The sequence below is a fragment of the Chelmon rostratus genome, chromosome 2 (genome assembly GCF_017976325.1).
Source record: "Chelmon rostratus isolate fCheRos1 chromosome 2, fCheRos1.pri, whole genome shotgun sequence".
NCBI lineage: Eukaryota > Metazoa > Chordata > Actinopteri > Chaetodontiformes > Chaetodontidae > Chelmon > Chelmon rostratus.
In genome coordinates, this window is record NC_055659.1 from 4,741,804 (window position 1) to 4,813,150 (window position 71,347).

General features: G+C 42.3%; 5 protein-coding genes and 1 pseudogene across 6 annotated transcripts; 2 read left to right on the plus strand and 4 right to left on the minus strand.

Annotated features, from left to right (window-relative positions):
• Positions 1–23,892: 23,892 nt before the first annotated feature.
• On the minus strand, positions 23,893–38,711 carry ergic3 (ERGIC and golgi 3). 2 transcript variants are annotated; one of them, XM_041958095.1, is made up of 14 exons: positions 38,560–38,711; positions 36,865–36,935; positions 35,846–35,933; positions 35,604–35,723; positions 35,204–35,300; positions 34,867–35,032; positions 34,226–34,283; positions 31,451–31,465; positions 30,394–30,425; positions 30,030–30,126; positions 26,921–26,985; positions 26,649–26,785; positions 26,202–26,257; positions 23,893–26,078 (listed from the first exon to the last, which is right to left on the minus strand). In XM_041958095.1, the coding sequence occupies exons 1-14, from the start codon at positions 38,645–38,647 to the stop codon at positions 25,999–26,001; spliced, it is 1,170 nt and encodes a 389-aa protein (XP_041814029.1). In that variant the 5' UTR covers positions 38,648–38,711; the 3' UTR covers positions 23,893–25,998. The 2 variants fall into 2 exon arrangements, with proteins under 2 accessions (XP_041814029.1, XP_041814038.1); XM_041958104.1 differs by lacking the exon at positions 31,451–31,465.
• Positions 27,512–29,332, plus strand: romo1 (reactive oxygen species modulator 1). The gene is made up of 3 exons (XM_041958118.1): positions 27,512–27,643; positions 28,749–28,879; positions 29,073–29,332. Exons 2-3 carry the CDS (start codon positions 28,749–28,751, stop codon positions 29,179–29,181), a joined length of 240 nt encoding a protein of 79 aa, XP_041814052.1. The 5' UTR covers positions 27,512–27,643; the 3' UTR covers positions 29,182–29,332.
• An 830-nt stretch (positions 38,712–39,541) lies between the features above and the next one.
• LOC121624325 (homeobox expressed in ES cells 1-like) lies at positions 39,542–42,114 on the minus strand. Its single transcript, XM_041961997.1, has 4 exons — positions 41,994–42,114; positions 40,859–41,025; positions 40,625–40,726; positions 39,542–39,748 (listed from the first exon to the last, which is right to left on the minus strand). The coding sequence occupies exons 1-4, from the start codon at positions 42,112–42,114 to the stop codon at positions 39,542–39,544; spliced, it is 597 nt and encodes a 198-aa protein (XP_041817931.1).
• A 2,774-nt stretch (positions 42,115–44,888) lies between these two features.
• On the plus strand, positions 44,889–47,155 carry LOC121617679 (annotated as a pseudogene).
• LOC121617690 (cytochrome c1, heme protein, mitochondrial) lies at positions 47,109–52,857 on the minus strand. Its single transcript, XM_041952894.1, has 7 exons — positions 52,731–52,857; positions 50,955–51,145; positions 50,099–50,225; positions 49,764–49,921; positions 49,514–49,674; positions 48,540–48,640; positions 47,109–47,790 (listed from the first exon to the last, which is right to left on the minus strand). Exons 1-7 carry the CDS (start codon positions 52,809–52,811, stop codon positions 47,686–47,688), a joined length of 924 nt encoding a protein of 307 aa, XP_041808828.1. The 5' UTR covers positions 52,812–52,857; the 3' UTR covers positions 47,109–47,685.
• A 2,575-nt stretch (positions 52,858–55,432) lies between these two features.
• On the minus strand, positions 55,433–57,997 carry LOC121612241 (putative nuclease HARBI1). The gene is made up of 5 exons (XM_041944991.1): positions 57,519–57,997; positions 57,307–57,419; positions 57,115–57,226; positions 56,698–57,035; positions 55,433–55,459 (listed from the first exon to the last, which is right to left on the minus strand). The coding sequence occupies exons 1-5, from the start codon at positions 57,955–57,957 to the stop codon at positions 55,433–55,435; spliced, it is 1,029 nt and encodes a 342-aa protein (XP_041800925.1). The 5' UTR covers positions 57,958–57,997.
• Between the last annotated feature and the right edge of the window lie 13,350 nt (positions 57,998–71,347).

Consider the following 71,347-nt stretch of genomic DNA (forward strand, 5'->3'; position numbering starts at 1 on the left):
GGTCAATGACGGTTTAGCTAGCACGCTAGCTAATGGCAGGAAAGACTTAGATAACAGCTGATATGACTTTCCTTGCTGAGTGGTTGGTCTCACCCTCAGTGAGGAGCTCTGACACCCAGAGGAGGTCTGGAGGAGAACTGCTGCTCCTTCATGTTGAAGCAGTTAGCTGAGGAGGTTCAGCATCTGATCAGGATCAGGATGTCTGCTCGACACCTCCCTGTAGAGGCATTCAAAAGCATGGACGCAGAACACGCTGCGTGTAGGAACACCTCGGGATCAGCCAGGAGGACCAGGAGGAGGTGGCTGAGGTGAAGGATGTAACGGTTACTGCTGCCAGCATGACCTGGATCCAGATTGGAGCCAGAATACTGAAGAATGGATGGAGACCGGAAGCATGTACACAACTTTTGTACATGCAACTTTTATTTTCTGCCTCTGGCCCGAGAGGTCTGTACCATTTGAACAGCAATTGGAGGCAGGCCATCAGCAAACAGTGAGTGGCCAAAACCGTTTCAGTGTGATCAGTTAAAACTCTTTCCAAAGAGTCCATGTCCTCATTAAAACAAACTGCTCTTCTCAGTATTGAATGACTGTAATGCATGAATGATAAGAGATCTGACTGCACCCTGCACACACACACACCACTTCTCCATTCAGTCTGCCAGGAACCTTCTCATTCATGACTCTGCAACAGGATGAACAGGAGGAAGAGGAAGAGGCCTCCAGCCCCATAACTGCCCCATTCTCTCTTCCTCTTTCTGCGTAATAATAGAAAGTTTAGGACGTTCTGAATCCTGCGTGTCGCAAGAAGTTGCTGCATGCAGACCGCCGCTCACGCAAAAGCACCATTCATGTCAGCAGAGAGGCGTGAAGAGCGCCCTTCCTCCTCCTCAGCTCTGGCCTGCACTACTGTAAACAGTTCATTAGACCTTTTCTTTATGCAGACGCTGTCCAGTAGCTCTGCCCTGCCACGCAGGAGGTGCCGCCTCACAAAGCTTTGAGATTTAGTCCTGAAAGGTCAAGAAAAGTTAACTAGACTGCATTTTCTGTTCTGTTAAACTTCACTTTTGCTCAGCTTTAAACTGTGAATTTGCCTGATCCATCATGTGTTGACAGTAACGCAGTACCACACAACAAACTGCAATATCATGCACATAAATCTGAATTTGTCCATAATCGCTACACAATATAGCCATTTTCCTGTGCTAAATGCTGTCTTTTTAGATTGAGGTGACTGTACCTTTACCAGGTGTTCAGCTCTGTGTTAGAAAGAGAATTAATTTACCAGAAACGGGAGCTCGTCCATGTTCGATTAGCCGATGCAGTATGTTGCCAATAAAGCTGAACAGAACAGAAAACGGCTGGATGGATTAAAACTGGAGAAAAAAACTTTGCAACGTGGTCTAAACTGCAAACATATACAGATCTGCTCAAAATAAATGTCTTTCAGTCTGAAACATGTTCAAACTTGCACTTAAGTGAAGTGAAAAGATAGAAATGATATGAAGACTAAAATTATGTCTCTTGTACCAAACTATTTCTCCATTAAATTTAAATCAGGAAATAAACTTACTTGTTCTTTTGCAAGTCAGAATTAAAGCTTTAAACACTCCCTTATTCCACAGGTCAGTGTAGTGTAGTTACCAAAAGGTTACCAAAAGGTTACCAGTAGTCGCAAATGCAGTGTACAAAGTGACATTTCAGTGCAGGAAGCGATGATTTTCACATTCACGACTTTGCTTGAAACTACAAGCACTGCTTGTTCTTGCAGAGATGAAGCGGCCTGCCATCCTTAACAGCGCGGAAACGTCACAGGAATCAGCACCAAAGAGAGTTTTTTTAAAAGGAGCTCGTTGATTAGCACAATAAATAAAAGCACTTTGCCTGAAAAAAATTGCTCTGACATTTAAATTTGCTTCTGATGCAACTTTTTAAAGTTTGTGGCATAATCAAACCTTTTTTCCCCCTTCGCAGATTATTTTCATGACATTTCACGGTGGATTCTGTAGAAATAAAGCGAGTGACACAGGAGCCAACAGCGAGCGTCAAAGCGCCGCCGGCTCAGAGTGAGTTGTCCCCGCCTGCTGAGCCACCGGCTTGCCCCACTTATGGTGGAGTCATTTAGTTACACTGCTCCTATTGTCACTCAGCCAATATTGTACACAGACATAACCAAAACACACTGTCCTATTGAGCTGAAGTTAATCCCCTGCAGGCCTCTGAACACACAGCCACAGATGCTCCTTTGTGTGATCGAACACCCGTTCAGCCCCGTGGAGACATTTTTTCTGTGTCCTCGAGTGTCTCATCACATGTCTGTTTTCCGGTTGTTTAGTGCATTATTTATGGCAGGAGCTCCAGGACGTGGCTCCTGACACATCCAACACTTGAGAACATTTTGTCCCAGGATCCATTTTTTGGGTTTAACTTGATTTGGCACTTTTCTGTACTGTAGAGTGAATCCTCCGGTTTGGAAAGACATTGATACAACTTTTTAAAGAATAATGCATGTTTCATTCAATAAATAATCATTATTATTATTTATCCACACAAAATCAGCATGTGGTGTAATACAATTTAATTGACACCGCTGGCCAGATTACAAACCTGATCTCACCTGCCCTGGGATCTGATCTCACCTGTCTTGGTTGTCCCCGACTGCATGAAAATCAGGTTCGGCCCTGCTCCAGTTCAGGTGGTGTTAATGCACCTGAAACTGCTTGTTAACTGCCGACAACACCAGGAGAACGACTTCTGCAAGCTAACTAGCTACTATATTACACATGCATCTTGGAGAGACAGATTCAAACCTTTACACCAGCATCGAGCCAGAATGTCTCTCAAACAACCTCCCCATGGCTTCTTTAATGCACTTACATTTGGAAAGTTTGATATGTGGCAGCTGCCGTTAAAGATGTGTTTAGTGTGAATGGGATGGGATGTGTGTGTGTCCAACTGAAGCTTAACAAACATGATACATTGATTTTCTTCCCCATAAAATGTGCAAAACCAGACTTTTTTTGAGTATTTGATGTTTTTCTCAACGTGATCAACAACACCAACTGTTGATCAGTGAAACAGCATGAAACCACTGTGGACGTGCTAATAGACCATTAACAAGGCAACAAAGTGCTTCATGTAGTGCAAACTCAAACAGAGTGTACAACCACCGCCCATGGAAAAACCTGGAGAGCAACTGGATATATACATTACAAAATGAATACATCAGTTAACCTAGAGCCTTTACATCATAAACCCCTTCACTGTAAATGTCCAGCATGTGTTGTAAAGCTGCTTCCTATTTACATTTTGACCTGCTGTTGTGTGAACATCTTTAGCAGCTGACAGTTGGCACTCGGAGAGGTGACAGCAGATGTGAACGCACCCCGTCGGATGAAGGGGTTGTTGAAAACCACCTGACTGATGACACGTGCGATGCACTGTGTGTGTAGAGGCCGTGTTTGTTTGTCCGTGTATCCTTAAAAACTCAACCATGAAGCCGGTGAGTCACTTGTTTTTAAGGAGATGCAGGTTCCCTTTCAAACTGTACAGCATGAACATAAACATCAACATGAGGAATAAAAGACTGAATCTCCACCAGCAACCTCAAGAGGCTGTGAAGATAATAAAAATGATAATAAGATGTATTTGTACAGCACCTTTCAAACAAGAATTGCAGCTCAAAGTGCTTCACAACAAAGAAATCACAGTGTTTGGCATACGAACAGGGACAATGATGTTAATTGTATGACAAAATATGAAAGTGTTGAACGGCATTAACAGCACAGTCTCATGATGATGGAGTCATTCTCAGAGCACTACAGTCATCGAATCATTAAAATGCAACTGCTCATGCTCTGTGGAGCAGGAGTCTCCACGGCATGCTCAGTCGCCCATGCTGCTGTTTGGGTATCTTTCTCTGGGCCAAGGCTGGATCACTAACTGAGCAATGATTAACCGCTTATTTATTTAGTGATATGGATGAACACCACACAATAATCTTGGAGCTCTGCGTTGTTATACCTCTTGAATGAATTTCTTCCTAATCTCCAGCACTGTGTATCTATTGTTGACGAAGTGGTTTACCACTGTTGGTTCCTGCGTCTATGTGTGTCCAGTGAAAGTGGTGATGTCGGCCATCGTTCAGTTGCTGCATCACTAAACACAGAAATGTTTGGCAGATAATCTGAATGAAGATTTGTTTCAAGACATCGACACGTCTACATAAAAACTTCAGAGCCGACAGCAGATTCACTCGTGTTGGAACGAGCTTTCACTTCACTTCACATTTGTGTTTTTTGGATGTGTGCCGCTTCCTGTCTGGCACCTGGTCGCTACATTTTAACGATGTCCTGACCTCACCTGTGCGCTGGCTGGCGGCTACGCACCCACAGCCCAGAAACATCCAGATAAAATTAGAAGAAAATCAGACAATACAGACAGAGGGCAACGTCTCTGCAGATAAATACACCACCACCAACTGTCAGTGGGTCATAAGTGATGATTGAGAGGGATTCCTGCTGTATGAGTCTCTACATTGTTTTGGGGTTTTTTTTCAGAAAATCCTGCATAATATATCTTTAACAGTTGTGCTCTCATATTGAAACTTGATGTTAGAATGACACAAAAACATTACAGGCTGCTGTTGATCATAAAGTTGTTCATTTATTGAGGATTAATAACGGACTTTCTGTAAATACAACATTGACATATTTCCATCTTCATAACATTCAAATAGCTAACATGTTAGCAAACAGCTGCTTATTCACACATCCAGCATGCACAGAGCGATGCTATTATTCATTTGTAGGCACGTTTTTGGCCACCCAACAAATCTATGTTCAACATTGAGCCTCCTTTTAGTTCTAATTTGGTCTCCGCCAACTCCTGAGAGAAATATCTGGATGTTTAGATGCTTTCCTCACCAGCTCGAGGTGAACTGTGTCTGACTGCTGTTCGGTTCAGGGCAAAATAAAATAATTTAAAAGATGCCATGATCACATAAAAAAAAAAAACAGTTTTCAGCTATTGATTGATGAGCTTTTCTTAAATAGATGCACATTTAATTGCATGTAAACCTCGATGCTGTTGAGTGCACACACTGCAGGAACAGACATGTCTCTTTTCAGCCAATAAGGCAGCGGGACGGACATGCAGTGAACCAATCAGACAGGCAGACGGACATGCAGACAGAGACAATCTCACATGTGAACTACATGTGAAAAGACAGAAAGAACAGGACGTCGTCTGAGGCCAACCACAGTTTTCGGAGCTGGCAGCTTCTGACGTTCCCGACGTTCCCTGAAACTGGAACTGCGGAAGATTCTAGGAACTCCAGGAACGAACCAGGAGGAGGAGGAGGAGGTGGAGGAGTGGAAACAGGGCGGGAGATCAGGGTTAGTGTGGTGGAGTGGTGTTACCAGAGGACTTTATTTTTAGGACTACAAGAAGAAAGAGCCCAAGAGAGACAGAAATACAGAAATAAATTGTTTTATTTTGGTCCCAACAACAGCTCTTCATACTCATCTGAGCGTTTCAGCAGATCGTTCAGTTCGTTTATCGTCAAAGACCCAGAGACTGTTCCGATGGCGTCCTGCTGCAACTTCATGCATCTTCATCTTGCAGCATCACTTCTGCATTCAGCAGACAACCAGACTTGTTTAATCCGGTTGTTTGATTCTGCCCAACGCGTGAAACTTCCTCTTTACTCTCCTTTGAGGGAAAACCGAAAGCAATCAAGAAAGACAGCGAGCGTGAGAGAGAGGAAGGCTTTGTGGGTTCGCTTCCTTTACTGCAGGCGACGTGATGAAGCCTGAGCCGAAGTTCTAACCAGTTTTATAATCTGCGATTAGATGCGATCTTTAAAAATTGCAAAGTCAGCTGAAAGTAGTGAGTTTAGTGTCTAAGAGGATCTCAGATGTTGGTAGCTGCTGCATGCACAGCGAGCACCAAGCTGAGCACGCTTATCTTTACCTCCATAAAATAAATGATTAGTTTTAAGTCAATAAAAGCCAATAAGATTTAATTAATGGCTTAAAAAGAAGACTTATTGATTGCAGAGCAAGATGAAGCTGTCGAGGCACCTCTGAGTAAGACACTGAATCCCAAATGCTGTAAGTCATTTTGTGCAAGAGCGTCTAACAAATGACTGACACGCAAAGTCACAAATACTGTGTGGACTGTCCAGATTTCAATATATTTTTTGCACTAAACAAGCACAGTGGATTTTGTCCTCCATCACTTACACCAGAAGTACTTTAGAAACGTCACAGCCAGTATGACCAGGAGGAATGAGTCCAGCAAGCGGACACTGTCTAAATGTACATATACTGTACGTATCTTTGGTTTTTGCAGACACGATATTGTGGCTTACGGGCAAGATTGCAAGATATATTTTTTTGTTCTGTGACAAAGCGCCCTTTTCTTGTCCAGGATTTATTGATTTGTGCTTTATCTTTGTCCCGACCTCACAATCCGAGGGCCACTTCAGCGTCCTGAGGTGCCCGACTGTGGATGGAACAAATACGATTTGAACGCGTCTCCTTTTATTAGTGTTATGTTTGGATGGAAGCATAAAACATGTCCAGCATCAGCTGATACCAATAAAGTACGAGAACAAATTTTTCCAGCTCGCTCGCTCTCAACCCCAGATTCATGCACACACACACACACACACACACACACACACACACACACACACACACACACACACACATCTGACATGTTTGGATGCTTGTGTCCCCTCGCCATATTTGGCAGCCCATTGCTGCCCCCCACACACACACACACACACACACACATTCCCCTGCTGTTCCCTCTCCCTCCACAACTGGGACGGAACCCAAGACCCTGACGACCCCCTTCAACCCACCCTCCTCCTCCTCCTCCTCCTCCTCCTCCTTCAGGTTCACTGGATGATCTTCTGAGAATCAAAAGCAGCAACACTCCAACACACTTTATGGACAGCTGGTTGGTGGGAGGTTTTTTTTTTTTCCTTCAGGCGATGTGAAAAAGTGTTCGCAGAGTGACACTGAGCCTGAACCGTGTTTGGCAGCAGAGTCCTTCTATATTTGACAGGTTTAATTCCAACCTGCTGCACATCGCATCCACTTTGGACAAAGTTGCCTCTTGCGAGAAATATTTGGAGAAAGATGAAATGAATCTCAGCAGATGACGAAAAGTCTTCAGATGTGATTTTTATAAATGGTGGACGTGATTGTTATAATTGTATTTACAGCATGCAATGCTTTCAAATGCTGAGTCTTTTGTCCCAGACGTGCTCCAGCAGAGCCAACGCTGCCGCTGCCGCCGCCGCCGCCGCCAGTTGGCGGGTCGTCCTGCGGCAGCTGGCCCCGCCCACGTGCATGCTGCCTTGGCGGGCCTCGTTCGGCGTGCGCGGCCCGCTCTGAGAATAAATGTACTACTGTGTCATCACCGAGGATACGATCTGTGTAATGCAGCTGAGCGGGTCAGGTCGGTGAAATCCAACACTCGCTCTATTTTAAGGCAGGAATGTGTTGGCTGCAGCTCGCTGCCTCGACACTCCGGAGACCGAAATAAAAAAAAAAGATTTGTCAGGGTTCGTCACAGGCTGCAACACCTGACTCTGCTCTTTACGAGTCCACATATTCACCTCTACTGATATTCATCACCTCTGTATTAATAGTACATTCAGATTATTCAAGTTCAGGATATCTCAGCTTCACTTTGACTGGTCATGTAACATTTTTACATATTTAAAAAGATAACTGGGACATCTTAAACTGAGTTAAGAAAATAATTAAGGGCTTTAACAGGAATCCTGACTACTTAAGTAATCCATCAGATCTGGACATAAGGATGAAACTATTATTATGTTTTAGCTCATAGAAACACAATAAACCTTAATGGCCAAAATAACTGCAGAATCAGAAATTTATTTCATATATAAACCCAACATTTCTCACCATCCTTAGCGTTTCATGTAGACGATACAGATGCCTGCCAGAAAAGCCTTTCTGTCAGAAAGCATGTTTGAAAGGAGGTCTTTCTGTCAGAAAGCCCGCTGTCCTACGTATTTAACATTGTGAAACAGTCACAGATTATCAGGTTTAAAAACCAAAGCTAGGTTTAGGTTTAGGAAAAGATCAAGCTTTGGCTTAAAATAAGTACTTTTACATACGTTTCCTGAGTTAACTTCTCTGGTTAAGTAAACGTTGACTTTGTGTTTCAAACCAGACACAAACCTCGGTCTCCTGGATGAAAGTCCTGTGCTTATTACCCATCCATCAACCACAACTTTCAAGTTGGGATACTTTTCCAGTTTTTATGTGTTTCTCTGAGCGTCTGATATGTCCACGGATGGGCTTATGTTGGAGTGTCGTGTTTGTATTAGACGCTGGGAATGAGCATGAAAGAGAAGGGATGTTTAAAAAGGAATGAACAATAAATAGACGGGGAAAAAAATAATACGAATGAATTACATAAAATTAAAAATATAAAACATATGCCATTCGCCACCCTTTCATCAGGACCACGAGTGTCAGATTAGAGTCAACCATCGTCCACCTTTAGTCTCTTCACGTTAACCAGTGTCTGCAGATGGACGTGCTCTCTTTCATCTTCATTGAATTGCATTTCACAGAAAATCCCAGCTCATTATAACCTCCTTGAAGAAATTAACCTTAATTTCCATCATGTGCATCTCTCGCATACATCCAGTATTCATAGAACCACAGTTACATATGTAACTTCTCACACTGATGTGACTGATTGAGCTGTTTGTTCTGCTTTCACAAATTCTTCTTCTTGTCCATCATTCCGATGTGCTGCTCTGGTTGATTACAATGCGATGATTGACCAATCGATCGATCGATGCCGCCTGCTGAGCTTAATCAGGAAGAATGTGGCGCATCTATTGGACGACAGCATACACAGCTCCTTCACAAGACAATGTGTTTGAGTTCAGTTTTCACTGAGCCCATCGTCCAAGTTGGTGAATGCAGTTTTTATTTGATTCCAAGGTTTAAGGTATGAGGCAGGAAGCCACAGAGGCTGTAAACTAAAACACTCGGCAGACCACAGCTGAAGTGACTCTTTGAGCCGGCGAAGGGCTTCAGTGCAGCTTTACAGAAATAGTAAACTCACATCTGCATCCAAATCCAGACGATGAAATATGGACCCTGACTGCTCCCTGCTGCTGGAGACAGCCTTATACAGAGCTCTTTAAACACACACACACACACACACACACACACACACACACACACACACACACACAGACAGACTGTGCAGAGTCAAGCTGACACAGCTGACGTGGCGTCCACCCGGCACGTGGAACGATGAGTGGAGAGAAAAAAATGCTGAGAGTTTTTCAGCTGGAGGGATTTAAAGGGGAGCTCCACATGTAAACCTCCTTCTCCCCTCACACACTATTCTGAGCACATGGAGACGAACACATTCAAAAAATGGACGTGAACACACACAACTTCACTTCCCGTTCGTGGTGAAATTATGAAGAGAAGCTGCAGCTGTTGCTCAACAGGGTGTTTCTCACACACCGAAATACACACAGATGTACTGCAGTGTCATTAGGTACACATACATATGTACTCATACACATCTGCAAGCATCAAGACGCAAAGCTGGTGAACATGCATGCAGTCACAAGCACATATGATAAAAACATTTAATAGTTAACAGTTAATTGTAGATGCACCTCCAGCTTGATCGTGCAAACATAGATGTGTTTGTGTGTGGGAAGCCGGTGAGGGATAACGTCCCCTGTCACATGTCGGTAATGACTCCCCCTGGTTGGTCGGGACGCCTGCAGAGCATGAACCTCCTGGCTGCTCTGATCTCCATCTGAAGCTCGTCACTGGCAGGTGAAAAGAGGCAGCTGGAGAAACCGTGGGACGCAGATGTAGGACATCAGGCCCGGATCGGACTACATGCCACCGGCCCCGATCCAACAGACATGAGGGGAAGGGAACATGAGCCAGCGTAGGCCGGGCAGCTTATTGTTTCATCCAGTGGAGAGTCTGAGCTTGATAATCACCGGCATTTCCATTTTGGCTCTCTTCTTCAGTCTGATGTAATGTGCTTGGTAGCTGTTTTTCGGGGGGGGGGAGGCAATTAGACCTTGCACATCTCTCTAAGTCGACTTACTACAATTAACACAGCTGTACCAGCCTCATCCACATTTGACGCCAGTTTTCGAGCTAAGAAGACAACAGAGCCAGCAGGCTCAGACGTTTCTTTCAATGGGGTGAACAGCTGTAAATGAGCACAACAGTGAACCTAATCAGAGATGTGGGCAGAGATTCAGATGACTGCAACCAGACTGGTGTGGGAAGTGGAGTCAGTTTCAGAGGGTGAAATGAGAAGTGTAAAACAGACACACACACACACACACACACACACGGCTGTAATTAACACTGTTAATTCACTTCTCTGTATTTGTTGGTGAAACTCTTGAGACTACTTCCTAAAACACAAAAGATACAAACCACTGCAAACAAGCAAGTCAAAGGTCAGAGGAGAGAAGAGGAAACATTCATTCATTAATGTCAGACTTTAATAGTTCCGTCAGTGTCACTCAGTAGTTTACAAGGATAAAACAGACAGTAGGTGATGCTGTTGACAATTTTCTAGAGTGATGTTGATGTTGTTCTTATCACTTGGTTATAAAGGCAGAGTCAGGTCCGCCTCTACGAGCCATCCGGTCTTTGGGTTATGCTTTGGCACCGAATCTGGCCTGTAACCAGGGAGATGAAGTGCAGCAGCAGCTGTGGGGGTTGTGGAGAGAATATTTTTTCAACTTCCATCTCTTATTAAATGCATATTTAATCTGATTCTCTGCTACGTGCATCATCGTCCTCTGTCAGTGCATCATATTTTCCTTCCCGCAGTCTGAGGGCCGTTTCACACCTGCCTCATTTGATCTGAACAAAGATTTCCGGCGTGAAACCTTCCTTGATCTGACAGAAAGAGGTGGTCTCTGTGTGGGTCAAACTGAACAATTTACAGTAAGTTCTGGCAGGCTGTCAGAACCAGAAAGACAAAGGTACATATGGCAGATGTTTAATTGGCAACTTTATGCAATGCATGAATAGGATAATGAGCATCGTTCTACAAACCGATCAAGTGCAAGTACAGAGAGACGCAGCTCACGTATGAGATGACGGCGTGACGTACGTATGGTATGTGTAGTTGTTTAGTGCATCGTGTAATTGCGATGTGAAAGCAAACCAGATCAGATGTATAAAATGCCACGAAAAACGTGTTCAGATCTTGGTTCAGACTTTCGGGTGTGAAAAGGCCTTAAGAAGACCGATGACACTAAAAGTCTTTTGGGCAGACAAGGTGATTTTTGTTTGGCTCTACTCCCTCGGATGCTCCAATAAAGCAAATACTAAAGTCAAATACCAGCTAAATGTATCACAGCAACCTGTAAAACATGTGTGAAGCTCAACACATATTGAAATGGATCAAAAAAATAGTATTTGATTATATGATGTGTGATGTGGCAGTAATGCAGGGATCATATTGTGTTACGGGGTTCTAGACTTTAACTTGATATCCACATAGAGAAATGAAGATGATGCCACTCTAGCTGCAGAGTGCAAAGCAGAGCTGGGATCAGCATCAGCACCTCCAGGTCGGGTCAGTCTGTATTCTAACCACAAGTCCCCCCCACGTCCCCATCCCCCATCAGCTGAGTGAAGACCTTGAGAAAGACCCAGAGAGACACGGTAGAGGGATTACGTACCCCATCAGCCCTGGGATAGCCAAGGAGAAGCTGCTGGACATGGATAACGATGACTTTGATGATTGTGTGTTCTGAGGATCGTAGGTGGCTGTTTGTCTGGGATTTGGATGCCAGAGATTCCATTAGTGATGTCTCCCGGTGTCTATGGTTGGGCTTGGTGACCCAAACCCCAGCTGAATTACGTATAAAACATAGCTAACTTTGGAAAGCAAAGTTCAAAATGCAGAAGTCACAGAACATTTGAAAGCCTTTGACTTCCAGTTTTCTGACAAAGAGGTGAAAAGTGACGGACATGAGTGTTTTTGAGACTTTTCTGGAAACACCCTGATGTGCAGCAGAGCTCCGATGTGTCAGCGGTCTGACCACAGTCAGACAGACCCCTGTACAGACTGAGTCCTGGATATTTAAAGGACACTGAATGAAGAACTTTGCGATATGATTTTAAACAAACAAACAAAAAAAAGATGATTGTGGTTTTGGAAAATCCTGAACTTCCCTCCTGAGAGCTGCAGATGCTGGACTGACTCAGCGCAGAGTCGTCTGCTGCCTTCACTTCCTCCACAACAAAACAACAAGCGAACACGAGGAATTTAGGAGTCAGGAGTGACTCGCAATTCCTCATCTTTAAATATAAAACAGCTTGAGGTGATATTATGAAACAAAGCTCAGACTCAGCAGCCTGCAGGTTGAGGCTGAAAGCTGCGTATTTCCTTGACCTTCACAGAAAACATTTTACAAGCCAGGCATTGTAAACAAACATAACTCGACAGAGAAGGCAGCTCGTTGACAGGTCAATAAAAGTCTAGTAGCTGTCCAGTCAACCAGCCATCTTTGCTAAACTGAAGGAGAGTTCCCCATAATACCTTGTATTTACATCACTGCTTTCCAAAGCTACAGTAAGCTTTGAGCCCCAGTAGCGATGTGGTTTTCAGATGGCAACCAGTCTGTCGGACTTGGTCCACCAGTTGGGTGTTAAATATTTCAACTATTGGACTGGATTTGTTACAGTTCAGACATTCATGTTCCTCAGATGGTGACTACTCAATGACAACTTTTCACATAGCGCCACCAACAGGTCAAACCGTGCCAGCTCGAGATGTGCTTTGAGCCGATTGTCAACATTGCATCTGTCCTGCGGTTCTGTGGTATTTAATGAGCATTATAGCTTTACAGGGTCTGCACTCTTTAGACAGCAAAACACACTTCAGCTGCATCACGTAGGATTTGTTCATTTGATGCTCTGTAGATCTATAGGATGCAGCTATAAATGCATTTCCATTCACCTATTTTTGCCACATTTTTACTAAATCCTAAAGTGCATGAAGTGACTTATCTGTCACTGGAACTTCTGATGACATGAATAAAGCAGCAGGTGAAAACATCCAATCTGTGTGGAGCGATGGCGAGACTGTAACCTTCCTACGAGTATCATATTTCCAGCACGTTTTCAACATTGTTTTCCACCGTTGAAGGTTTGACTGATGCTCTTTCAATGACATCATCTCGTTGTGCCTTCTTCTTCTGCAGCCATTTATTGGCGCCCAGCTGAAGAATTGGCGCCACCTGTGAACTGACTGCTTTTGAAATCGAAAAGTTTGATGGACACGGTAAAATTACTTTACCTTTGCTGAATAACTTCTGACGTAGCGAACATCTCATGTGACTGATCAGCTGTTTCCGCTACGAAGCCCAAAGAAGAAGAAGAAGAAGAGGAAGCTGTTTCCGCTGTCGTCGTCGTCTCGGATAGTCCCATAAAGTGTGAAAACGTGGCTAATGCTAGCTGACATGAAAGAACAATTCCAACTTGCCCAAATGGAACAAATTCCTGCAGATCTTTCTCCATTTTTTCTCTCTGGAGGCAAGTCGTGTTGTTTCCTGTTTTCAACATTGTTCTTCTTCTACTCTGTTTATTACAGCCACGCATAACGTAGCTTATACCGCCAACGTCCGATAAACTACGCTTTGTGTAGCCTAGTTTATTTGCTCCTTGCCTTAAGATTTGCTCAAGAATAGATGGAAATGAGAAGCATCTCATCACAGCCAGTGTGAGCTTATAAAGAGAACAGTGGGTCTGGATGATGAGTAGCTTTTCCTCGTCAGTCTTGGTTCTGTGATTTCCTTCATTCCAGGTAGCCGCTGGCTTTAATTCATTTCAGTCTTCAGATCACCACAGTGGACATTTAGTGGATTTCCTTTTTGTCAGAGTTGCGTCAGCATGTGGAATGAGTGTGGAGGAATTGACAGCTGGCCAAATGTGCTCCACTAATGAGCCGTGCTGTCAGAAAATCTAATTCAGTTGTCAAACAGGAGGAAACACACGCAGTAACTAAAGCCGAATAATCACTGGTTCACTCTCATTGATCATCCGTCTGCAGCACGTGTGTGTTTTTTTAACCATACTTTCTTCACTTTACCAAACCACTGTTTGCCTGGCAGGAAGAAATCAGTAAAGAGACGTATGTTTTGTTTAGAATAAATGTGCTAAACTTTGCCAAACCACCACTATGGTCCATTAAGTTTGAGCTTCTCTGTAGTGATTCATCTGTTGTGATTTCCATGAGCGTATAAAGCAGAGAACAACCTCAGCGTGAGTCACCGTGGATCACAGGCAGACTAATGCCTGAACAAATCTCAGCAGAGTGATGCTGCTCTTTTTGGTGCATTTCGGTTCATGTTTGACATTTTCCATTTTGCTACGGAGGAAATGAAGCAGCTTCAGACGACACGATGAGTCAAATTCAGCTGTCCGCTCTCTGAGGGAAGTGCGGTCGTTTCTAAAACTGTCTGCATCTGGCTGGCAGAGGAAATCAGTACAGGAAGCTCATCACTGCGGCAGCCAGTCCAAAACCATTTCAGTCTATACAGACGTGCTTCCACTGGGTTTAATGTTGCCTGATCAATGAAGAGATCAGATCCTCCCATCCCTCAAACACATGCACCGTTACACCTGCACCCCTGCACACCTGTCTTAGACTGTTGAATAGGAGCATTATCACACATACTCTAACCTGAGTCCTGCAAACATGCCATGCTTTCACCCACTCAGCAGATATATCTTGTATTTTCTTTAACACATGTAGAATAAACATTTCAATTGTGGTTTTGTTACCGCAACGCAGCATAATCAAAGAAAGCTGACTCTCAGATCTATTAATTGCCTTGAACTGTTATGATACGTGTAAACGAGGCCTTTTGGCAGAGCGAGGCCACCAGATTTTGCTTCACACTAAGCAAGACTGAAGACATCCTGGGCCTTTCTGGATGCAAAGACCAGAAGCTTATTTCCATCGTCTCACCTGGCTCTGGTCGGGCCTAAATGCTCAAATGTGCATGCATAAACCAATTTAAAGGGAAACCACTTTATTTCTATTGCACTGTGTTGGTGTATTAAGTTTGTGCAGGTGTGTTTTTTTTTTCCAATGATACCTGCTTTAGCTGCTCAATGCTGCCTTTAGTGCATCTGCGTCCATTGAAGCTCATTCAAGTCGCAGTATGAGGCCCCCCCCTCGACCGTGAGGAAAGAGCCAGACAACAGACTCTTTGCACCAGATGTCATACAAGCAGTGCTTTTGCCTCTTAAATAATATGACAACTAAAATAAATGTAACTTCATATGTTGTCACATTGATCTAAAGATTATAGTTTTCTGAGGCAGCTTTATCAAACGTCAGTCCACTGACTGCCTGACGTGCAGATGCATACCACCATGTATGAAGAAGGACCAAGAAAATCTGCGGTGAGATTTCGATCACATTATTCAGACTGCTGAGTGTAGGTTCATCGTATCGGGACACAAGTCTAGATAGAAATATCTTTGATCAATGCGGCGTAAATGCAGCCTCTGTTGTAGCAAACTGAGGCTTTAAGTAAGTAAGTTAAACTCAGCTGTAGGCAATGTACCAAACACACACACACAGAATTTTACTGTTAAAACAAACTAATAACAGCAGTAACAGTGAAGTTTCCTTTGTGATTCTTCAGTCGTCACATTGCGTTCTTCTTCACTGAGGAATGAATCACTGAACAGACTGCAGATCAGCGAACATTATGACAAAGTAATGAGTCACTGTGTCATTAAGACAGATACAGCATCATGAAGACACGACTGATCAGACCAGGTCTGCCCCTCAGCTGTTTTATCACTGTTATGTTTTTCAAGGGTTTGAAGAGACTCTAACACTGAGCTGAGACAAAGTAGACAGGATGTACAATAAAGTGTTTTGAATGAAAGTTCAGCAAGCAAACTGGTCAGAGTTCCAACAGAAGAACAGAGTTCAACGGTGCAAAGTCCACGAGGCTCCAGATCCAAGTTTCAGGGACAGCAGACAGACGAGGGTCCAAATGTGCCCCACAGGTGGGGGTTTAGGTGATCCGAGGTTTCTACTGACAGGAGGACCCAGGAGGTGACTGGTATCACCTGAGCACAAACCACAGGAGCAGGTCAGGTAACAGAGCGCGAAGCGAAGCAAAACGATACGAGACAAACTGACAGACTCAGCACATGAAGAGGTCTTTGTCGTTACCACACTGGCAGGCAGAAAACTCAACAAATGCTGGTTGATTCTCCCGGGTTTATATACTGTGTCCTCACGTGGTCTTGATTGTATCTGTTCCTAACATGGGGGTTGCAATGAAAATTTCATTGACATGTTCAATGACAATAAAGACTCTTGAATCTTGAATCTTGATGATTGTGCACACCTGTGCACACACCTGTGCTCAATCAGCGAGGAGGCTGGCCCGATCTGTCGGCCACGCCCCGGAGTGATGCCACTCAACTAGACAGACAGGAGACGAGAGGAAGGGAAAACACAGGAGACTGCAGCTCTCCATAGTTACAGGTGCTCTGATAATGTCTGCTTAAATATGCAAATGAAGCAGCTCTATGATGCTGTCTATGTGCTAATTTGCATAAACGTGCAGAACAAAAGAAGTAAAATAAGCACATAAATGTGCTTTTTGTACATTGTTTTCATCTGTAGAGTTTCTTGGTGAGCAGATCTCATCCAAATGTAGCAACTTCATCCGTTAGCTGCTCATTTTCACATTAAAACTTATTTTTATAATGTCTGTGTTACATGTAACCGTTGTTCAACAACATTTAAATCACTGTCTTTAAATCTGTAGTTAGGACCTGCTTATATAATCATTTAAATCCCATCGAAACAACAGCTATCTGCATCCTGGACAAATGCAGCCCAGTTTTAACCTCTAGACATCTTTGGACCTGCGAATCACCAAATTAGTGCTCATTTTTTAGCAGTTCACCACCTCCTGAAGCAGCAGACACACCCAGTTTAGAGTTTAGATCGAGAGAAGATGAGGAGAAACTGATGACTGGCAGACCAGGAGCGAGTTAAGGCTTTTATGTAAGTTCTCGGTTTGTGAGTAACGGATGCAGCGCTGCTGCTCACCGTTCTGCTCTCAGTTCTGATTCACAAACCAGCACATCTGGTCAGCAGAACCACTGACTACGCCTTTTCCTTTTTCTACCAGCAAGCCAGAGAAAGTGTGTGTGTGTGTGTGTGTGTGTGTGTGTGTGAGCGAGAGGTTCACTGTGTGTGTAAATCCCAAAGCTAACATCCGTAGCTGGTAGATCCCAGCTGATAGAGCAGCGGCTCGCACTGATGGCATCATAATCCAGAGACAGGAAGTTGGAGGATGAGTGTGTGAAAACAGTGCAAACGCACACACACAAACACACACACACACAGCTGACATAGAGGGAAAGTATGTAAACCCTTTAAAGCAGGAAAAATAAAGGGCTTGTCTGTTTTTTCTTCAGTTGATTTTTGTATGATGAGATATTCATTAAATCTCCACTAATCGATATTTTTGTGTATTACAGTGAAGCAGATGTCCGGGCTGATGGGAAAGAGTTGGTCCACCGCTTTGACTCAGACATTCATGGCCCCTGCAGGATGAATCCCACTGACTTTGTGACCCCCTGACTTTTCCTGTAGGTCAAAGTTTTTATTTATCCCACTGAATCCAACATTTGGTTCCCAGATTTATGTTCCCTGATAACCATTCTTACTGAAATGATAATTACTTGAGTCTTATTTGCGTACTTTTGTCCATATACATAACTGACTGACACCTGAAGCTCACAGACGAACCTGCGAGCCGGTTAATGAAGACGGATGATGGAGGCCAAGGCAGCGGCGCTGGAAGAAGGAAAATCTGACGGTCAGTGCACTCAGGAGTGGGCGTTGCTCCGCAGTAACACTGAATCTTATCTCATTTGTTTATACGCTGCTGCCAGTAAGTACCTCAGCCTGCTGGAAGCCAGGGGGGTGCTTCATTTCATAGGAAATGAAGACTTGCAATGGGCGTGAGTAATTGGCAACGAGAATGGGAATGGGAGGACACAGCACACGACAAAACACTCTCGACTTAAAGCTCCTCGTCTTTGTCAAACATGGACCAGGAGATGTCCATAATTATGCATAGTTTTAAACCTTAATATAAATGAGTGAGTCATGTAAAAATCCATCTCTGGACCGTTTCATGAATGGGGAAATGAGCTCCAGAGACCAAAACTTATTTCTTGTACTGTGCTGTAAACATGTTTGCTTCTGCTGTCAAGTTGGCCGTTAATGTGGAGGTCTATGGGGACTGAGGCGCTGCAGTTTCTTCTGCGCCGGCTTCATTTTTCATCCCGTGGGGTCGCTGCTCGCTCCTGCTGATATAGATGCAACGTGCCACGGATCAGTAAGCATCGGGCTTCACTTCATTCAAACAAGCCAACAGGTTTTTTCATCGCTGCTTCTGGATCTGCAGACAGAAACCTGGCAGAGAAGTTTGGCTTTTAATCATTTCCAGCCTCCTTTGTTTCAGTCTGACTGCAGCTGACTGCGACACATGACTGCAATTAACACAACCGCGAAACACCCTGAGCACGCACACACACACACACACACACACACACACTCCATATGACCCCCTGCTCATCAATCTGTGTGTATGTGTGTGTCTGCCAATGAGGTCTGATGTTCTCAAGAATTTCATCAAAACATTATTTCCTGTTATATTAAATGTATTAAATATGTGTGTGTGTGGGTGGGTGTGGGTGTGTGGGTGGGGGTTTTTCTAACTATTCTAAAACAAAACACTCGTCCAGGGTCCTCTTATTGGCCAGTGTGAGGTGGTTTGTTAGAAAACTGTGTGAGGATCACAGCCAATCAGCGGCAGAGTGGGCGCAGGTGTTCATGGAATACAGGTGGGATGTTCGGGGGCATGGCGCGGTGTTTGTGAGGGGTCTCCTGTGTGTGAAGGCACAGCCATATAAGGGTGTGCCTTTCTGCTGCAGTGTGGGACTGTGTATGTGTGTGTGTGTGTGTGTCAGGTCCAGGAATTTAGTCAGAATGAAACTCCTGATCAACGCCCTCTAAGGAAAAGTGAAAGGAAGCGAAGTGGAGCCGCTGAGAGGACTGAAAACCGTCGAGTGTCAGAAGCTGGGAGTGAATATGTGTTTGCCCGCGCTGTGATGTCAGTTTCGTAGGAAGCGGATTTATCAACAAACACGGAGGGAAGGGATTCTGCTGCTGTGAATCAGTGGAACAGAAGGAGGTTAGAAAGTTCACCTCCAGGCATTTTGTTTTAAATCGAACGAAGAGCAAACCTCACACATCTTCTTCAAACCTCAAACCTCAAGTCTTGACTTCGACCGTAACTGACCATAACCATAACCCTCCAAATAAACCAGGATCCTGAACCTCAAATTAAATGGCAACCCTAACTCTAGACCCAACACATTTCAAACCAGAAGACCCAGAAATAAAGATGGGAACTGAAACCTCAAGTCTAACCCTAACTCCAGGCCTGAACTCTGACCCCAAACCCATAACACTCTCTGAATCTTCAAATTACAACCTAAACCTTAAAGGGACCCCTGAACTATAAGGTTGGCTTTACATCCGCGGAGACACCAGCTGGAAGTGCTCTTAAGCAAGGCACCAAAACCTAAACCACAACACCGGGAACGCTGCACTGCTTGACCCCGACCTCTTAAAACTGACCTCTAATCTTCTTTCTCCTAAAACAAACCCTGCAAAAGAGCCCTAAGGGTCAAACTGAAGCAGAACTATAGACTAAAAATAACCTGAAAGTAAAACCTGTATGTTTATAACTATTCTTCTGTCAAGGCTCCGGGTCTTCCCAATCAGCCTTTTTAATAACAGAAAATATTTATGCGTTAGAATAATGATAAATGATCAATATCAATAGATACATGCTCTTTTAAAGGAAATCTGACTGACAAACTGATGGATGGGACTGTTTGGTGGGAATACACGAGTGGTGGAAAGTAACTAAGTAAGTACATTTACTCAAGTACTGTGCTTAAAGACAATTTTGAAGTGCTTTCTTGAGCATTTCCATTATAAACTTCTCAAACTTCAGTATGTTTCAGAGGGAAATTCAGAGGGACATTTACTTTACATCTGCATCTGTTTTGTTTATCTGACAGTTGATCAATATCTGACACATAGAGCATATGATCAATACCTGATCAGAATCAGATTAACGTAGGATCAAACAGCATTTTGACTTATCAATGATACTAATACTTATATTAATCAGCCTAACTCAACAGTAAAGGATTATACAACTCTCTGTACGTCTTCTTACTCTTCATCCTTTTGTAAGTAAAATGATGATTGCAGGACTTGTCCTTGTAATAATTTACACTGTTGTATCGCTGCTTTTACTTCAGTAAAAGATCCTTTTTCCACAACTACATGAACGTGTGATGCAGATATCAGCGTGCCAGTGTTGCTGGGTCACGACCCATCAACTGAGACCCTCCTTCATGAACCCTGTGAAGTCTCTCTGCTCCTGTGAGGACTTTATATGTTCATGTGATGGATTTAATATGACACACACACACACAGAGCACTACGCCCCAGACAGATAATTGTATTTCCAGTATCAAACTATTCTCTGAGGACTGAAATGTTGGACTGCTCAGCCTTATGTGGCTCCGACACACACACACACACACACACACACACACACACACACACACACACACACACACACACACACACCCGAAGTTACTCAAGCCGGCTGTAATTTCATTCAGATGCGCTGTTCTCTTTGTGTGTGTGTGTGTGTGTGTGTGTGTGTGTGTGTGTGTAAGGACAATGGAAAACACTTTGAAGTACATGGTCACCATCTAGTGGCTGACAGGTGTAACTGCTGCTCATTAGGAAGAAACTGGAATTTCACACTGTGATACAAGAGGTGAATTTATATGAAAGAGATTCTTTAGTTTTGAGAATTTTACAGTTATAAAATACAACATTTTAGAAAAAAAACATTTTACTGTTCTTCATCTCCCTCTGAACAGACTCAGATACAAACCTATTATCACAGCTGCATGTCACGTTCATTTGGTGTGCATGTAGCAGGCAGAGTGCAGCACATACTGACTGAGTATGAAGGAGTCAGTATGTTAGTATGCGATCTGAAACACAGCCATACAGAAGTGTTTGGCCAGAGGGGTCAGAGGTCAGCCAGGGGCCACAGCTGACCTCCGGGGGTTCCTATTTTCTTTGTTGTTCTGTTCAGAAAACTGCAGCGGAAATAAAAGGTGACGTTGACGTCTGCTCTCTGAGGCTAACATGCTGCTGATCGACAATCTAAATAGTTCAATGTGTTAGTCCAAGTTATATATTTTACTGTTTTACTCTTACTCTGTTCACTGTGCTTTGCTTCATAAAGGGACTTAATGTGGTCCCTCCTGACATGTGAGACTAATCCAGTTTCCTCGTTATGACGAGCTGGAACGGACTCAAACCATCAGGCAGAACGGTTTTTTGAATGGCTGTCATGGTGACGTAACTTTGACTCAGACTTCGTCCTGCTGAGCGACTTCAGCTTCATCACACAGTTACCTCGCAGTTCATTTCCTGTTTAATGTGAGGCGATCAAATGTAGAGGCAGACAGTGGAAGCTGGTGTATTTAACATTTATTTTCTGTCATTTTAAAAACCGTTTGAGGACAATCAAAATATAAATACATTTCTCTCACACACTCATCCACACACACACACGCTGCAAATGGCATCAGAACACACACACACACACACACACACACACACACACACACACACACACACACACACACACACACACACACACACACACACACACACAAAACCCCCGCCCCTGATTTAGATGTTAAAAGGTGCAACGATCGACCATCAACTGACTCATTAGGAACTTTCTTGATCAAACTGCATCATCCAGACCTCAGAGCCACTTCAACACAGAGAAGAAACATTGGACAGTTCTGATGTCATGATCATCAGCGTGTCTCTTTACAGTCACATGAGCTTCAGTCTGAGCCACGGATCACACTGAACCAACGTGTCGCCACATCCTGGACGACCTTCATCGCGGCGTCAGCGTACCTGGCGTACCTGTCCGTCGACTGAGTGAACGCAGAAGAGCCTCAAAGTTTAGTGTCGTCAAGAATCACGAAAAAAGAGGTTTGATCCAAAGCTGCAGCTTCTTGAACAACAACCTGTGATGTATCTGAGTGAATGAACATCATTACTGGGACAACAGCTTCCAAAGGCAGGAAGGGAAACGTTATTCTGGTTTGTTGAGGAGAGACAGCAACAAATGAACAGGAAGCATCATCGACGCTCATCACAGTCCGGCTGACTTTGACTGACTGACGAGGACATTTGTGGAGTGAGATGTGGATTCTGATCAAGTGTTTTTTAACCTTTTTTTTTTAATACAACACTTTTAAAAACTTGTCATTTATTTGGATAGTTCACGTTATACTGTCATGTGGTAACGCAGGAACTACATAGAAGAACGTCCTGGTGTGGCCTTCAAGAACACCAAAACTTCTGGGATTTGAGATGTAACAGCCAAAAAGCTCAGAATCAGAAACTGTGTTGTTGTTAAAAATCCAACCCAAAGAGACTGTAAGCAAACGTGGACACGTTGTGGAGGATAAGTGTCCACAAGGTGCTTTAACACCTGAAGTGACCACCGATTGATCGCTGCTTTGGTGCGACGTTACACTGCAGCCACGTTTGGAAATGGAATAAAACTTCTTTAAAGCTCAAAACTCAGAGAAACGTGATGGTGAACCGCTCACAAAACACTAATGACTCTCCATCTATTCAGGAAGAACAAGCACCGACCAATGACTTCCTGTCAAACTGATAAAAAGCAACACCTGACACCTGACTCTTTTTATGACTCACTTTTTTCTCAAGTTTCTCTCTTGTGTCTTCTCACATGTGGAGATTTGCTGCTCTTCTCTGTTTTTAAATCATCGTAGTCTGAATATCTTTGGGTTTTGGGCAGTTGGTTAAACAGTGACGGGGTCACGTTGGGTTCTAGGACCTTTTTCGGGGCATTTCTTCAAAATTTTCTGACATTTCCGAAACCAAGTGATTAACTGATTAAAAGGAGTAGATTAACGCGTCATAAAAATAACTTTCAGCCCTGTTTGTTCCCCAGCAGACTGATAAAAAGCACCTGCAGCATTCGACAGACTGACACTGAGGCTTGCATGTGAGAGAGGAGCTTCTGAACGGTGAGACTTTGAAATTTTGGATTTCCAATGCTCCTTGAACACACCAATAATTCCAGTTTTGCTTGCAGCAACAATAAAAAGTGAAAACCTGTCAAACGATCGGCCGTGACAAAAACGACACTTGATTTGTTGCTAACAGGCCAAAAACATGTGGAACATCAGCGTGGTCAGAAAACCTCCTTTTAACCAACAATGTCACCCCGGGCGAGTCTGTTTCTGTCTGTCTGACGCTCCGGACGGTCGAAATCGGCTGAAAATAAACACAGGGGTGAAGCCCGAGCCGGCAGAGACATCTGGGTCTCATATGGTGACTCAACACGTGAGTCAGGAATAAAGCCGGAGTCGACCCGACGTTTACGGCGCAGTCTTCTTGCGGTCGGGAGCTTCCTGCTGCCTCCCTGTCGGCCCTGTCATTAACTGACAGTTTTTGAAAGACTCGCAGGGCCACAGGAGGAGGATCACCACGAGAAGAGACCGACCGTGTTATCGTGCTTTAACTCCCACAGACCCAAAAAAGGAAAAAAAAAAACCCCACAGAAGCGTCTCGTTTAACAGCGTCTGAGAGGGCAGATTGTGTTCTATTATCCCACAGAGCTAAAGAAAGAAACAAGCAGAACAGAAGCAGCCCTTTCCCCTATATTAAAAAAAAACACTTAATCTGACACAGTGCAGAGGACACTCGATCTGCAGGGACTCATGTGGTGCTCTACCATTTCCCTCCTTCCTCCGAGGCAGTGGTGGATGTGTCTGTACAGTATTTACACTCCTTCATACATAACAACAAAAAAAAGAGGTAAAATCATATGAAGGGATTTCCAAATCGCTGCAAGATCGCGATCAGTCAACGGGCGATCAGCTGAAAACATCAAGCGTCGGGAAAGTGAGGATGGATGCGGAGGAGGAGGAAGAAAGGCGGAGCGCAGGGTGGAAGCTGTGTCAGGGAATCACAGGAAGCTACAGTGGTTCATCTTCATATTCCAACAAAAGAAACTGAGCCGCGCGCTGCAAATTCTGGCTGCGGCTCGTCGGTTTTGCTTCAACTGCCACTTGAACGCTGAAGGAATCTCGCCTCTGACATGTCTGGCTCCATTCATGCAGCAGGCCTTCCTTTACTCTCAACATGTGATTTGTTGCTTATTCTGCCTTAAAATCTCATTTCTTTAAAGCCACTATGTGTCGGATTTGAGTGGGTTTGTGTTGATAACGCTGAAAGCAACACAGGCTGCGCCAAACTCCGCCTTTTTTCATGTTTATTTTTTGAGAAAACTACAAAATCCCACACACAGTGGCTTTAAATCAAGCCAGGACACACGTCTGCCTGTGTAGTGTCAAATCAGCGTGTTTCAAGTATCTTTTGTACTGCAAGTCTCCAAGGGAACACATCACCCACAAGGTTTTTCATATCAACTCCTCACAACCTGAGGCCTCATGAATCCTTCCTCACATTCATAGAGGACGGAGGACCAGCTTGGCTTTGAACATCCCCTCTCTATCTGATTTTATTTACTGGATTTAAACACCAAATCCCTGACCTGACTGAAAACCAGACCTAAAGAGTGTGTGCGGAGAGAGCTGAAAGGAGAAGGCAGGCGATATTCTGTGCTTTTCTTATTGCCACACATCCCACGAAAAGACCAAAACCAACAACATGCTGCTGCTCCGAGCCCACTCAGGATGCTTTTCTAAAACTGATGGCCACTGGAGTTTTAATCAAACATTAAACAGGAGGAAATGGTTCATTTATTGGGGACTATTTTCAGCAGCGGATTAACACACGTTTTGTGCTCTGGAGAGTTTTTCCAGCAGCAGGTTGTTGTGTGTGTTCACGGCAGTGAAGGAACGTGTCAGCCAGCGCTTCAGTGTGGCTCATTCACGTGTTTTACTCGACAATAATGAAGCTCTATGGCACAGAGGAAGAAGATCTATCAGGCTTTGGACACACAGACGACACTTGTTAGCGGATCAGTCCGTTGTTGGTTTTGTGTTTTCCATCGGCTTTACTGACAATAAGAAAAGTATAAAATCTCACCCGATTTATCCTAAAAACCTTCAAACTAAACAATCATTTTGTGATCTTGATAAATCCAAGTCCAATCAGGCTTTCTGTGATTCTGCTTACAGAAACGTGAGTTCATCAAGCATGGGGTGAGTACATGATAAGAAAATTACAGATTTTGGGCGACGTATTCCTTTAAAAAGCCTCCGCGCCCCCTCACCCTCACCCCTCTGGAACAAAGGCTCGACCGCAGATGCTCTGAGGAACGCTCAGTGCGGCGAACGATGAGCGGCGCTGAAGCAGGACGTAAACTGGAGGGAGGGAAGGAATTCCCGTTCTCCACGAAGAAGCTTCCGGAGGCTGGGTCCGACTCGACGAGGCGTCCTCTTCTCTGCTCGATCTCAAAATCAAAAAATCTGATTCTGGCTCCTGTTGGCATTGAATTTAACGTTTCCTCTCCGGTTCCTCTCCAGCGTTTTTCCACATCAAAAAGAGACAGAGGAATTAAAAATGTGGTTGATTTAAAACCTCTCTGTCTCGCTCAGTCTGACAGAAAGACTGAAGGAAAACAAACTACTTGCTTCAAACTTCTCCCTCTGTCTGTCTGTCTGTCTGTCCCTCTTCTTTCCGTCTCCGTGTCCGTGTCTTGGTCTGCGTCGTACCGTTGGAGGCCAGCGGGGGGCGCTGTTAGGACGCCTTGCCCAGCTCTATCTTCTTCTGGATGACCCGAGCTGAGTGGTAGATGAGCGAGTCGATCAGACCGGCCACTGCAGGAGTCCAGCACACAGGAAGCGACAGAGGACGAGAGTCAGGTTTCATCGGCTTTGCTTCACATTTCAGTTCATTATTGTGCAGTATTTTATCAGGTAACACAAATGAGAGGGACTCACCTGTGAATACTCCTCCAATAATGGCACAAACTCCTGTTAAGAAGTGTGTGAATGATCTGAACAGAGGCAGAGAGAGAGATTAATTTAGTAATCAGATTTAAAGAAGCTCACAATCTTCTTTTACTGATAGAACTGTGTGATAAATAGCAATTTAAATGCACTCACTGTCATTTAAAACCCCTTTAATAAGATAAGATAAGATAAAACTTTATTCAATTGACCCTTTGTAATACTATTCTTCACTAAAGCCACAGGATTGGAAACATAGTAGTAGGAAAATAAAAAATCTGATGATCTCTATCAGCCAATAGTTGTTTTTTATGCATCATGAAGGCACAACTGCATTGTTACTACAAAATCACGTTCTTTAATCGTTTCATGAGTCACGAGAGGGCAATGAAGTTCTGTAACAGCTTTTCTGATGCCAGGTCCTCTGTTGTCTCCTACCTGTGTTTCTCTGTGAATTTAACCATCATTGGTGACAGCTCATATAAAACGAACACGCCCGGCAGCCCCTGGTCCCCCACGAGCCCGTTGGCCACTTTCTCATGCCTGGTGACTGAGAACTGGTTTGTTTTTAACACCTGTAGGAACAAAATGACAACAAAACACTGAGTCAGGCTGATGAGAATGAGCTGATGATGCTCGCTTTGTAGAACATACATTAATTCATTCAATATAATTTCATTTAGTGTGAAATAAACCAATTCTGGACTCACCTCGCCATCAGTTTTCACATAGATGGTTGGAACAATTTTCACGAAATACTGGTACATCATTGATGCTGTGGGGAGAGAAAGGAAATCTTTGTTGAACTAAAATATGAATGCAGACATGCAGACGACACTTGAGATCATCATGGTTGTTAATAATCTCTCACCTACAAAGATCAATCGGTTGATTTAACCAGCAATTTAGAGCATTAGGTATCATAAAGCATGAGAGAACGAATGACTTATTAGACCAGAATGCAAGAAATAGGATTTTAAGTAAGGAATTTATGGATTATCATATCATATCATAGCATGTCAGTTACTTTTATGAGACAAAGAAAAAGAACGAGGAACCATTACTGAGGTGTGAGGTGACGCTGTTCTTGTCTAGTTTAATTTATACAACAGAAGCTCTTTCTCAATAAAAATAAGAGAGTTTAATACGTGTTCACTGTTTGGTTTGATCATGAAAAGCGGGCTGAGATAACTCATGGATACTGAGTTAATTGTTAAACTCTAAATAACGCTAGTATAGAAATGAACCACTGGTGGGCGCTGTTCACGTTCTCCTCCAGGTCGTTTGCCCTCTTTAATCGCTTCCTCTGTCTATTCCTTCTTCCTCTATCCGGTTATGGAGGTCTGCTAGACAGACATTTAAACGCTCAAAAACACGATAATCCTCCTTTTAGGAATCAGGAAACCAAACTTATTTTAAATACACAGTTCAAGGTAAGGTCGATTTCAGACGAATTGTCGAGAATGTGTTAATCAGAGACACAATCTGTCGGTGAAAAGAGGCGTGTTTATCTGTCAAGGCCACGGGTGACGTTAGCCTGTTAGTTAACATGCTAGGCTAGCACAACAGACGATCTGGCGGGATAATGAGTGAATTTTACATAATTAATATTATTATTGTTGTTGTTTGATATTGTATAGTGAACGTTTGATGACTGCAGTAGAACACGTCGCTGGTTATTTCGTCTGCAAACGACAAATATAGATGTGCTCGACAATGTTAGCCTAGCTTACGAGCTAACTAACGTCCTAACACTAACGTTACAGGTTTAGCAACACAACTTAGTCATTCACGTTCACCAGCAGCACAACTGTCAAACATGTTTAGTTAAGGCAGTGTTAATAGCCAGCTTGGATTGTCAGCTGAGTATCAATTAAACAGACAGTATGAACTAATTAGATAACACACCGAAATAACTGACTCGTAGCAAGATACAAAGGTCACATGTTTGACTTTTAGAAAGGCAAATTTTCTCAAACGGTAACAGATCTTTCGAGCACTACAGACTGTCCTAAAACAATACTACATATTAGTTAACTCTAAGCAGGTTTTGAGTATTTAATCGATTCAGGAGAAAAAGTGTACTCTAAAAATACAGTATGTATACTCGAAGTATTTTAACTTGTGGTTGATGTAGTGTCACATTTATCCTGCACATTGCAATGAAATAAGGAAACAGAAGCAACTCAGAGCTGAAACAGTTAAAACTCAATGTGGATGGTGTTGAAGTACCTCCAAGAGCACCTCAGCAAACTATAAACAACTTAAAAGTTTGAGCAAAAGTGTAATTGGCAGTGATATTTTAAAGCTGCAGTATTGAATATTTTTATTGTATTTAACAGCTGAGTGTGTTGATTTCTTCTATACCAACTGCAAAAGCTGTCTAGTAGAATGGTTGGTTTGTAGTACATACTGTGCACAGTGTGTAATGTGGCTTTAGGACAGAGCATTTGTCTTCTACGATGCGTTAACTGAGGGACAGGCATGGCCATAAAGTGTGAACAAATCTCTAATCTTCTGTCAATCTTCCCTCTCCAGATGCCAGTGGCTGTAGGTCCATATGGCCAGACCCAGCCCAGCTGTTTTGACCGGGTCAAGATGGGCTTCATGATGGGGTTTGCAGTAGGAATGGCTGCTGGCGCCATGTTTGGCACTTTCTCCTGTCTCAGGTAACTCTAAACTTAATATACATCCAAAATGGTCTGCTTTTATAAAAACAGCAACTGTATCAACTCAAAGTTACCTGACACTGACATGTTAGAGAGATTGTAAATCAACTTTTCTGGCAACCTACACTTCAAACTATAGACTAAATTTCACTTTCCTGAAATGATAAATAAAAACGGCCTCCACTGTCTCTAGGATCGGCATGCGTGGCAGGGAGCTGATGGGAGGAGTAGGAAAGACCATGATGCAGAGCGGGGGGACGTTCGGCACCTTCATGGCCATCGGTATGGGCATCCGCTGCTGAGGATGACCACGTGGAACAACCTCCGCCACAACACAACTGTACAGCTATGGGACTCTTCCAGTAAATACAACCACAGCTCTCTGTCTGCTCAACGCTGTCACACCCCCAACTCGTCTAGTTTTGTCAATAAAAGTTCACATTTGTCAAATGGTTTTCAGAGTGGATGTGTCACACTTTCTGATGCTGCTGACGTCCTGCTCAGAGTGACAGACAGACAAAAAAAAGTTTTATCTGGAAGGAGACTTCCAGCTGCAGACACAGTACACCTTTTCTCTGTTTAATTCTACATTGGTATCCTGTCCTTTGTATCTTCTCTCTGACTGCAGCTATAGACAGAAGCTCTCACCTTCTACTTCTGAGGGTTTGACAAGACAAACCTAAAGTTTAGTCCAAATGTATGAGACTGGTGGAGAACCAGTAACTACCTCTCCCAGTGTTCCACATCCAATTGCAAAACAACTGGTTGAATTTGCCACTTAAGCTGAACTGTGCTTTATTACGGATACTGTGATAATACTGGTTATATAAACCCAATAAAAGCCCTCCCTCTGGTTCACATGTTGTTATCAGGGACAGTCCACATGGTCAGAACTTTTGGGCGGTGCATGGATGTCCACATAGACATGAAAAGACTGACATCAAACAGAAACGATGTTATTCCAATCCAAGATCTCCAACTTTTAGCAGGGAGCACTAAAGTTTTGAGCTAAGCTTGAACACGATGAAATGCAAAGATCTGATGCCAAATTATCCAAAACCTTCAGTATGAACACCAAACACTGTTGTTGCACTGCTGCTTATTGTGTCATTTCCAGCAGCATCATATTGAAAAACATGAAATTACTGACCTTGTGGTGCTGTGACGTTGGTGTCGTCCAGAGGGTTAACGATGCCGGGGTAATCTTTACCGAACGACAGGTGTTTTATCAGATGGGTCATGTTTATCTGCAGGATGACAGACAGATTAGAAGTTGACTGACTTCAGTCAACGCATTGAACAGACTTCTAATGATTTCATATAATTGAACAGCTCGTCTCATGCAATGTTAACAGTTAATACAGTTTTACTTTACAGTCAGCTCAAGTTTTGGTCATGATTTTTCTAAAATTGTACATTTGAACTAGAAAAACTAGCTGTTATAGCATTTTTTAAATTCTAAAGTTACTGAAACTAAAACAGACACAGAAAATATCATCAGTGGAATTGCTTACGTTGTCTAAGCCGAAACTCTGCAGGTCGTGTACTGCAAACATAAACCAAACACATCACTTGTTAATTACAAATGCCTCAAATACACATTTAGTAGAGCAGAATAAATGTATCCAAACAGATCTGTCAGAATCTGTCAGTGAGTTATTGATCAGATTGTGATTGGGTGCTGCCCATTGATTATGCTGTTCAGTCGGAATAGTTAATAAATGAAAGGCAACAAATAAAGCTGAAGCCAACAGTCACACAAGTTCAGAGAGTTAACATGTTAACAGTTGAACATGGAGTTAAAGAAAAGAAGCATACGAATCTTTGGCCTGTTGTAATGCGCAAAATGACATTTAAAAACATTCATCAGCTTCATTCTAAGTTCACACTGAATGACACCAGAGGTTCAGCAGATACTCTTCTCTACTTCAGTATTTTCAAAAAAAGTCATTTTCACTTCACGTTATAAAATACAACCCTCGATTCCAAAGAAGCTGTGACACCATAAAACATAAATAAAACACTGTGATCATTTTTCTAATCCATTTTGACATGTACTCCACTGATAAAAGTACAAAGACAATACATTTAATGTTTGACCTCATCAGCTTCATTGATTTTTGTAAATATCTGCTTATTCTGAATTTGATGCAGCAACACGTTTCAAACAAGTTGGGACAGGAGCAACAAAATACTGGGAAAGATGTGGAACGCTCCAAAAACACCTGTTTGGATCATTCCACAGGTAAACAGGTTGATTGGTAACAGGTAATAGTATCATGATTGGGTATGAAAGGAGCATCCTGGAAAGGCTCAGTGGTTCAGAGCGAGGATGGAGCGAGGTTCACCACTTTGTGAACACATGATTGTATAAAGGAGATTAATACCTGGACTCAGGAACATTTAGTAAAACTACAAATGATTGGGTCCCAACTTTATCAGAATCAGGGTTGTAATTGTACTCTTGTAATACTTTTCCATGTATCAGTAAACAGGTTACTGGACTGGGCTGAGGCTGTTCTTCAGTGAAGTTTATGAAATTATAAAAACTGCAAATAAAGATGCACTTACTTTCCACAGCGTGCACTGCAGAAAGAAGAGAGAAGAGTCACTATAATGATGCAGGTAGACAACAAACCATGTTATGTTACTGTGTGGGAGGGTGCCTGTAGGGGCTGCACAACACTGACAAAATGTTTTCTTATCTGATTTTATTAAGACATGAACACAAGGACACACGAGGACACAGCCTTTAAACTGAACTCAGGCTTTTGTGCTCCTGACTTGGTTGATTTCAAAGTATTAAAAGCTCAACTCAAATATACAAAATGATTCGCAAGCCTGAGATTTTACATCACAGAAGAATATCTCATGGAGGAGGATTATATTTTTCTCTGTATGACTTCTGTCATAATCGTGCAGCCCCAACACAAGTGTTTAACTCGTTAAGGTGAGTCCAGACTAAAGGGACCAGAATAAGGACGAAGCCGATTTGCTTCCGGCCGCAGCCTCACAGTCAAATCCTCAGCACAAGTGATTCTTGTCTCTTGTTTCTGCTGCTAAGCATTCAAATATAAGGCGGAACCAAATAAATGGCATGCATTCAATCAGATCAATCAGAGCTGGAGACGAGAGGACACTGTTGTCTTCAGGGAAGGAAACTAACAGCAACAGAGGTCAGTGAAGCTCACACTTCAGCCACTTGAAATATTTCATCAACCAGATCTGCATCACGGAAGGTATCTGATGAGTAATTTAACTTACTGGCCACGTTCTCCATTTTTGTAGCCAACTTATGTTTTGTTCAGATTAGAAGGAGACGATAAATTGTGTCTCTTTTCCTGCTGAAGGGGCTGCTGAGCTTCTGATGTTTGGCTGCTGTTAATTTCCTGCTCTGGTTAAATGTGCAGATGAAGGGAACTTTTAGGAGGCAGGCAAAATAGGACAGTTTAATCAAGATAATAGCAAAGACCAAAACTGATGCACAGCGATGTGAGAGCAAAAGTTGGCAGCAGTCAAAGAAAGAAAGAAATGAAAGAAATAAATATGTAGACAAATGCAGAGAAAAGCAAAATGTGAGGACATGGAGCTGTTAAGGGTTAAACTGATGCATAATCGAGTGTTTGTGATGTATGAGGTGATATTGTACTTTGTGTTAAAAGAGAGCAAAACAGTCTGAAAGTCAGAGCAGAAATTCTGCAAAAGAATTTCATCAGTTTGGTTTCAGTGCAGAGTCACAGAGTCTGACCACAGCTTAAAAGATGATTCACTCTTTGACAGGAAAAAACAAAGCTCGCATTAAAATGGTCAAATTTACACTGACAGAATTAAACATGAATCAGAAGACACTGACAGCAGCGTTAGAAACCTTGTAGCAGTCACACTCTGCTGCGCTGTGTTGCTTCTTTGTCATTTTACTCCATTCTCTGATGAAGAATAAATGAAAATGCAAGCGAGCCGACCTTTAGCTAAGAGTATTTTGTCCAAATTGAAAATGTTCATTTTTTTTGTCATGCAGAATACATAAAGCCTTTTCGAAATCCAAGATCAAGGCTTTTGCTCCTAACTAAGTAACTAACCAGCATTGGTGACGCAGATTTAAGCAACTTGTTTCCTTATAACTTGTGACTAAAGCAGGACTTTAGCATGGATGACTAAGCACACTGAGGTCTTTAGCTTTGAATCGAGGACTCAATCAACTCAGACATTTGCTCCAAAAACATTCTGACACTTGCTTAAATTTGTACCAGATCACCCGGTGAGTTAATAATGAAATGTCCAACGTGTTGACAGGTTTGAAAATTCGTCTCAGCAACATAAAGTTCAACAGAATGAAGTAAATCATCTATGAGCTGCTGCCTGACATTCAAACAGATGTTCTCACTAAAAGTTTTCTAATTCTGACAAAATGTCAAATTGAGAAATGTCCTTGTTAGTGCAAAAACACGTTTGAACTAAACTCACAGTGATAAACAGTTGCAGGAAAACGTCACCATGCAATCAGAAAGGATTGTGTGCAGGTCGGAGCTGAATGACGTGTTGGGTGCGGATGTATGGATCTATGATGAGGGATGATGAATGAACAGACACTGATAAACACTGAGCAGTCAAACGTTTCTGAACACCCTTCATTGAGTACTGCAGTCTCTGTAAATGTCTTAACGAAGGAAGCATCTCAAACTTAAGATTCGACTCTTGCAGTTGAAGTGCAACTTTTACTGACTTACTTTTTCCAGTTTCTCTCACACTGAAACAGCAGTCAGTTCATTTTTCTGCACGACTGATTCTCAGAAGAATGAGTAAACCACTAATAGACAAAGCTCCTCCACACAGTGTCGAGGTGCTGCTGCCTGTACACTCTGCAGACACTGTAGAGCTGTTAAAGAACAGTCTGTGTGGGGGCACAACACTCCTCTTTTTCTCTCAGTCTTTATGACACTGAAACCTTGTGTTGTGACTTCGGGTCTTTCACTTGAGTCTCATTTAAAGACATACAGCTGTATAGTGATAAAGTCCAGCATGACGACCCTGGGTTACTGACCCTTACTACAGGTCATTGCCACATTTCTTTCAGATAGTTGTGTTCAACTATCTGAGAGACAAACACAGACCTAAAGCATTTTATTTAGGGACTTAGTGCAAAGTCTTTGATCCAAACAGGCCTCTAAATCAGTCTTGTATTAAAGGTAGTTTTGAATGGGTCACCAGAATATGTTGTCTTCCACAGGAAACATCACCGGGTGTTCAAAAACCTTTCAATGCTTGTGTGTGTGTGTGTGTGTGTGTGTGTGTGTGTGTGTGTGTGTGTGTGTGTGTGTGTGTGGAGTGAATGAACAGCAGAATTACCGTGGACATGAGACTGCTGGAAACTTTTTCCTGGAGCAAAATGGAAATTTCCTGCCACCTGAAGCGCAAAGAGGAAGAGAGAGTAAAGAAAAATCATTTAATTAATATACTATTATATTAGGACCATTGTCAGAAAAAAAATTAGGGAATAAAGTCGCAATACTTTGAGAGAAATCAAAGCATTGCACAAATAAAGTAACAGTATTTTGAGAAGGTTGTATTTTAAGAACATGTTGGATGTTATGAAGCATTTCCTGATATTTCCTGATGTGTGGATGAACACATGAACAGTTGCTTTTTTTCCTTGCAAAGCACGTGATCTCAGGCTGCAGTCAGTTTAATATGGCAGCGATCCCAGTCTGAGGAAGAGCTCAAACATGTTTGTGTCTGCTTTGTTTCAGTGTGCTGCTGCAAACGAGAAATGGTTTCATTTATTTGTTTCTCAAAGGCCTGCAAACTCAGGATGTCACCTGCAGAGCAATAGTTTTACAAACTAAAATCATACAAATGTCATTTTGCAGCTTGATCTAATTACTGTTGCTGAATTTGTCTTGTTGGTTGAGGTGTTACATATCTCATAATTTTTAGATGTTCACTTCTCAAAGTGTCACATTTTATAATCCACAGATAAGAACCGGTACCTTGTTGACCTCCAGGAAGCCGTAAACCTGGCAGCCTTCGTTCTTCTGCTCCTGCATCTTCTGTGTGAAGCCCTCCCTCTTACACTGCTCGATGGTGTCGGCGCTCTTGAACGCCCAGCCTCGCCGCCGGTACGCCTCCCGCACATCGTCGCAGGTGTTACAGCATCTGCATGCACACACCAAGCAGAGGCAAGGCGAGTAAACACGAGCACAGACAGACAACACAAAGAAAGAAGAAGCAGAGCCTGTGTGTGTGTGTGTGTGTGTGTGTGTGTGTGTGTGTGTGTGTGTGTGTGTGTGTGTGTGTGTGTGTGTGTGTGTATGGGTGGCATCTCACTTGAGGTCTTCAGTCTCAGCTCCGTAGCAGCTCTCACATCTGTTTGGGTCCAGTGTGCTGGGGTCAAACACTTCACCATCGTCAGCTACACCAAGTTCTACACACGACACAAATCATCATCATCATCATCATCATCAACATAATTATCAGCCAACGAACCCGATTTAGTTGAACCTTTCTGGCAAAACATTTGCCGCCATGCATTCCAGCGGCATCTGTTAACACACTGTGCTGGCAAATAGAAACATGCACCAAACCTTCCTGCAGAATACCTTGTTTGTGTGTGTGTGTGTGTGCGTGTGTGTGTGTGTGTGTGTGTGTGTGTAGTACTTTGGGCCTGAATATGTGCATCAGTGTCAGGAGGTCAGATGACTTAACTCTGAGGTAAATCAGTGTTTACCGTGTTTGTCTGCCTCGAGGGTGACAGGTTTGAGGTCTTTGTCCAGCCGCTGTTTGAACAGATTGTGTTCAACGTCCAGCTGCTGCTCACCAGCCACATCCATCGCATCTATACTGAGATCTGAGTGAAAAAAAAAAAAAAAAAATGAGAGAGAAGTCGAGGGGTCGTTTACAATGAACATGTGTCATCATGTTAAGGTTCGTCAGCCTGAAGCTGCCGCTGGAAACAGCAGTGCTACTTACAGGCGCAGGGCATGTGAGGGAAAATGACGTCGATGTTGATTTTCAGCTTGTCTCCTCGCGACGTGTCGACGTACAGCTCAGGATGAACCTGCCGGGACAAATTTTAATTCACACATTCAGCCAAAGCAAAAACATTTAACTGAAAATGCTATGAGATATGACAGAACAATGCACCCCTTGTTTGCACCAGAGCAGCAGAAGACTTGGCCTGATGTAGTTTAGTCTAAACCCTCATCCTAAACTCCTACCTGCCTTATTAGCTACAACATTTTGTTCATGATTAAAGGCATCAACTGACAACAGGTTTGTGAATTTTTGTCCTGGGTTTATTGCCAACATGTTCAAATGTTTGAAATAGTCACTGACAGTCATTGAATTGAGCTGCATGAATCTTGTTAGTTTAAATGATGAAGACCAGCGCTGTCGTGACACTGAGCCTTCAGCAGCTTCACTGTTTGTATGCTCATCAAACCAGTCTGACAGGAAGTGTTTCCTGAAGGCTGAAAAGTGGTTAACAGCAGGTAGCCGTTATTATTATCATTACAATAATTTTGGAAAATATACTCATCTGTAACTGTAAAAAAAAAAAAACCCTCAGAACATAAGCTTGGGAACAAGCTGGTGAGTGAACCTTGACTTGTGTCAAACCAACAGAGTATTGCTGTCAGTGTTCATTTAACTGGTGCAGGGTTTCTGCAGTGTTCACACACTTAAATTTAAGACCTTTTTAATGCTACATAGAATACAATTTAATGTGGACAGTAAGGCCTACAGTTATCCCTTAAATATATTAATTTATTGACATGGTATATTGACATCAATACATGTTTTTGTTTTAATAATACCCTCCAATTTAAACTAGCTATTGATGAAACTGATCATTAACATTTACATGACCTGAACCCAGATAAGTGGCAGAAAATTGAAATTTGATGCAAGGAGTAACCAATGAAAAATCCATTGAAGTAGTAAACTATTGAAAACTAGGTCAAATAATCAGGTGATGTGGACATAGTCACCTCTTTTGTGAGATAGTACTGCAGCTCAGAGACGAACAGGATTAACATGATGACACCGCTGATGATCGTCACTGCAGAGACAAAGAGGAAGTGTGCATGTTAGAGATCAGAAGAGGTCTCTTAAATCCTGGTTCACACTGAGTGCGAGAGTTTAAAAGGCGGCAACACTTATATTATTAGTATTATACTCTTTGTAGAATTAGCTTCCAGTAGTGGCTGAGTAGGGTAGTTTTCAATTCATGTGATTAATTTAAAAATGTATTGTATTGTAATCTACACGTAATCACTCCCAAAATTCACAACATGCTTTTATTCTAACAAAATGTTCTACTTCAGTGCATATTTGTTGGTGTTTAGCCCTTCAAAAACAATGTTTTCACTGTACTTTTTGCTCTTCTGCTTGCCGCACACAAATGGAGGCACACACCTGTATTAAAAGGACAGTCTCGCAGCAATAAGCAAAGGGTATGATTCTAATTTCTTCATTATTTTATGGCTTTATTAAACTAGCCTGCTGCCTACATGTATTTACACTGATGACTCTGTCAATTTATATTAGAATAAAGCAAAATTCATAAAAAAACAACTAACTTAATCTGGATTTTCTTTTTATGTTGATGACAACCTGATGAAAATATGATGACAGGCATTTAAAGCTTCGTTCAAAAACTCAAGAGAGGCTTTGAATGTGAAAAAATGGCATTTGGTACAGCCTCATTAAAAACTTAATTAAATCACTAATTCATTCAAGACTGAACATTCGGTGCTGTAAAGTCACTGTTCTGTAAGAAAAACAGTATCAACCGTAAATCAACAGTAAATAGCGTTGCAACTTGTCATATATATATTTTTAACACAGTTAACACCATTTTCATTGCATTACATTCACTAGATAATAATACTATATTCCTACTATGTTAATTATTGTGCTTTTATATGATTATAATATATGCAATAACATGGTATTCTCTTACATTTCTGTTAACACTTCATCATGACTGCTGGAGTTGCAGCTGAATAGTCACTATAATCTTGGGAACTATAATGTATACATTTTATTTAGCTTTTATAATGTCATCTTTCTAATTTCTTGCTTTATTTTTAATTCATTTCATTCAACAGTTTATAGTTAAAAGATTATTCAAGTTCTTGATCTGTTTTCTGCCCCTACCCTATGTCTGTCCTGCTGAAACATGTGAATGTCCCTCCCGGGAGATCAATAAAGTTTTTATCTCATTTTAAATCTAAATCTAACGTCAACGCACAGCAGCAGTTTGTGAAATTACCACCAGTGATTGTAAGTGCTCATGGTTTGTTGCAAATGGGTTAAACATGCAAATCCACCGGTACTGTCCTTTGCAGAAAATGGGCGATAAAAATGCCTCAAAGTTAGATGATTTCACAAAAGTTTCTTTGAAAGCAGATGTTCTGTTAATGTATAAACCTGGATTTTTATGACTAGCCTTGTCGTTATGTTGCTCTCCTATTGAATTGTAACTGTTAAAGGTGTTTATTCTGCTGCTGTTCAGGCTTACTCGGCGTTGTGAGGATAATGTCAAGGCTGTAACGTCATGTATTGCATATATTTTACAATTTAAAGGAGAAATTGTTCAGTTAGCCTTGTTGTTAGCTGCAGCAGCTAACAAGCTGTCTGTCTGAATGGCTGCTGCTCTCTGATAAATTAAAGCCTCTCACCGGTCGCTCCTCCCCACGTCTTCACACGGAAATCCTCCAGAGTTTTGGGATAAGCGTCAAACTGTTTCAGTTTATTTAACGTGTCCATTTTCTAAACTAGAAAACCACCGCTAAACACAAATGTTACCGACAGATTCCTGCACTCCAGACACTCATCAGTCCTCCGTTTTCACTTCCGGGACACACGCGGGCCACGTCTGCACCAATCAGCGCCGGCCGCGTAATTTTTTTTTTTTTTCTTTCTTTTTTTTTTTTTTTTACGAAATACACAGTAAGTACGACAAAACTCAAAAAATAAAGGCAGAAACTGTTAAAAATCAAAATGCATAAAGCAGCATGGAGGCTTTTTAAATTTCACATATATGTGTTTATTTACAGTCATAATTTGATGTTGGAATAAACAAAATGAAAGTAAAAATCCAAAGTTAACATCATAAACAATATATTATAGTTCTTGCTTGCCTGAAACTATTAAAAATTTGTGTGAATCTTTGTCGTATTTTCTCTCCGCTATCAAAAACTGCCACAGACCTCACAGTAAACAGCTGTGTATATAACAGACAGAAGCAAGATTCAAATACTTTAATTAGTTTTAATTAGACTTTGTACAGTTTAGAAAACAGAAACATATTCACATATTAAAAAAAACTTAGCGTTAGAGAGCATTAAATAGACTGATCCAGAGCAGATGTCATAACAAAGTTTGGCCTCTTTAGGGCAGCACACAGCATGCCTCCTCATTTTAGTTTTGTGTTACCTGTTCTCAACAATCCAGATAATCACACAGTTGGGTGTGCTAGTAATCGCTGTGATACTAGGCCTTTTAAGCAAACTGTGACTTTCCTTTGTCACCATATGTTTTCCACAATTGTGTTTTTTTATGACTTGTGGGAGGAGGAAAGGAAGAAGCTAGTAGAAAGTGATGAGTGAATTTACATGTCAGCAGCCAATCCTGACAGGAAACAGGACGAGTTCATCAGCATCACTCCTCCTCTTCCTCCATCTCAAATTGGAGGCGAGGGGCGAGCCGCTGGGTGCGCTCCCGGTCACCTCGCGCATCCTGCTCGGCCTCCTGTTTACCTGTGACGTCGTATCCGACCCCGAGGTCTGCCACAGCCGTCTGAACCAGCTGCAGACGAGTTTCTCTGAGGGAACGCCTCAGCTTGGCCCGCCGGTTCTGAAACCAGATCTGCGAGAGAAAGACAGAGAGAAGTGAGACCATGTGACTTAAGCTGAATAGCATTGACTACAGTTTTCTTTGATCCCACATATTCTTCTTCCTTGTCACAACTTGGCACCTGCATTACCCACAATGCAACTCAACAGCCCACACTTTGAGAAGGGTCTATAGGGGTCTAACTGTTTTGTGGGTGTATCGTAGTCGTGTCCTGTGAGCCCATTTTGCTTTTGAATGCCACTTTGCTTTGTTGTGGCCTTGTCAGCATGTGCTAAACGGGACCAGTGGAGCTGGCAGGAGCTAATGTTATAGGCTTGGATGTGTCCGACAAGGCAGCCGTACTACGGCTCAGCGTTGACTTGAAGAGCTAAACGTATCTCAGTGTGTTCCCTTCGTATCGATAACACAAACATTAGGCCTAATTTCATTCTTAATACTTTATTTTTATTTAACAGGAGAGGAGAGTGAAAATTGATGGCGGTGCCCTTTTTACATCCATTAATTAGATCAAAACTACTTAATAATAATTTATTAAGATGAATTCAGCACATGTTGACAGACCGTGATGCAGACCGCCGTCGTTGGGCACTGTGAGCGAACGAGACGGGAACACAAAGACAAAGCAAATGTTTGTCCTGCTGGTTTGTTTACGAACGGGAACATCCTGCTGGTGTTGAACATTATTTCACACATCATCAGCCTGATATGTCTGCCTTCTTTGCAACGCTCATGATTTCTGGAGGTTAAAATGAGGTTCTTTGGGTCTAGACTTTGTAATGAATTTGAGGCTGAACAAGATAAAAGTATTAATCCTTATCTGTAACTTCTTCAGCTGTCTTCATGTCAGATTAGATTTTGAGCTGAATTGTCAGTGTGTGCTGTCTGAACCTGTATTCGGTCCTCGTCCAGGTCGAGTCTCCCCGCCAGCTGCTCCCTCAGCTGGATACCTGGATAACAGTTCACCTGAAACACTGTCTCCAGCACATTCACCTGCACACACACACACACACACACACACACACAAATTAAAGACAAAGCTTGTTGGACGTCCTCAACTTTATTACTAAATGAACTCAGGCTATTTGCCTGAATGACTACTTGACAGAGTGATTGATTGATAACCTGGCTGTTGGTGAAGGCAGTGCGTGGTCGGCGTCCGATGTACCAGTTTGATGTTGGCCTGGGAGACGCCAGCTGCTGAGGATGATGATGCTGATGATGCTGTTGATAACAGTGTTGTTGTCTGGAGCACACACTGTTTCCTGTGTTCTCCTTCTCTGCTCCGATCTCTGGATTCACAGGAAACGTAACAGAAGAAGAGCGGCTCACATATTAAACACATTTCATGTTTAAAATGTGACAAATAATCAGTTTATTCTCACAACATATAACCAACTGGAGGAACTTTTCCACTCCAATCAAATGAGGCTATTATATCCTAGACCCAAGAGATTTTATACCTAGAAAATTTAGATATGGTATCTTGATGGTATACTTAATGGTGATATATTTAGTATTTATATTTCCAAAAAGACATAAAATGATTCTTCATTTATTACCTTTTATGTGCTTCATGAAACACTGACATGTAGTTTAGCTTCACAAAACAATACTCTGATCAATCAATCAACCAGAAACTAGAGAAACTGAATGAGCAAGAGTTTGTTTAGTGGATTAACTTTTCCTAAATAAAATTACAATATTTGCTTTGAGATGCGAGCTGAATGTTAAACAGCCGACAGCAGGCTGGTTGACAGGAGGGCTGGAAGTGGTTACTGTTTAAAACCAGAATGCTACTGAGATATTTTCAGGCAAATGAAAACACTGGAAAACTGAAAATGAATGTAAGGAAATAGACTAAATACAGCAGCTAATTTGGGGAAATTGGGAAAAATAGTTAGAAAAATACTGAACTCAGAAGCCATATAATCAGAAGTCAAGTTGATTTTTACATCTCCAATTTTACCTTTAAAAACAGTACTGCACAGGATATTATTGTGCTGTCTCTGATATATTTATATCAAACTAAATGGTGGACAATAAATGACATTTACTGAATTAAATGGCATTTAAATATTATAAATGAATACAAGACAACGAGGAAATAACTGGTCATTTCTATACATCTTATTGTAGATATACAGTAAGATGCACACAGTTCAGACAGTTAGTGATTCATCAATAAGAAACTGTCTGTCACTCTTTAACTCATCACTTGAACAGAAAGGGGTTGAAATAGGAAACATTTGCCACTCACCTGCCCAGGGTCGATGGAGTTTCAGGCAGCTTCCAGGTCTCTCCAGGTCCAAACCCAGAATGCGCTCGATGGAAAACGCCGGCCTGCTGTCTTCTGTCACAGGAGCCAGAATGGACGCCATAACGATTGATCACTAACTGATCAATTAACAGCCCTGAGAGCAGAAAGCCCCCGATGTGCTCAGAAAACTACTGACAACAACCAAAACAAAAAAAAATGATTCCACGCGTCAGTTGTCTTCCACTAAAAATCTTGCTGACATTAAAGGTTCTGCGCTGCTGACCTGTGGTATAAAATCAACTGAGAGGGTGAAGTTAAGGTACGTGTGAAGCAGCAGGAATACAAACTGCTACCTGCTGGTTTAAATGGGAGTGGAGGGTTTACACTGGCCACCAATTAGAATTGAGAAGTGGTTTTCCATGTGAATGAGATCCCCTGAGGTTCCATACAGCAGCTAATCTCTGCTGTGTGTGTGTGTGTGTGTGTGTGTGTGTTAATGAGGGACAACATATTAAAATTTTTAGTTTACTTAGTTTCACAATCAAATGCTACAGCTCTGAAAAAAGAGAGTATTCGCAAACTTTTCAGCTTGTGTGTGATCATGTATAGTTTGTGTGTGTGTGTGTGTGTGAGTTTTCCCTCATGCGATGCACTGTATGAGTGTATGTGTGAGATTAGGTCTTACTTTTTAAAAACCGTCACCAGTGTCACACAAACACAAAGCATAATTGCACCCTTTTCATCTGAATTACCAAAGTAGAAAATGAGTTTAGTTCTCACGTTAGAAAAACGTCCGTCCTCCTGCCGCAAGTCTGCGACGGAGTTTAATCTAATAATAATAATAATGATAATGATGGCAATAGTGATGATCCTGTGAGATCCGCTAATGCTATTAGCCTAATCTGTGTGCGTTGTGATGCAGATGAAGCTCGTAGCGTCTGAATGCAGGTTGAAGCAGCAGGGAGGAAAACCTTTTCAGAGCCAGATTAGCTCCTAATGAAGGCCTGAAGCAGCTTTAAACTAACAGCACACTTGTTTATTTAAGTGTCAGTGAAAGGCAGGGTGCATGTAAGGATGCGATGACTGCAGGCAGAGAGGAAGGCCGCTGAGAGTCTGCCTCAGTGTGACTGCTGGATGAAAGCTGAAGGAATATTTGAGCATTTTGGGAAATAGACTTCTTCCCTTTCGTTCCATGAAAAGATTGTTGTTAAGGGCAAGAAGGTGATTACTTTGTCATAAAGAGTGGAAACAAGGGAACACGGCAGGCTTAGCTTTGTCCAAACTTCAAAAATACACCAACCACACCTTTAAAGCTCAATAATTAACACAACCCGCACATTAACACAACTGTAAAAGCAACAGTTTGTGGTTTTGGGTGAGTTGAACAGTGAGATGAGTTCTTGACAAACAGTTCATCCATCCACCCAGCACTTCTCTGCAGCATCTCCGGCTGGAGCGCTGCTCGTCAGGTTTTGGTCTTTTTGACAGGCAGGTTGGTAGCAAACTGGCAACCTCACTGTTCTGTGAAGAGGACCCACACGGTCACTGTTTGCAAGGAGATAAATCAAGCATGCGACTCCTAAAACCACAAACTGACATTTCACATTTCTTTTATAGGTCGAAAGTAACGCTGAACCCCGTCTGTGTGTTAAAGGTGACGTAAACATTGACAGCATTATTTCATGGTGAGCGTTACAACAAGTATGATTGCAGTGATGCCAGCTCAGCATTAATAAAAACTTCATAATGTTCCCAACTGGTAAGAGCGGTCTGGCTCCACTAAGCCAAACAGCTTTCATAAAACACAGCAGATTTTGAGTCAATGCACCTCCACCAACGTATTTACTCATTAATAAAGACAAAAAGAGACTAATACATCTGCTGTAACATGTGGTTTCACTGGTATTGATACTCTCCGGACACTGCGGCACAACCTGCAGTGGAATCAATAAGTCTGTGTGGATACGATGTGGTTTATTAAGGTGAGCCGCCGTCTGACCTGAAGAGTTCAAGCATCTCTGGGTTTTTAATTCATGACTGAGGACAAGCTGGAACGTGAATTGGTGCAGCATCAGCAGCGTTGCAGGTGTTATACCGGACCGTCGTGGTGAACAGGGAGCTATGATTAAGAGGTCCTGGGTTGTGATCAAAAGAGCGGGAACAAGGGGCCAACATGAGTTTCAGTCGTTAGGTGGCCGGGCTCCGGGTGAGGAGCTCAGACATGTGAACAGAGCTCAGAGAAGAGAACCACTCCTCCGTCATGGAACAAGCCAGCACGTCCACTACGCTTCACTGTAACGGCTCGCTACTCCCTCTCTACGAAGACGGTCCACCTACATCTCAGCAAAATCCAGATGGTTTGCTGTACTGGCTCCACAACAGCTAAAGCTAAAAAATGCAATGTTATGAAAGCTGAGAAGTTTTGGGCAAGCAGGATGCCTCTGGATGCTCACGTTGCAGGTTTTCTAGGCACATCGAACGAGGGGAAGACCTTGAATACGCTGCAGGGATTGAGTCTTCCTTCTGATGGTTTGATAACTCCTCAGGATCCCCCAGGTGGACACGGCTGAGGAGGAGGACTTCTGGGCAACTTTGTGAGCCCCTTACACCTTTCCGATGTCGGAATCAGGTTGGCTGCGTCCGACCATTTCGGTAATTTTCCAAAACCAGCAATCCATCAACCCTTGACACTTGACACAGTGATTGGAAAGGTGTGTGAGGGTGTGAATCGTCAAACAGCGCCGGAAATTTCTTGTGGCTGGAAGCATGTTGCACTGACATTAAGTCATGGGAATGCATTGTACTGCTGGAGCAGAATACCGAAAATACCAAATTAAAGCTCCACCCCTTACCTGACACACCTGAGACATGCCAGGAAGAGTTTGTCATTCTTCCTCATTAACACATTGACAGAAACACAGCGGACGAGATTCACCATCAGATCAAACTAACAACAACCCCTGAGAGGACATCTAGAAGAGGGAATACCAAAATATTGCATCTAAAATCTGATCCAGCACTACACACTGAATTTGACTTTTACAGAAAACACGACTCAAAGTGAAAGTAAGCGTCGGTGTGGAGCCACAAGTGATCATTTTCAGCCTCACTCCAGAGAGAATGGCGACCAGATCAGAAGAGGATCTTGTCTGTCCTGTCTGCCACGACATCTTCAAAGACCCTGTTGTCCTGTCATGCAGCCACAGCTTCTGTAAAGACTGTTTGAAGAGATGGTGGACAGAGAAACAAATACAGGAGTGTCCAGTTTGTAAGAGAAGATCGTCAAGGAGTGATCCACCTTGTAACCTGGCATTAAAGAATCTGTGTGAGTCCGTCTTACTGGAGAGAGATCAGAGATCTTCAGCAGGATCTGAGGCTCTCTGCAGTCTGCACGCTGAGAAACTCAAACTCTTCTGTCTGGACCATCAGCAGCCAGTGTGCGTCGTCTGTCTATACTCAGAAATACACACTGATCACAAATTCAGGCCAATCGATGAAGCTGCACAGGATCACAGAGAGGAGCTCCACGAAGCCCTGAAGCCCTTAAAGAAGAAACTGAAGATCTTTGAACAAGTTAAAAGAAACTGTGATCAAACAGCAGAACACATTAAAGTCCAGGCTCGACACACAGAGAGGCGGATTAAGGAGCAGTTTAAGAAGCTTCATCAGTTTCTACAAGATGAAGAGGAGGCCAGGATCACTGCTCTGAGGGAGGAAGAGGAGCAGAAGAGTCAGATGATGAAGGAGCAGATTGAGGCTCTGAGCAGAGAGATAGCAGCTCTTTCAGACACAATCAGAGCCACAGAGGAGGAGCTGAGAGCTGAAGACGTCTCATTCCTGCAGAACTACAAGGCTGCAGTGGAAAGAGTCCAGCAGCGCCCCCTGCTGGATGATCCACAGCTGGTCTCAGGAGCTCTGATAGACGAGGCCAAACACCTGGGCAACCTGGCCTTCAACATCTGGGACAAGATGAAGGAGATGGTCTCCTACAGTCCTGTGATTCTGGATCCAAACTCTGCTCATCCAGAACTCATCCTGTCTGAAGATCTGACCAGTGTGACACGTGGAGAGAGACAGAACTTCCTGAAAACCCAGAGAGGTTTGAACACTTTAACATTGTCCTGGGCTCTGAGGGCTTTGACTCAGGGACTCACAGCTGGGATGTCGAGGTTGGAGACAATACAGACTGGTTTGTGGGTGTGGCAGCAGAGTCTGTCCAGAAGAAGGGAAAACATCTGCGCCATTTTTGGGGAATAGGGTATTCTGATGGTACATACAACACACGCACCTCATCAGATCCCTCCACAGTTCTCTCTATAAAGAGGCTCGAGAGGATCAGAGTTCATCTGGACTGGAACAGAGGAAATCTGTCATTCTCTGATCCTGATACTAACACACACATACACACCTTCACACACACTTTCACTGAGAGGCTGTTCCCATGCCTAAACACTGTAAAAACACGCTCACTGAAGATAATACCAGTGACGGTCTCTGTAAAGCCAAATCCAGACAGACATTAGCACCCTCTGTTGGCACAGTGGGGGCGCCAATACAGAAAAAAAACTTAAACTCTGCTCAAATTGTCTCATTAAAGCCACTTTACGCCAGAGATCCAGAATCAGGTGAACTCCCTTTGTGATATTTAGTAACAACTCTCTACATGAGAACTAGTTTGTGTTGCAGCTTGTTTTAATTTGATGATGCATAAGTCTCCACTTATATATATAACCAGGCTTAAAACCAGTTAAAAGCAGCAGCTTAAATCTTGTAAATTCAATTGGGTGAATTTGTTAAAGTCGTGTGTTGCAGGGATGAAGACTGTATGTGTCAAACTTGGTGGAAATGTCATGTCATGTACAATAAAAACAAGTTGTTTTGTGACTTAAACACAGTATTTCTCTTCCAGTTTCGTCAAATAGACAGGAAACAAATTCATTTGATTAATTTCCCACAATTTTCAAAGGATTAGTGATGTTCCAACCTGAAGGTCAAAAAATGTATAAGCTCATAAGTTTGTTCATTCACCATGACAGAATGTAGATTTTGTCATGTTAATATGTGTGTGTGTGTAATCTTGCCGCTTGGAACAAAATAAAGCACCACACTCAAACGTTTCCATTAAGATAATTTATTTTGTACAGTAAAACAGAGGTTCAGAGGCTGCATTTGATCCACGGAGTGGCTTTGTGGAGAGGACAGGGGAGGGATGAATTTACATACACCCAGAATGTTACAAACTTTGAGGGCAACCATTTCTCAGCGCTCATGTTGTTATTGTGTATCTTACAAAGACGGACGATCAGTCGATCTGACAATTGGGACAAAATGTCTGATACGAGATGTCAAGACGTGATCTGCTACCAGCGATGATTCAATGCAGATAAAACAAACTGAAACTTTGTTGAGGGTGCGTTCAAGAACGCCACAACTCTCCGACACAAACTTGCACCACAAGGTTCCAGATGTAGGAAAATGTCACACAATTAGTTGTACCACGCCAACAACTAAAAAAGGCATTTTTCTGTAGTAATAAACACTATACACACTCTTATTTCTCTATCCCTTCTTAGAAAGGCATGTGTGTTTGTCAGTTGCTCTGTGTCCATCTGATCATCGTGATGTGAGCGTTGTGGGGTCATTGAACGCATCCATCTCCAGTAGGTCTTAAGCTTGGGCAATGGCGTGTTTGTTACTTGGGTGGCCTGTAGGCGATCTTCCTGCTCTTCAGCACGGACCACCTGTGTCTCTTCATGTAGTAGAGCAGAGGGACGAGGATGGCCGAGCCCAACAGCATCTGGAAAGACGATGAGAACGTTAAGATTAATCCCACAAAAAGCTCCATGTTTATAGCCTGTTTCCGCTTGTTCCATCATGTCTGTGTGCTCAGACTACTTTAGAAAAAAAATCCTTCTTCAACACAGAAAAACACCCCATAAAAATGAATTTATAAACGTGTCTGGTTGTATAAGCAGACACGGGTCTTTTTCCCCATGTTTCATGTCCGTTTCTCAGATGTTTGTATCTAAGAATGCCACAAAAAAACTTTAAAAAGGTGAGATTTGCAGTTGTGCAATCATGAGTCATCATCATCATCTTGGCTCTAAAACCTACACATTCAATCACAGCTTCGCTGTTGGTCACGCCGAAGTGGAGGAGTGCCTCCACCAAATGCAGCTTTGGAGACACCATGTGGAAACTGTAAGGACTGGAACAGGTTGTGATTGGGCTCTTTGTGATCTCTCCTACACGTTTATGACCCAGATGGAGGTTGTTAAGTGTGAAAACAACATGAAACAAGTCTGAAAAAAAGGATCAGTCATCTTGTCCTTTTCAAGTACCAAAAGGTGGCATCAAATATCTGGTCAGATTCATAATCTTATTTATTTTTGATTTGATATTTGAGATATAATATATCTCGTACTTCAAATAATTATAGACTGTATTATATTCTGTCAAATCTGTACTGCAGGTGCTGCAGTCTGCAGTAAACATGCATGCGTGTGCATGCGTGTGTGAGAGAGAGAGAGTGCATGTGTGTTGTACCTTCAGTCCCATGCGTTTGCGTTGGTCGTGCTCCGGCTCCGCAGCCCACCTCAAGAAGGTACACACGTCTTTGGCAACCTGGCTCATGGTTGCAGGGGTTCCTATGGCAACAGACAGATGATAACCATCAGCAAAATGATTTTCACTACAGAGAATTGCTATGCACTGTCCTGGACACAGTGGGTGTAGGCAGTGAGGTGAAGGTAAAATGAAGGTATCTGTCATGAACCTTTAAGCATCCTACTCAATACAGTATTGCCAATTTAAAGTACTGCAGCAAACCGTAACAAAGCCTCACTTCAACACTCCGAGAATCTGGTGCGCTGCAACACAACTAAATCTGTTCTCCCTCATCCTTTTTTCAGATGGCAAGCAAACAAACTGCACACCATGGCTAACGTCTGGTAAGGAGAGGGGCCGATAGCTCAACTGACCATGTCACTATTTCACTCTTTATTCAGATCCCCATTGGCTTCCACAAAGTGGTCACTAGTCTACCTGGGACTGAAAGTCACATAGTGACATGGTGATATAGTGATAGTGACTGAATGAGGATCTGTTTTTGCTGTCTGATGTTGGCTGGGAGCATCTTCCAGCAGAAGAACCTCTATGAAGAACAGTTCTCATTAAGCAAGTTGTTTGTGGACTTGGTACAACCATCTGCCAGTACCACCACACGTCATACACCCATGACAAAACCCAGGTTATCCCTCAAGAGGTGTGTCGTACCATTCCACATGAAGGTCTGCATGAATAATAGAAGACTTGGTTTCACTTTAGCCTCCACAGTTAGCCAAGACAGACTTTGGTTCATCTCACACACATCTGGCAGCTCTGTTCTGTATAATTTGACGAGTTTGAAGGCAAAATATCTGTTTCAGTATTTTCACCCTTTCTGCACTGTTCACTGTTTGCAGTCTATCAAAAAGCCTGATATGAGACTAAACACAGATAGACACTGTGTTTTCACTCACCGTCATCATACTCCAGCACCTCGTTGTAGATGGGTGGGGCCATGCCGATGGCCTGGCCGGGGAAGTACGGGTTGTAGTAGAGTCCCTCTCTCACGGTCACTCCTGCTGGGGGTTCGCAGTATCCTGTCAGCAGGCTGAACACGTAGTCCTCTCCTCCATGTCTGAGGGGAGCGGGGACACAAGAAGTGAACACCAAAGACATGCAGATTTAAGACATAACTCTGGATGTTTTCTGTTTTTCAAGAGGTACCTGGCATTGACAATGTAGCTGAGGTCTGGAGGGAGGGCTCCGTTGTTGGCGACCCGGGCTGCCTCGGGGTTGGGGTAGGGCTTTGGGAAGTAGTCTGACAGCTTTCCTGGCCTGGTGAACATCTCTCCATTCTCATCAGGACCATCCACTATCTCAACCTGAACACAACACATGAGACACCTTTAAAATGTGGCCACGAAAACCTACAAATATAACAGCAGATACAGATACACATACAGATACACACACACACACACACACACACACACACACACACACACACACACACACACACACACACACACACTCTAACACACACTCTAACACAACCTCACCTCCTCAGCAATGGCCTTGACCTCAGCCTCTGTGTGTGACACTCCCACCAGATTTCTGAAGGCCAGGTACTCCATACTGTGGCAGGCTGAGCACACCTGCTTGTACACCTGGTAACCACGGCGAACGCTGCAGGGAGAGAGAGATTCTTGTGGTGAAAAATGCGGTCATCCTCTACAAAGTGCAGGACTAAAGGTGCTAAAACATGACAGACTTTAAATCAAGTTAAAAAAAAAAAAAAAAAAAGTATAAAAACATAAATCAGCACCAAAAAAGCACCATTAAGCTTTTGTCATCACAACACATTGTGTGCATCCCTGAGAAGCAACAAATGCATTGAGTGCATTTTCTTCCCCAAAAAGTTTTTGTAAAGCCGTCGTTTTACACATGTTGAATCCAGAATTGTTTACATTGATGTTTACCTGCGAGCAGTCTTCTTCTGCCCTGCCTTTCCTTCCATATTGTAGTGTATAATGGTGCCACATGAAGGTAAGTGGAATTGTGAGAGAATTGTGTGAAATCACTGGACTGTGTATTGAGTGTATGCATGAGATAAAGTAAATGGAGACACACTCACAGACAAACAGCTCTATAGTAGTGGTAGTACTGCTTGACCATTACTACATCTATTTCAATGTATCCTGTCAGGTTAATGAAAGTGTTTCCTGCACTTACTGCAAAAAACAGTAACGCTGTTAACTTTTATGAAAAAATTCCTACTGAAGGAGAGTGTAGGAAGCGTGATAAACTACTCAAAAACCCTCTGCAGTAGCAGAATTTATACTACTAGTGTAACTTTCAGCGATTGTGTTTGACAACTGCAGTGTGCGTATATGTGTGTGAGTGCATTCATCACACCTAGCATGGTCTAGGGAGGACAGAGGTCCAGCATGGCTCCAGGGGTAGTGAGGGGGGTGGAGCTCCAGGTCAGAGGCTTTAACGGACTGGTGCAGCATCAGAGCGAGGCCCGCCCCACCTGCTGTGACGACGCCTAGTGTCGTCAGGGCAACCTTCTTGTTCCGCGGCAGGCTGGCGAAAGACATGTTGGCCTACGGAGGAATAACAACACAATAAAACACCAGTTAGCTACGTACTTAAACTCATCCCATTACAAAAATGTAGATTATTCAAGTCGGGCTGTGCCAAATGTAAATAAGTATGAACCACTACGACTAGATTCTTTAGGTGCGCGCCTCCCTCTGTGTGCGGCAAGCAGGAGTGAAAAAACACTTGTTTTTGAAAGGCTAAGCTCCAAACAAAAATGTATTGAAGCAGAATATTTGCTGACACTTGACACCTGCAGCTGTCAAACTAGAAGTTTAGCTAAAGACACAACTTAACCGTATAGATGCTACTTGCAACGTGCATTTCATCATAATGCCCCTGCGTAAAGTGTGCACAGTGTTCCTCATGAAAGTGCCCTTCAACTGCGTCTATAACCAGGCAGCAGGCGTCACATGACAACATCGCTGCATCAGTGTACCTACATTAACACATAGACAAACCTCAATCTCCAGCCTGAAACCACAATACACTCAAGAGGGGCGTCTATTTGCATACTTGACTTGGCTGGTGGGAAGTGATATCTGCCAGTAGATAAGTGACATGCCGTTAAAAAGTGCCCTGTGCTGGGGTACGTAGTGGCCGGGCAGTTAAAGCACATGTCATATACTGTGATCACAATCAATTAATCTGCACAATAGTCAGCACATTAATCAATAGTGAAACTAAATGTTAGTTGCAGAATTAAAATCAAGAGTGGCATACCACTAGCTATTAGCTATGGACATGCTATTTTTGGTACAATTTAAAACAACCTTACATCTTTGACAAACAGGAATCTATGCACTCATGTTGACCAATTTCTATTTATATCTGAACCTACCCAGGTCACAACTGATGTTACTTTGCAAATGATAACGAGGACATCTAGCTTCATAAGATTTCTCAACCTATTTCTGGGAATATAGACAGCTCAAACCAGTCCCTGAACGCACCCACAGATGACAATTAGTTAGCACATGAAGGGTACGGCAATAAGCGGCTAAGGATGGTTTTCATCACCGGAAGTCCTTACAGTCCTTGAAATGCTAACTTGTTAGCAAGCTTATTATCCCAGCTACTTTAGCCGTTTGAGTCTTACACAGAATATGAACGCAATATAACTCATGCCAAGCCTGAAACAATTGCAAACACCACGATCACATATTTTGGCGTGGAGACCAGTATCCCTGTACCGTTATCCTAGGAAGAAGCTTGATTTTTTTGTGAACTGGTTTACTGCCGGGTGGTTGACACGGCATCATGAGTTACCTTAGCTAACCGGTTAGCTTGCCACATATAGCGGTAACTACCAAGCATTAGATATCTGTGGCGTGTTTTCTAGCATTTAATGACCTCATGGCGATCTATACATTTTAGGAGTGACAAAATATCCGAGGAGCTAATGGCACAGCCGTTGGCGACACCCTAAATATGTGGGAACACGAGTGACCTTGTCTCAACCCGCTGACAGCAACTAGGCTAACATTAGCTCGGTGCCAGGACACCCCACAGCAAAGCTTTTCTATTAAATTATCGCTATAAAGAAAATCTGCCGTGGGGGATAATTACAATACTTATCTATCGACCTACCATTGGGGTCTTGGTAGTTTTCGGCGTGCTGAGGAGAGCCCTACCGCTCCCCGATAGCACCAACACTCGTAGCGCCGCCATCTTCTCTGCAGTTCTCACTGAGCTGAAAAGATCCGCCTGGACCGGCGTCGAGTCACACTCAGAATCCTTCCGGGCGGAACCTTCAAAATAAAAGCAGCCCGTGTAAAGTGCTGTGTACTGTATTTACATGGCATCCCCGGTCACAAATGTCAGAATAAAACCATTGAGACCAATTTCCATTACATCTCGTCCTTATGTATTAGAACCTACAAGACTGGAGTACATAATACCCATATACAAGAGCCTATTCCAGCACTATAAAACACGTACATAATATTAACAACATCAGAGCCCCTGAGTATCTGAAGACCACAAGGGGTTGGGGGACCAGTTCTTATCACACTAGAGCAATAGTTATTTGTGCTCTAATTCTAATAGGTTGCCTTTGTACCTTGAACCACCACAGTTACAAAAGGAAGGCAAAATTATGGCTTATGAAAAACACGGAAGAGAAAGATAATCATTCTAATAACAATAACTTGTATAATATTTCCATAACTTATTTCTTTAAAAAAAATTGAGTGGTTGTATTTATGATAATGAATTATTTCGGATATGATTTCATATTTAAGGGTTAATCATATTGGATTGTTGGTAGAATGTTGTCACTGTGACTCCATCGTGTACAGGATATCTGTTTAAGATCAAGGACAAAGGTGGAAATAAACCTTTGGAATTTATGTCTATCCCAGTGTATAATTTCATATCTCTCTTCTCAGAAATGTAAAATGCAAATTGAATAAATATTAGAGATTTTTAGGAGGATTTTGCAGCTCACTTTAGCGACACCTTTGACTACTCACATTAAAAATATACTGTTTATGGCTATATGTAAACGAATTAGCTAAATTTTACCAATATTTGTCACAGTATAAAATACTTGGGATTGAGATAAACGTATAATATACAGTTCACACACTATGTCTATGGGTCTCATTGCCTACTGAATTTCCCTTTGTCCCGTGTCAAGTCTTCTGCTCTTATTTTGAAGGTAGCTTTCAACCACCGACCGGAACTACATAGTCGGGCTTATTCTGGCTAACAAAACTTACACAACCTGGATTTACACAACCTTTTTTTCGCATTGTTTTGTAACATGTTACAAAAAGTCAAAATATCAACAGAGTCACAGTTATTTTTTACAATCGCCGTGTTTTCCTTCTATCAGTTTGTTTGTAATCAATCAGACGTGAAGGTGATTTTGAGACTGAGGTGTCTTCTGCTTCACAACGTTTGACCTACATTGTGAAGTTGCTGTCAGACTCTAGGTCAGCAGTAATGTGATCTTTGTTATGAGAGAAACCTTTTTGATGCACGGCGACAGATGAAAGCCTCTGTTTGCTTTTTAAGGTTTTTCCTTCATGTTGTTTAACACAGACCTGAAAACGTCCAGCCCCTGACCTCAAATGGCGTTTGAAGGAGAAAACTTTATTAAACCACTGAGCAGATGACAACGTGCTCTTGCAGTGGACTCATGTCTTTTCATTTGTTTTGTTCAAATTCTGGATTTGTTCTTAGTTCAAAGAACTGAACATTTCAATAAATATTTGACTTGTTTCAACTTAAATTTTGAAAAAAATGCAAACCCCCTTAATGGATGTGCAGTAGTCTGTTTGTAAAAAGTGGGGCTGCAACTTGAATTTTCTTTTTTTTTATTTTCATTGTTCAATCATGTGGCAGAAAACGGTGAAATATTCCCAAAATGTTCCAGAACTGTAGGCGACGTCACAAGGCACAATGAGGGAATTTCATACTGAAAACACTTTGCAGGACACTCATTTGTTCATTTGTTTAATTTTAATTGTGAAGCCTCATGTTACCCTCTGATAAACATTGTAAGGTACTTTACTTTTTTACTTTTACTACTTTTTTGAATTTTGTCCACCTTCAGTGACATTGGAGCCACGTTAGGACAAGATGTCTAAATTTCCAGTTTGAGATGGGAGGAATGGTGACAAAAGCAAAAACTGTTGAGATCTATTGCTTTAATACAAATACAATAAGAAAACAAAGCTGAAGCAGTCGTCTCTGTAACCTCCACAAGATGGAAGTGCAACATCAAAAAAACCGCTGGAGACCTCACACAGTTACCAACACAAGTGCACAAATACAATCTTTTTATTTATTTTTATTCATATTCCTCTCAACCCTCCTGTTATCAAATTTGCAAACATCTTTTATCATCTTTAATTTTAAACCTCCAGAAAATTCTGAACATTGTTACCAGAGCTTAAGTGTCAGGTAATTAATGCCTGTTTGTCGTCTATCTAAATACTCCTTTAAAAAAAAAAAAAAAAACCCACCTACTCTTGTACATCCAGAGTAACTTCTATGTGACTATGGAAAAATATGCAAATCACCATAAAATCTCACTCAGCTCTCATCACCCTAAAACTGTAAAGAAAGATGTTTCTGGTGTTTCAGTGGCTGCATATTGTTTCTTAAACAGATTTGGGTTATTTATAGCACTTGGAAAAAAGCTGTTCCTGTCATCAAAAAATAGTAACATGTGTTATGTTCAGCGTCAAAAAGCACAATTTCAAACATTTAGAGGGATTTGTTTCCTAAAACAGAGCAAACAAACCTGTTTTTTATTGCTGGAAGCTAACATGCCTTCACTCTCAGAGGCTGAGAGGGGCCAGGATCTGCTGGTGGTTCAGAGACAACACAATGACCTCATAATCAGCATCCTTCTCATCTTCATCCTCAGTCTCATCATCATCCTCAGAAGGCTGCTGTGCAAGCTTTTATGTGTTTCCCCGCCACCACAGGATGGAAAATATCACCATTCTGTGTCATAGACATATATAATTGATTTATAGCACATACTCCAGGTCTGGTAACGTTACTCAATATCAGCCAAAACAATCATAAACGATTTATTGTTTGTTTTATAGAGCTAAAACAGCCTGCTGTCAGACTGAACCCACAGAACACCAGAGCGTCTTCTCAACATATCATCATGTTAAGTTTATGCTTGCCCAGTTGTCCACATTAAATTAGGAAAAGTCATTAAAAAAAATGATGTCAAGCATTTATTCAGAGATGTTTTGAAACCAACATCTGGGGTCCATTTCACAAAGCAGGTTCAACAAACTCTGAGTGTAACCCTGAACTCTGAGTTGATCAACTCTGAGATAGGAAACTCTGAGTTTTCGATTCCACAACAGCAGATTTGAGTTAGTTTGATTAACTCAGAGTAGGTTCACCTCGAGTTAAGCGCGTGCACCGCAACTATAAAAAGACAGCATCAATGGAACCCCGATTTGAGACTGCTGCCTTCACAGAGGGGGATCCAGAAAGGCCTATAGAGGCAACATCTTCATATGTTACTGATAGTTGCCTTCCCATTTACATTTATTAACATTCTGTTGGAATATAGAGTTTGACATTTAGCCTACATTGAAGTATGAACACATTCTCATCCTTTTTAACAGGGCATGACTGGGCAGCAGCAGGAAGGTCCCTCAACATCCAATGCACAGATTGACACAGTGAGATGAGTATTCAGTAAACACCAGAGGTTCAGTCTGTGGAATTCGTGTGCAACTGTATCATTTAATGCCCTCCTTATGTATTCCCAGTTACCTGTAAAAGAAATCTGAAAAAAAATTGAAAAAACTGAAAAAGACATGCAACACTTGGACCGCAAGATAAAAATTGCAGATCTAGAAACTGCAATACTGGAGCACAAGTTAGAGGTGGGTGCATGGTGAACTATGTTAATGATATTAACTATTGGAACATGAACTAAACAAGCTCTTTTATTTGTAGGAAATAAAGAAGACCAAATGAAATGTGTATTATTGATTTATTTGACTGCTGTGGTGGTGGTGGTGGTGGCGACTTCATCTCGGAAATGATTATGGCATATGGTGTCTCTGACTGCTCTGCCATCCTGCATAGCTGGCAGGTGGAAGGGGTCGTCATCAGGGTCGTCCATTCGTAGGGCAGGTTGTTGCTCTCCTCTAATAGTAGCAATATTATGAAGAACAACACAAGCCACAATAATATCACAGGCCCTCGCAGGGGTCACCCTCAGGTGACGTAGGCACTGGAAACGGGCTTTCAGCAGGCCTATGGTCATCTCCACCCGGGCCCTCGTCCTGCAGTGAGCCCGATTGAAGTTCTGTTGGGGGCCTGGTTCAGGGTCAGGGTAAGGGGTCAGCAGCCTGGGTTGGCATGGGTAACCCCTGTCACCCAGCAGAAGGCCGTCAAACTCTCCTGTAATGTATAGTTAGAGTATATTAAAGGAGGGAGACAAGTGAATTGTGCAAACTGTGCAAATCTTTAGGCTGCTTACCACGTTGCAGTCTGTCGCTCAGGTTAGACTCGCGATAAATCCTTGAGTCATGAACAGACCCAGGCCACTTGGCCTCCACATTGGAAATAATGCATCCGGCATCACATATGACCTTGACAGTGCAGAGAATGACAGATGTTTAACTATGATGCAGTCTTTAACATTTTGAAACAGTAGTCAATCCACATGTACCTGCACATTTATGCTGTGAATGGACTTCCTATTCACATAGTCTGCCTCATTGTGTGAAGGAGCTGTGATGGGGATATGTGTGCCATCTATGCAGCCAATCACACTGGGAAATCCTAAAAGAAATTAAAATGACTAATCCCAGTCTGAGGTTGCAGCACGTCATTAACCAAATATAATTTAAAATTCATTTAACGGATCTCTACATCATTCACCTGCAATCTTGTGGAACTCCTCCTTGATGACTTTGACGGGTTTATGTCCAGGGAAAACGACAAAGATTGGTAAAAGGCGTTTCAGGGCGAGGCACACTTTTCTCACCGCCCTGCATACAGTCGCTTTGCTCAAGCGCTCTGCGTCTCCGACATTGTAAAGAAAACTCCCACTTGCAAAAAAACGCAGCGCAACACACAATATCTGCTGAGATGTCAGGGCACGACTGCGGCTGGTAACGTTGCAAATATAAGGACGGATTAGATCATGTATGTAGATGATGGACTGTGCCGTGAAACGGTAGCGCTCAAAAAGATAACTGTCTGGAAAAGCAAGAACATCTATGCGTGGTCTGGTAACTATCTCCCCGCGAATATTTAACTCTCTGCGCAGTATCGCTGCACCTTCATCCACGGGATCATGAACAAAAGGACATGCCATGTTAGCGAAATAAAGTCACCACCTACTGTGCCTAATGGACTTCCACTGACTGATATTTTTAATGATTTTTTTTAAAATAACAGACGGCAGAACTATGCAAAAACTCGTCTGCCGACTGAATGAATGAATGAGGAAGTGAAATACGCTGTGTGGTTGAAAGAGGGCGGAGACACAGAGAAACTCGAGGTTCATTGAGTAAAACCTGGGGCCTGTTGCACAAAAGTAGGATTTAGACATCCAGGATAAGTTATTGAGCCTGGCTCAACCAATCCAAAACAACAGAGTTCAGGCTTAATTGGCTGCACAACGCCAGGCCAGGATAAGTAGACACGGATTTATCAAGCCAGGTGAAACCAATCCTGGATAAGTCGCAGCACACTGCTCCTCAAATAGGGCCCGCAATCAATCACAGATTCACTGATTCACCATGGCATCTCGTGCAGCTTACTTGTCCCCGTTGGAGCAGGAGATAATTATGGACGCATATGAAGAGGTGAAAGACCAAATTAAAAAAAAAAAAGGAAACACCACCACTGCCATAAAACAACGAGAGAAAGCGTGGCTAATCATTGCAGATCGCCTGAATGCGTAAATATTGCACAAAGACAGTCATGACTCCACTGAAACCATCACAATTACAATCCAAATAGTTTATTAACCCATGAGAACCCGGACCCATTTCTGCTTTTAGGAAAATTATGGGGGACATAAGACAGACTAAATAGACCACATATACACATTTCTGACTTTTTTTTCAAAACACCACCCCCTACTGTCCAAGATCTCAAATGATGTGTCACATTGGGCGTTGAGAACTCAGATTATTTCATGTTTTAGGAAAATTTGGACGTGTGACACCTGTGTCACCGTGGGTTCTTATGGGTTAACATCCCCAAAAACGTAGTTGTATTCTGATTATGAAACAGCTGGAACTACCAGTGAAATTGACTGCAGATGTGAGTAAAATCATGTAAATTCAGCTCCGTATTTGCTCCTCTGTTGTTTCATTCATTATGTGTGTGTGTCCTTTGTTCATTTTTTTATTTGATTTATTATTTTCAGATTAAACATGACCCAACGAACTTGGCAGCAAGTCAAGATAAAGTACAAGAACATCGTGCAGAACGGTAAGTGCCCTGACAAATACTATGCATGTACATACTCTGTACCCAGAGGGTGCCTGCTCACATATTGTCTGTACTTATAGCAATTAAAAAAAAAAAACCCACAAGCAAGGCACTGGTGGTGGGTCACCACTAGCTGACCTAACCCCTCAGGTGCCCATGAGGGAAATTCTGTGAACAGGAAATCCTTTCACAGCATTAATGTTCAGGTGAACATGACTTTATGACAATAATGAACACTGTACATTGCTTGTGATGTGCATTGATTGGTTTAATAGTCTACATCTTATCATTTCAGATGGTCTGCAATGCTGACTACCTGATCAGCAAAGTCAGGCCACTTTGCCTGGAAACAGGCTTGAGTTACCCCTCTTTCTCTGGTTTGACTTACCTTCCTATGTGAAACAGAAAACTCAGAGTTTCCCTCATTTCAGGGTTAACATATGAGTTTTCAGTAACCTGCTTTGTGAAACGGACCTCTGGTCCATACTGGAACTGCATCTTAAAGACAGTCCAAATATAAATAAAAGGAGCTCTCACTCTGAAATGACTGACAGGATGAACGCTGGACAACAACTAAAGAGGGATGTTGTTTGTACTCAGCTCACTTAGGCTGTAACAGCAGGGATTAATCATCTGAATCACGTATTTGAATATTTAAACAGAAAATACTTCATAAAGTAACTCAAAACCAATCAAAACCCAGAACTTTTCTGATAAATGCAGATCCAAGTTAACATCCATCAGAGACACGAGATGGAAAAGGAAGACAAGGAGTCTAAATAATGAAAGAACAGACAACTAGCCTGAAATATTAAGATACATAAACACACCCGGCTTGTTTGAATGACCTTAAGTTGGAGTGAGCGTACCTGCAGATGGATGTTTGCTGTTAGACAGCAGGTAGGTAATAAACTATTCATCAGCGCCGGCAGTGACTGTCATCGCCTGTCATGTTTGCTTGACAGGAGGCCTTCTCTGCGGTGCTGCCACCAGGTACGTGCAGCGCATGCAGCCGGATGGCAGCCGCTGCGGCTTCATATCAGACGGAAAAATTCAAACCGAAGCCCGTCAGAATATGAGTCTGAAGTCTGATGGGTCGACATGAGCAGCCAGACCATCAGGCAGGCTGGAGACGAACATCCTGGTTAGAAAAAGAAGGCGAAAACACTGCAAAAAAACCCATCAAACCATCCCAAAAAACATTTTTTTATTTCATTTTATTTTTCATTTTAGACTTCTACAAATACAAAGTTTTGCTAGTAAACATTTTAGACTGAATAATATACCAGCAAAGAATGTTATTGATGCTTGCACTAAATCCCTACAAAAAATGTAATACTCCAAAATTTATACTATGATTCAAAATATTAATCCACCCTCATGGGGCAAAACAAAATTGGCTTGGGAACAGGACTTGGGCATTAAACTCTCTGAGGAATTCTGGCAGTGCAGCCTAGAAAGCATTCACTCTTCTTCCTTTTGTATTAGACAGTGCCTTATTCACTTTAAAGTGCTACATCGCCTACACTACTCAAATGTAAAACTTGCTAAATTATATCCTGATGTCAGTCCAATGTGTTGAAGATGTCATCATAGTTCAGCTACTGTAGGTCATAATGGCACGGTCAGTCTTTGAGCAGTCTCTGGCAAAAAGTTTTTCAGGTTCTTTCATGTATAAGTGGCAAAACAATTGCTCCATCCCCACTTATTTCGATCTTTGGGATCCCTCCTCCAGAAATTACAGTTTCTACATCTCAAGCTAAGGCGATCGCCTTCGCTTCATTAATGGCCCGAAGACTCATTCTCCTTCAGTGGAAGTCAGATAACCCCCCCTCTTTTATTAATTGGATTAAAGAAATGCTCTCTTTGTTGCAGCTAGAAAAACTGAGATATAGTCGGCCTAACTGCTATGGAAAATTTAGTGTGACCTGGTGCCCTTTCATTGAATATGTTAAAAACCTGAATCTATCATAAAATGTTTTCCTGTCCGTGTATGTGCAATGGAGTAATATCCTTTTTTTTCTCCTATGTTTCGCATAAAAATGTGTAATACATTAATCCTAGGTGTTTGCATATGTTTACTTATTTATAGATGTGTTGTGGAAAATTTTCCCGGTCTGCCTATAGAGAGCCAAACAAACCACTCTGGAAAGCAAGTAACATGCACAAAGTGTTTAATCTCTATAGAGAGGAGACACAGCCACAGAACCACACGGCAGTAAGCAGTTCAGAGTTGTGCTCACTGATTAGATGTTTTCACCCCATTCTTATACTCTGACATGCCTCTGGTCTTTGGTTGAACTTAGCAGAACTTGTTTAACAGATGGCAACAGAAAAACAGTTGTGTGCAATAAAACTTGATGATGTCCTGATCTTGAAGGATTTTACAGTCAGGTATAATTCCTCATGCCATTTGCTCTGTACCAAGGGGGTTAATTGCAGTGGGGTTACAACAGCTAATCCACCTGGACGTCATCTGGTCAATACAACAGTAAAACAGCAAAGACTACAGATCAACTACATAAAAATAGGAAAACAAAATAGAAACATGTCAAAAAATTCCATCACAGATGTATTCATTCAATAATTATTATTGTTACTATTATTGTATTATTATTTTAATATACAGTTTGTATTATTTATTTTTTCTGTCTTGACTTTTGGGGGTGGGGGGGGGCATGTTTGTCTATAAATGAAAAACTATAAATAAAGCATTAAAAAAAAAAGAAGAAAAATTACATCAGCTGAAAACATCCATCACCGTTTACAGACTCACTTCCTGCTTAACTAACTTGTGTGGACACACTTTTCCTGAACAATGAGGGATTATCACGCTCACTTTCAGCTTGACCTCCAAATAAAAACAAAGTGGTTTTGAGAATCTGGATAAACTGTTGGCTTGTTTCCAGCCTGTCAGATCGTCACCAGATTTCAGCTCTTTTCTTAAACTCAAGCCGCAGGACCTGTTTTATACATGAAGAACTCGGCCGTTGTAATTATGAACATATCCGATAAAGATCGCCTTCATCTTTGAGTGTGCGTTTATTGATGGCTGGGCTTTCTGCAGGGATACTGCACACAGCAGCACTTTCACACATCAAGGCCCCGTTGCATCACGGAGGCTGATCGATGGGAATGTTGTTGTTGTTGAACTCTGCTATCAGACGAGAGGATCCATCACACTTTCATACTTTTATTGTTGTTGCACAAGTTCAGTGGAACAAGAAGGAGAGAGGGGAGGAAGACTTTGGTTCGATCCTTCAGCCACTCAGCTGACACTCTGATTATAAACAGTAGACCAGAGGACAACACACGACCATCAGGACAACAAGGAAGTGCAAAGGTCAAGGACTTATAACTCTGAATGTGAGTAATTAAACTCCTTTTAAAAGAGAAGGAACAGCTGAGGATGGCACAAAGCATGCACAACACTAAGATCAGGAACAGAAGTGAGATGTTTTTAAAACTTGTGCACTGATTTGGTTTCTCTCTTTACAATCGGCTGCTACCTCCCTCAGCAGTCAGGTGGCATACAGTGATGATGATTTTTTCTGACCTCTTGATCTTATTTGCATGTTAGCGCCATTAATAATTACTCTTGTATGGCTAGCGCTGCCTTGGATTGGTTGTGTGTTGTTCACATTTGCGTGTGGGAAGCCAGTGAGGGATCAGTTAAAGGTGAGTTGTGTGGAGGTTTCTCCTAAATGAGCAAAAGCTCTGTTTACATTCAGAGTGACTCAACAAAAACACACTGTGAGCTTCTTTGAGGACCAACAAATCTGCTGAAAAAGTCATCAGATTTTTTAAGTATTTTGAATGCAGCTTTGTTTGCATCCTTGTTCACTAGCTTGCAGTCTTCTTCTTCTTCTCTGTTTTTGCTGGCACATTGCAGCATATCTTGGAGTGTTACTGCCACCTGTGGATCAGTGGAATAGCGTGCAAACCATTGTTAGGGCTGCATATCATGTCACCCCTCTAGAGGACAAAAACTCCACAGGGAGCCTTTGCTGCACTATAGCAGCCTCTAGTGGTTGGTCTGGGTGTTGACACTGACCAACAATATTTTGTGCCTTTAAATAGGAATACTCTGAAATGCATATTCAGTAAGCATAAACACACAATTTTAGCAGTGCTACGTTTCTTCAAATGGTGCAACACCTGCAGCATTTTAATAAATAAGAAGAACACAACTGAATGCTTAGTGCCAAGAGAAGGGCTGCAAATGCTCAGTAAATATCTGAGTCATAGACGCCTGTCGGCAGCCCTCCACAGGACTTCGGCAGCTTTAGCAGGAAAATTGCTGCAGCACTGGGGGAACTGGGCGTTCCAAAATGCTAGAAAACAAGGACAAAGTAAAAAATAAAAGTGATTTAGGATGGCGATTTGTGTGCAATCCGCCAGTGATCTGTGATGTTAATTTAATGTTTAAGCTGTTGCAAAAAACATTAAGCATTTGCTTTCGGGAAAGTGGCTGACATTTTAAATAGAAGAGCTTACATCGGTGCTCATTTCCATTTTTGGTTTTTATGACATAAAAGAGATGGATTTGTCTTACAAATTAATAATTCTGCTTCAGTACAATTGATTATGTTTGCTATTGTTGCATCTTACGTACAAGTGTCGAGAGACTTGCAGTAAATGTGTGTTCCATTTTCTCATTATTTACATATCCTCTATGCATTTGTTGCTCTCCAGTGTGGAGAAACGGCAGTTTGTCAAAAACAGAGCACAAATCAGCACTACTGTTGTGATGTTTGAGCCCAGGGACGAGTTGCGCTCATGTATTCTGTGCAGCTGCAGTCCGGAGAGACTTCAATCAGCATTAAAATTATTGTTTTTGTGCAGATCTGCAAAGAGATGAGGTCTGGGTAATTAAAATGAGACAAGATTAGCATGTGCACACTGGCAGCAGAGGTGCACACTCACACATTTTACAGTTTTATGCGTTTCCAGGGACAAAAGTTTGGCTTTTCAGTCAGCGTTAAATTCTTGCTCTTTTGAGCGTTAATGCACAAACAAACCATATTCTACCACAACAATGCGTGTATTCAAGGGGTGTAACTGACATTTGTCATGATCGAGTCATAAAGAGAACAGTGTTGGAATTAAAAAAGAAATGTGACAGATCAACATTCACACACTGATGAGCGGAGCTGACAGCTGAAGTAATTGTCTCAGATCTTTTAATGGCTGCCGTGGACACATGCTGTGTAATTATAGACATGCTAGCTGTCATGAAGATTACAGGCTCCACATCAGTCTCTGTGTTACTGTGTGTTGCTGAGACTTGTGTATTTTGAAGTGCACGAGGCTGCGGCAGTGAGTGTGAATGGAGGCTCGTTCAGTGTGCTTGTGCAGAGATCCGTGTGTGTGTGTGCGTTACACACGTGTATCCGTGTGGAATCAGACATTGAATTGACAGCGAGAGGCTCTTTGACAGCCAAATGCATCTGCCTTCCAACTCCATGACATCTGATGCATTAATTACACTGATGTGCAGCTAAACAGGCTGCAGGAATGAAAAGAGCAGGTGGATGATTTATTGGCTATGCAAGCCTCCCTTCACAAGCAGCAACATTAATTACTCCCTTTTGCCAGCAGGGGGCAGAGTTTAAAACACTATGGAGACGTCAGTGCCAACAGTAAATTACCAAGAGGCTCTCCACGATAAGACTCTTCTCACAGGGGACGGCCATTGATGCGGGCCAGGTTCTCTAGCCTTGTTGAGAACAAATGGTTGTATCTCAACTGAAAGAAATATCAAACCTTCACTTTGTAACATAATAACAGTTGAAAATGATGATTTTATAGCCCAAGAGCCATAAAATATGCATAAATCAACAAAGATGCATGCAACACCGAGCGTCTTCTTTTTAACAGTTGTTGTTGCTAGCTGTCCACTGTCAATCCCATGATGCTTTGTGTTGAGTCTGTGGAACAATCACTAAATCATATGTTGCGTCACATGACGTGGAGAAGCGGAGCTGCTGCGAGCAAACAGAGTCGTGTGAGAGGAGGAATCACATGGTATCAACCTGCTAGCATCAACTCTCAAATGAACGTTATCTGCAGATGTCACACGTACTCAGGCCTAGAAATAATCAGCAAAAACTGGACACAAACAAAAGAATTCCCCAGATGTTTAATGGAGCGTCCCTCCTCATCCCGAGTGAGGCTGTTGAACATATTGGAAGACAATCAGCGATGATAACCAAACAATGATTATTGTGTTTATTATATTTCGAATCACCCACTGTGTGCTCTCCTGTAACTTTCAAAAGCAAAAAAATTGCAGTGATGACGGTAATGAGCTCAACTCCACATGACCGTGTGTTATCATCACAGCTCTTTCTGCGCCTAATGGTTTTTGTTTGCTTCTGTGGCGACTGATGAATTTTGTAAGCAGCTTTTCATCCGGACTGAAATGTCTCCCTCTGGCTCCTGGTGTACAAGCATAAAAGGAACTTCAAAATGACTTTCATAAATACATGTAATGCACATTATGTGGTACGAGCACCAAATGTACTGCTGTGTTCCTCCGAGGCCAGAGAAGTCGGCGCCATCGAATCCTCTGTGGTGTCCTTTGTTTGAAGCCGTACTGTGGTGGTTTTGTACACAGTCCCTGTGATCTGGATCAAAGACCGAGATTACCAAGCAGCATTAGCTCATCATTGCACTGATGCATTACATCTAATTTTCTTCTCTCATCTTTGTATATTCACCCAAAGGCTCTTTTCAAGTCCAGTGCCAGCTTGGATTTTATGCACGTTTGCTGCAAAACTAGCACTGATACGTGCTGTTCAGGACGGTCACAAAGGTCACCGTGGAAACTCCGCAGGCCTCAGACAACATCAGAGTTTATTCTCACCCAGCTGTGTCACTGACTGATGTTTGCATTTAACTGCTGAGAGCAGGACGACCTGAATGTTTCTACGGATGAACAGTTTCGTGTTAAAGTTTCCCATTTTGGTAAGTGCAGTTTTTCAGTGGTTGCTTGGCAACTGGTGACAACAACCAGCCCTATGTAAAACAGCAACCTGTTGTGTCACATTTCTGTTTGTTTACAGAATAAACAAACGAGACTGTTAATTAGTGAGCTTTAGCGGAACTGGTTGGTGTATTTTGCCTTGACTTTGACAGCCAGGGTGGTGCTGCCCTCTTCTTCCGGTCTTTATGCTAAGATAAGCTAATAGCCTCCTGGTTATTATCTTAAGAGATTAAACAAACGAAACACAACATGTTAATTAGTGAGATTTAGGGAAACTGGTCGGTGTATTTTGACTTGACTTTGACAGAGCCAGGCTAGCTGTTTCCCCCTGCTTCCAGTCTTTATGCTAAGCTAAGCTAATAGCCTCCTGGTTATTATCTTAAGAGATTAAACAAACGAAACACAACATGTTAATTAGTGAGCTTTAGGGGAACTGGTCGGTGTATTTTGACTTGACTTTGACAGAGCCAGGCTAGCTGTTTCCCCCTGCTTCCAGTCTTTATGCTAAGCTAAGCTAATAGCCTCCTGGTTATTATCTTAAGAGATTAAACAAACGAAACACAACATGTTAATTAGTGAGATTTAGGGGAACCGGTCGGTGTATTTTGACTTGACTTTGACAGAGCCAGGCTAGCTGTTTCCCCCTGCTTCCAGTCTTTATGCTAAGCTAAGCTAATAGCCTCCTGGTTATTATCTTAAGAGATTAAACAAACGAAACACAACATGTTAATTAGTGAGATTTAGGGGAACTGGTCGGTGTATTTTGACTTGACTTTGACAGAGCCAGGCTAGCTGTTTCCCCCTGCTTCCAGTCTTTATGCTAAGCTAAGCTAATAGCCTCCTGGTGCTAGCTCCATACTTAATGCACAGACATGAAGGTGGCATCGGTCTGGGAGAACAAGTGTGTATGGGGGAGATTTTTAATGGGAAATGTGGAATCAGACTTGTTTGTGTTTACATGCTTGAAGAACTCAAAAACAAATCATCACAGGTGAATAAAATAGACGAACGATGATGCAATCGACTTCGTGCACGACTTCACAGTCCCAAACACACAACCTTCCTCGTACCAGTGACCTTGCGTGACTGTCTGCATACAGATAAGACCTTCAAAGTCCTGCGGCACGCCCGATCAATACATTTATTAATGAGCACTGATGACTGCGGTCCGGTCGCCACGCAGCATCCTTGGGACTCATAAGCAGGTCATTGTGTTTTCGTGACCTCGATGGATTCTTAATTGCGACAAGCGGCGCGAGAATCACACGTCTCTTCCTCTCACACGACATCACTGAATAATTAAACCAAGCCGAACATCGCGTGGAGGCTGGCGGGGAAAGAGTCAGGAGGTTCAGAGCAGAGGCGGGGCGAGGAGGGCCTTGCTGTTTTGGAGGGTTTTGAAAAGTTTTTTTCTCTTTAGCTTCTAAGGTGGATTAATTCATGTTGTTTGTTTGTCTGATTTCAACACAGTGGATGTTTTATTCAGGCAGTGGAATATATGAAAGAGTACGAGACCTTGTGAAGGTCCAGGTCTCTTCAGGCGCTTCAGGACTTTCATGGTGTTCTATGCTTTACATTAATGGAAACACATTTTAAGATAACCTCCTGAGACCCGGGTTTTTCTTTGATGTGCATTTTTTATGTCTCCTTACTATTTGGGATTAGTAGGACCTAATTTTAGTTGAAATAAAATTTTAGCTTTCTATGTGCTCTTCAACTATGTCAAAAACAATGCCCTCATATCTTACTGTATGACAATAACGACCATTCAATCAATTTATTATTTACACCTGTGTTTCACGGTACATTTACATGTACATTTACACTGCTTTCTGTCCAGACTTTCTGTATGACACAAGGAAGATAACATTGGTTAACAAAGTACAAAAGTTTATTTCAAACTGTCAACAAACACAAAAGCACTGATCAAAGTGGGCAGCTTTTACATGAAAAAGTGTGTTTTTGAATGTCGTAATGAACACTCAGTCATTCATTCAAGACCAGAACCTGCAGGTTTGTGGGTCAGGGATGCAGGACATCAAGATGGATGCTCCAAAAAAGTGGTACATCTCTTTAACCGATGTGTTGAGAGATCTCCCACTTTTAGCTAATGACATAGAATTTGTACAGTCAAACAACAAAAGACAAATCTGCTCTCTCGTCTTGTTGATAGGGTTGAATGGAGCAGACTTCCAGTACTCTCTATTTCCATTTCTTGGTCCTGCCCTACATCCTTGCACATCTTGGTCACGATCTAATAATAAAAATATGAAACATTTTATTTGCAATATACTCAACATTTTGAACGAAGTGCTACAGAGTAAAAACATGGGAATTAGGTCATGTCTCACCATCATTCTCAAGATGCTGTCGACCCACAGCAGGATCATTCTCTTCACCATCTGACAAATCTTCAATCTCATCTGCGATTGCATTCAGCAATCGTTCAGCTCTCGAAAAGGACATTCTCCCTGTAATGATAAAAATGCACAAAAATGCATAAAAATACATCTATTTCCTTGTAATAGGAAGTAAAAATTTCCTAAAAACTTCCTTCACGGGCAGATTATTCTACTTCTTTCCAGTGAAAAATTAGCTTGAAACAAGTGGTAATTGTCTAAAAACAAGTTACTTTTTGGAGGATGAGTCTGATTTTAAGTGTAACAAGACTTATTTTGGCTAGAAATTAGACATTTTGACTGACTGTTTTGGCTAAAAATAAAGAAAATAAAATGAATGGTCTTGGCAAAATTTCACGTTTTTGCAGTGAAGCTAGACCTGACGTCCTCAAAGAAGTACATCATCTTTACAGACATTGTAGCATGCTAATATTACTTAAATTTATCAAATAAGCATGCCAAGTGAAGCTACAGATGTTATTGTGCATAAATATACTAGTTTCAATCATAAAAATCAAGAGGGATTTTTACCTTGTCCATATTTCTGTCGGGAGCTGCTGTAGAAAATTCTTGCTATGATTCCTGCCTTCTTGTTTTTTCCCAAATGAGTGTAATTTCGTTATGAGACCACTAGTTGGTGCAGGCAGGGCCCCCGGATGAGGACAATTGGTCAACATTCTTACAAATGAAGTATCATGGTGCAGAACATCAAAAATGTAATGTCCTCATATGAGGATGCAGGGTCTCAAGAGAGATTCTGGATGTCTTCCTTTCAGATCTGGATGTCTTCCTTTCAGTTTCAGTTTATGAATTACTTATTTGTTATGCTGTTTAAATGAACTTGCAAAGACTTGAAACTTACTTTCTTAAGATAAAATCGGTAATTAACCACTGGTTAATCAAATAATTTAATAAAACGCTGTTTCTCTCAGACGTGGGGAGATTCAGACGTCCTTTTTTCATTTGACTATCTGCAACTGTGCAGCCTTTAAAATTCACTTCACTGTCAGGTGAATCACACCATAACACTCATAGAGAGACACTTTCACACACACACACACACACACACACATCCTTTCCCCGTCACCTCTTGTAGGCTCTAACACTGTCCGAACTGTCTCGCTCTGTGGTAGACGTGGTGCACAATAGATGGACACTGCAACCTAACGAGGCTCAGGATTCAACCAGGAGTTGTTGGTTTTCTTCATTGTTCTTCTTGGCTTTGGTTTTAGATTTAATTGACTCAGCAGCATGTTTTATTCAGACGGAGGGAGAGGGGTAGGAAAGGTAGGCTGGACCCCGGCGGTGGAGGCTCTGTGCTGATGTGGGACTTTAAATCAGACGAACACAGAGTATCGCAGAGATCAGGGACTCCGCCGCTGAACCACAGGCACGCTGAGGACAAAGTGGTGGATTTTATCTCTCTGCTTCTTCAACTTTTTCAGTTCTTGGGAATAGTTGGTGTAAGTATGGGTTTGCAGCCTTAATCTTTGATCACAACCAAAGCCTCAACCAATGGTCTGTCTTGCTCTGAAAACTCTGTTGTACTGCTGTTGGTTCCATGACTTAAGTCAAAGTCAATTAAAAATCTCCTTCTTTTCCCCAGTGGACAAAGTTAGGTGACTGACAGCTGGACCACCTCCAGGGTTTGCATGGACATGAAACTCACCAGCATAAAAACTGTGTTGGAAAACATCTGGAACTTTTATTAAAGAAAAATCAAAGGTACAAGCCTGTGGGCATAAAGACTGATACGATTCCCATGGTGCATTTCAAACCAAATATTCCACCCCATAGCTTCTGACTCTGTTACATGCTAAAGGTTCAGCTGTTTAGTAAACTGTTAACACAGTTTGCGTCTTAAATGAATTTACTCTCAGGTTCTAGGTCAGTTCAGTTCAGCAGCTCTGATTCTCACCTCTGCCAGCAAGCTTCAGCTGCTGAGGCTCATGGGTAATGTAGTATTTAGAGCCATTTGCTATACGTAACTCTTGGGGGGAAAAAAAGTCCTCCAAAAGAAAGATAGAATAATTGATACTTATGGGTCTGACATAAATCTGTACTATAGTATCATGGCATGTAGAAGTAACCATAGCAACAGTACTGAAGTTTCTGACTATGTTAACACTTTCACACAGTTACTACTAACTACTAAGTAACTACAATTGTTCCCTTAAAAGGCAAATCTTTTTGTCTACTATTGTCTTATACGAAACTGACGCCTACGTTACCCACAATGCAACACAACAACAGGCAGTTTGGGCTCGAGCAGAGATGAAGATCGGGCTACAGACGTCTGGTAAACTCAACACCCCCAGATTTTTGTTTGTTTTGAAGCACACACGTCAACCTTTTCACGTTCTTCCCAGATCGGCACATCTTGGCTCCCGTATCTGACTGCTCGATCTGTCTGTGCAGCTCATCTGTTGCGTGCTAAAGGCATCAAATTGCCATCAGAATGCCACACGACGTAATTAATGCACGTTAAATGGTTTACAAGAAGGTCTGTGTCTTATGCTAAATTAACACTAACCTTTACACGTTTTCAAAACCAAGTTATTAGGTTCTCTGCTCTAAACATCAAAGTAAAAGCCACACGGTAAAACTTGCAGATTAGTAGTAAAATGTTAATTGGGCTTGAGCGCCGCCTCAGCTGCTGCTGTTTCCCCTGCAGCCACACGAGACCTGCACACATGTCGGCTCAGACAGGTGGGTTTCCAAACGGCGTTCAGCGAGCAAACTGAAGCTGAGTGCAGAATGAATGAAAGGTTCACCGTTCCCACTTCATCACTGTGGCGTTCTGGTTGTTCCCATTACAGAGACTGTTACTGCTGTCAGGGTCTGTTTACCTCACCTGGCTCTCTCTCTCTCTCTCT

Bases quoted from the DNA above. Each gene is read 5' to 3' on its own strand.
- romo1 (XM_041958118.1), top strand. From the start codon at position 28,749: ATGCCAGTGGCTGTAGGTCCATATGGCCAGACCCAGCCCAGCTGTTTT. The intron at 28,880-29,072 runs GTAACTCTAAAC...CACTGTCTCTAG, and splicing joins GGCACTTTCTCCTGTCTCAG to GATCGGCATGCGTGGCAGGG.
- ergic3 (XM_041958095.1), bottom strand. From the start codon at position 38,647: ATGGACACGTTAAATAAACTGAAACAGTTTGACGCTTATCCCAAAACT. The intron at 35,724-35,845 runs GTAAGTAGCACT...TTTTTCACTCAG, and splicing joins CCCTCACATGCCCTGCGCCT to ATCTCAGTATAGATGCGATG. The intron at 30,127-30,393 runs GTAAGCAATTCC...GTCATCCTGCAG, and splicing joins AGAGTTTCGGCTTAGACAAC to ATAAACATGACCCATCTGAT.
- LOC121624325 (XM_041961997.1), bottom strand. From the start codon at position 42,114: ATGGCGTCCATTCTGGCTCCTGTGACAGAAGACAGCAGGCCGGCGTTT. The intron at 40,727-40,858 runs GTTATCAATCAA...GTGTGTGTGCAG, and splicing joins CTGCCTTCACCAACAGCCAG to GTGAATGTGCTGGAGACAGT. The intron at 39,749-40,624 runs GTTCAGACAGCA...TTTCTCTCGCAG, and splicing joins TGGACGAGGACCGAATACAG to ATCTGGTTTCAGAACCGGCG.
- LOC121617690 (XM_041952894.1), bottom strand. From the start codon at position 52,811: ATGGCGGCGCTACGAGTGTTGGTGCTATCGGGGAGCGGTAGGGCTCTC. The intron at 50,226-50,954 runs GTGTGATGAATG...CTCTCCCTGCAG, and splicing joins TCCTCCCTAGACCATGCTAG to CGTTCGCCGTGGTTACCAGG. The intron at 49,922-50,098 runs GTGAGGTTGTGT...TGTTGTGTTCAG, and splicing joins TCAAGGCCATTGCTGAGGAG to GTTGAGATAGTGGATGGTCC.
- LOC121612241 (XM_041944991.1), bottom strand. From the start codon at position 57,957: ATGGCATGTCCTTTTGTTCATGATCCCGTGGATGAAGGTGCAGCGATA. The intron at 57,420-57,518 runs GTGAATGATGTA...AATTTCTTTTAG, and splicing joins GGAGTTCCACAAGATTGCAG to GATTTCCCAGTGTGATTGGC. The intron at 57,227-57,306 runs GTACATGTGGAT...TGCACTGTCAAG, and splicing joins TTCACAGCATAAATGTGCAG to GTCATATGTGATGCCGGATG.